Source organism: Lissotriton helveticus, chromosome 3_1 (genome assembly GCF_964261635.1).
Source record: "Lissotriton helveticus chromosome 3_1, aLisHel1.1, whole genome shotgun sequence".
In the NCBI taxonomy this organism is placed as follows: domain Eukaryota; kingdom Metazoa; phylum Chordata; class Amphibia; order Caudata; family Salamandridae; genus Lissotriton; species Lissotriton helveticus.
In genome coordinates, this window is record NC_136061.1 from 1,603,966,998 (window position 1) to 1,604,039,086 (window position 72,089).

Here is a 72,089-nt window from a genome sequence, read left to right on the forward strand (position 1 = left end):
TGATTGTGCTGCCCGAGGCCAGCACCTGTTCGTGGCTGTTCTAGGGGCAATGCATTCTATGTAATATGGCGCACAGTCCATGTTTGCACTGGTGCACATTTTGAAAGATGCACCACGGCTCAAAGAGGGAAAGTGAGCCATATGCAAAATACGCCCCCGAAGTACTACTTTATGTACTTCAAAATGCAGTATGGGAAAGGACCCTTTACCTATACATCTATCCTCAACTCCTTCCCTAAACTGGCCCCGAGTGAATTATTTGGAAATAGTTACTCCTAAACATGGGATTGGAGTAAAAGCAAGTCCCCAATGGTGGCATTGGGGGCATCCAGTAAAATGATACACTCGAGTGTCCTACCCCCCCCCCCCCCACACTTCTCATTGGCTGCATCAGAACGAATTCAACAGTTAAACTACAATTCCGTTAAGTTTTGTTTGCTATGTATATATGTATGTGGCATATGTATATTACGAACCTACCCAGAGGATAGCAGAATTATATTTTCAATTTTGCACTTGGAAGTTAAAGGTATAATAAAAGATTTTAAATTCAGCAAACACATTTATAATTACTGTTCTGCAAAGTAAACTCTTTCCAAATGTCAGCGGAAGCAGAGACCTTTATTTAACACAATTAATTATGTTGATTATGTATTGTAATAAAATACAATTTCGACAAATTGCGAGAACCAAGCTCAGCACCGCAGACATTTGTATCATATGTTTTCTAATAAAGCTAATTGGCAATTTCAAAAATCCCCTTTTATCTTATTTTATAAGATTTGTTCTAGTTTCAAATTGCATAGGAAAGAAATGTCCATAAAGATTGATTTAGGATGAGGTCAGAACTGCTCATCCATTGTTTCCTATTTACTTCCGGATGTTCATCCACAACATAGACACAGCTTCGAAAACATATACAATCTTGTACTATCAACAGTGGTAGGAGATTGTCTTTAAAGAGGGCCTTCAAACCAGTGGCTTTATCCTCTTAAACATCCAGGACAGAGCATGTGCTATAGCCTGGAGATGACCCCCCCTTCCCCTTGGAAGCAGGTAAGACGGTGGCATAACTTCCGTCTTACCGACAGGTAGTTTCGTAGGGAGGCGCCAACTGTTGATGACCACCTCTCTCATGACTTACAAAATGAATTTTTGATTTACTATTGGCCAGTCCCCAAGTAACTCAGGAAACACTCTATTGAAATGAATGATTGTTCGAACAGTGTCTGTGCATTTGCTCACAATCCTTTCTTTAACACCTAAGGACATGGCTGACAGTGCAAGTGCTGCTCAGTGATGTTAGTGCGGGACCTTCACCTCACTTAATACAGCCCCTATGTTTTGGTATCTGAACCTATACCTGAGATATGAAAATGCTCCATAACCTTGGGTCACATTACCATTTGAATAGCTACAATTATAGTTTAGCTCGAGCATGTAGATTTCTTCTCTCAAAAACACCCATTAATATTATGGTGTAGTGCAAACACTTAGTAAACCACTCACCCAGTACCTACTGATATTGTAGTTTACCTCATCAAAATAGTCTGTCCCTCTCTGCCAGGATGCACTGGTATTAAAGTGTAGCTCAGACAACTAGTCTGCCCCAGATTAACACCCGCTAGTATTGCGGTGAAACTCAGGTGTACAACCCGCACCCACCTCTCTTCCACACATAATGCATGCTAAGAGTACAATGTAGCTCAGGAGCATAGTCCCACCTAATCTGCACTTACATGAAAATGGAATTCAATTGTGCAGGTAGTAACATCAACCAATGGCTCTTAGCATTGCATTGCCATAAGGCACATAGGGCCATATGTATCATGCACATTTTCGGCCTTTGGGAATGCGAATTTGCTAAATGGAATGTATGAAGCAAAACTGGTGCAAAATAAGGAATCGCAAAATTTGCGATTCCTTATTTTACAATTACATTTAAAGAATCGCAAATTTTGCAATTCCTTAAATGCAATGTATGTAGCAAAAATAATTAGCAAAATGCCCTCAAGGAATCGCAAATTACCACCAACTTCTAGTTGGTGGTAAGTTGCGAATTCCTTGAAAAATGCACATTTTCGCATTTTTCAAAGTGCCATGTGACGCACATACATGCCCTTAGGGCACCCTTGCATATTTCAGTGGTGCAACAGGGTGTCCTTTGGACACCCCTGCACCCTTGAAATTATTCTCAATTTGCGATTAGCAAATCGCGAATCGCAAATTGAGAATAACTTCCTATTCATTCCAATGGGCCTCGTGGCCCATAGAAATGAATGGGAAAGTATTCCTTAATTGCGATTCGCAATTTGCTAATCGCAATTAAGGAATTCTAAGGATTCGCAAAAAAAAAATCGATTTTGTACATACATACCCATTTGCGATTCTCAAATAGCGATTTCCTAAAAATCGCTATTTGAGATTCGCAAATGGGTATCTTGATACATATGGCCCTTAGTTGCATATCTCAACCAATGCCAAATAGCACCATAGCATAACTCAGGCACAGTATATCCCTTTCACCAGCACTAACTGATATTGCAGTGCAACTTAGGTGTCTAGACTATATCTATTGCCTAAGAACGAATTATAAAAATACAGTTTACCAAAAGTCTTCTAATAATGCATTGTAGCTCAGGCACAGGGGCTGTGGTGAGGCTAAGGTTTTCATTCTCTTTCTCTCACCCAAGGCCCACTAATAATAATGATGTTAAAGCAGCTCCTGTTACCCAATGCCCACTATTATTTCAGTATAGCTCAGGTGCTAGAGAACCCATGTCATACAATTCCTTTGATTGCTTTAAAAAAAAAAGTAACTTCTCTACTTTCTGGACTGTGTGCCTAATGCTACAAAAAGAGGTCTCTGACCGCTCTGAATGAATCAATGTTGAGTTTGTGGTATCACCAGTATATTATTTCCACAATCATCTTTCAAATACGCCTGGGCCAACAAGTGTTTCGTCCTGCGCTTCAGATATCACAGGAGACTTCCTCAGGGCTTCAATTACAAATGTAGATAGTTTTTAGGGAGGAATCCCTAAGTAAGTTATAGTTAGAAGACCATCACCTGCGTCAAAGTGACCCAAATCACCCTGTGTGCGGACAGTAGAAGTGATCATGGTACATAACATATGATATTGTTCGGAATGTAGTAGTTATTAATAAACATCTCTTGAACTGTTCCGTCAGTAATCCCAAAAAAGACGAACAGGATAATCTATCCTGAGTATTAGTATAAGATATTAGTAAAGAAGGGAGGGAATTCATGGAATGGATATCTGGAGCTAGCCGTAGGTGCCCCATGTCATATAATAGTTTCTAAGTCACCCAAATGAGTAACTAGCTAGACATACCCTGAGTATTAGTCTATGAAAATCCCAGGTCAAATATCATGAGAGGAACAGAGCTCACCTGTTCAGTACCTCTGTGTTACAAAAATTGTCCTTCTTAATATCATGTAAATTCTACTTGCCATTCCTCGAATTACATAGGATCTCTATTCAATAAGGTGTGATAATCCATCAATTGAAATGAGATACTAAGCAGGTACTCATCTCTTACCTTACTGCGCCTGCCTGTCTCATGTACTGCTATATTGCTCTTCTAGACTATGGGTTCAATCAATGTTAATAATATGTATCCTACTTAATTGCAGAGGATTACACTAGTTGACATGCACCAAAAGTGAATCTAATGTTCTCATACTGAGACGTGTCCCAGTTCACCTCTCCGTATCAACATATATAATTTTCTATATAATCGTACCAAACAAAATGCTATCACCCGTGTTTAATGAGATTGGTCCTTATATCACCATTGTTAAATGCCACCAATCCAGTGTCTGAAAAGTCACTCAAATGGCCCAATTCCAGAAGGTCCCATCGACCCTACATACCCCAGCCATATTGTACTTGTTACTTTCTCTTAAATGCAGTATCCTTATTGCCCAGAATGGTACTACTTCTGTGACTTGCCTGTGCCTTGTGCCTTGTGCCACTTACCCCTACTTAACGGTATCTGGATACAGTGTATATCATACCGTGAAGTCATCCCTGTGTATTACAGTCCATTCCATATACACTCATTGTGTCATAACTCATATTATTAAAGAAATGACACCACTGGTGGTCCTGAAACTTGTATTATGCATGGCGGTGCCACTGCGGCACCACCAGCATATTACTGAGGCCCTGACTGCTGCGCCAGCACAAGGGAACAGCAGTTCCCTGGTGCCTGGGGTGGTGCAACCACCCAACTTGTAAGGGGGAGGTTGGACCGCTGGAGCAGCAGTGGCTGGACCACCACCACCATGCCACCCATGAGTCGGGTGTTCCCCAGACGGCCAGACTTGTAATGAGGCCCTAAGTGGTGAGTTGCAGTATGAGGCAAACATGGAGGTATATATCAGAAGTTGCATTTTAAAGTATGATGTAAAGGTTCGCTCTACCATGGATGCCTGCAAAGTATTAGCAGAGATTGCAAGCCTTATTGCATCGGGAAATGAAGCTGCTGAGACCAGAACTTGCCATGAAACTCTTTCTACAGGATAACTCCAGAACAGGGCATGTATTTCCACAGGACTATAAGCCTGGTGTTAACACCTGAGGGTAAGCTTCACCCTTGTCTCAAGAGAGTGCATTTTTGCCTTGAAGAGTGCGTGCAGAAAGAATGAGTCTCACCAAGTAAGGGTGCTTGGAATTAGGGAGGAACTTCGAATTGTAGTGCATGTCTCGTCAGTTTGCATGAGTAATTTTGTCAAGTGACTGCATGGGGGTGAATGCTGAAGAAAGGGCAATCTTTGCTCAAGAGAAAAACACTGGAAACCACAGGCTGGATAATTGCTATCTCCGAGTGTCTGTTCTGAAATATAAAGGGTATGAGACCGATTCACAGCAAGCGCTTATTAGTACTAGTCTTAGTACTACAGGACTATTATTTTGTGTACTCTGATATGCCTTTGTGAATTGGCCCTGAAACATCCGTTAATACAAGTGCAAACAGGGCAAGTTTTATACTAATTGTATATGAATGTTGCCTGTATATTCCCATTTAATTTCCATTTTCGATGTTTTGAAACCAATACATAAATGAGTACTAAAGGAGTACTACTGGCAGAATGGATGGCGTATAACTTTTTAAAACAGAGCCAAGTCAAGTCAAAACTTTATTCGGAGACATGTAAATCATGCCCATAAAAGTACATACATATAATACATGTTAAAGGAAAATACACTTTACAATCGCAATCCGCAAAAAATACAGTATGATACATATAACAATCAAATAACGCACTTTAAAAAGTTTCCAGTGGATAAATTATTTTAAAAATTATTTAAAAATTCATGCTTTTCCTAGAACTAATTGCCTTGAGTAAATAGCTAGCCGTATAAAAACAGATGTCAGGGTGATGCAAATTAAAAAGTAATTTCATTGCCGCTTTGATGGTTCTTGCTCCAAATTTAATAAATAAAGGTTTTAAAAAGAATTTACGATATTCACTATACAGGTTACATATAAGTAGAAAGTGCTCTGTGCTTTGTTCTGAAATGTTATCGCACCGACATGGACCTGTAGGGCGCATCTTAATCTCAGGGAATGCAACCAATAGGTGGACCGTACCCATCCTCAACCTGGTAAGAACAAACCGATGTTGCCCTTTAGTTACCTGGAAGAGGTAAGGGTGTAGGCCCACAAATTCGTTCAATTGGTTGTAACGTATACAGGTGGAAAGTTTGAGATCATCCGTGGCTCGTCTTTCAGCACAGTGATTTAAGAAGATTGATTTCAGACTGTCTTTAGAAAGATCCGAAGCAGAACAATGATCTAATGTAACGTTTAACCCAAACACATTAGAGAAGGATTCAATTGTGTATTTAATCCATGGGATTTTGAGAAAATAGTCTAGACGTAAACAATCCTCAATGATAACCCTATTAAATGAGGTTTCGTCTTTCATCCAGACCGAACGCCAAAGTGTCAGCGGTCTCAACAGTAATAGGTCATTTAGATGATTTAGTCCTAGTTCTTTATGGACCAAATTATTCGCAGTGGATGTCGGGAGACACAATAATTTTTTCAGAAATGTATTCTCTTCTACCTGTAAAGGTTCTACCCTGGATACCCCCCATATCCCTGCTCCGTAGAGAGCAGCCGAAAGACACCTAGCTTCAAAGATCTTAAGCATTTCTTTGGGCCTTCTACTACATAATTTGCTTGCAAAAGCAAATATTCCATTGGCGCTCCTAATCATTTTGTCGCGCACCACCTTATGCTCGACATCCCAGCGACCATTTTTAGAGAAGGTAACCCCCAGGTAGCAGAAATTTTCCACACACTGCACCACCTGACCATCAATAAGAAACCTATAGGGTTTTTTAGTTTTGACATTTCTAGCTCCACACTCCATCACATATGTCTTGCTCTTGTTAATGACCAACTTTCTTCTTTCGATAAAGGCCACAAAGTTGTCCATCAAAAGCTGTAGACCCCGCGGAGTCCTAGAGAGCAACACAGCGTCGTCCGCATAGAGTAACACGGGGATGGTACTTGTGTTTACTCTAGGGGCGTCTGCTGGTGCTTTCTTAAGGATCGAGTCTACTTCATTAATAAACAGAGTGAAAAGCAGGGGTGCCAAAACACACCCTTGTCTGATACCTCTCCTGACCCTGAATTTGTCTGTACATTCGCCCGAGAGCCCGTACCGAACACTCGAGCTAAGCCTCTCGTACAAACGGGCCAGAAAATAGATAATTTCCCTAGGTGCTCCCATTTCTAGCAAGGTAGTCCATAGTATGGCATGATCAACCAAGTCAAAAGCGCTGCTCAGATCAGCGAAACAGAGGTAGAGTGAACCATTTTTTGCTCGGGTATATTTCCCTATCAGGAGTTCCAGGTTTAAACATTGTTCAATGCAACCTCTTCCTTTCCTGAACCCATATTGGCAGTCTGTCATTATCTGATTGGACTCTGCCCATTCTTCTAATCGGACGAGGAGTACACGGCTCATAATCTTGACGGACGAATCCAGCAATGAAATTGGCCGGTAGTTTTTAACGTTTCCTCGGTCCCCTTTCTTGTGAATGGGGACTATTATTGATTCAGACCAGGTACACGGGATAGTATAGCGAACAGCAGCATTAAAAACTTTGACTAGTACTGGCCCCCAAGTCTCAGGTGCGGATTTATACACATCAACTGGGACACCATCGGGTCCCTGGGCCTTTCCGCCCTTACTAGCCCTGATACTACTTAGAACCTCCTGTAAGGTGATATCTAGGCTAAGTACTGGCCAAGAGCAACTTGTCGTCAACATTACCATATTGGAATTAAAAATACCGGAGAAATGCTGTACCCATGACTCCTTACCTACGTTTGAGGTTAACACGGGGAATTTATCATCTTTTAAAAAAGGGCTGTTAACAACTATCCAAAAAAGAGTAAAATTTTTCGAAACAGCCGCTAGATCGAATCTCTCCCAAGCTTCCTCTCGTAGTTCAGCTTTCCTTTGCTTAAGAGCTAAATTATAGTCAGATCTGAGCTTAGCTACAACCATTTTGTCTCTAGGTTTGGTGGATAATGCCTTTTTTAAGGTCTTCAGGGCCACAGTACAAGCATTATTGAACCATCCCCTGGCTTTATTGTTAATATTTCCAGCAGCCCTAGTAAACTTACCACTAATAAAAACATTGATTTTAGTAAAGTGAATAATACAGGCCTCCAAGTTTGACTTCTCATCAATGATTGATGTAATGTCATTTGAGCAGCATGAGATAATGCAATTAGAAGTTACTTCAGCTTTATCCCCAGCCCACCTTATTCTAAATCCGTTCGGCCTATGTACATCAATGTTTGTGATAGGGCTACTATCTGGGATAATACCAATTTTCCAAAACCTAGTTTCAATAACAAGACAGTTATGATCACTAACCATATAGTCTACAACCTTGACATCAGAACTAAAATGAGCTAGTTCGGAAGACATACAAATAAAATCAATTACAGTGTTCGCCCCCCTCCCCACAAAAGTTGGCAAGCTATCACAATTCCCATCCTGCTCAATCTCTAGAACCTCCATATCATAGGCGAGTAGGAAGGAATTCAAAGTTTCTCCATATGTATTGTGTGGGAAATGTGTAGCTGGCTCTCCAACACGGTTCAAAGTGCCACACAACCTTTGGTTAGAGAGAGGGCATACAGAAATATTAAAATCTCCAACATATATGAACTCAAAAACTGTATTAGAAGCTTTCATCAATTGTTTGATTGCGATGTCTAATTCTAAAATAACCATGTGTCTGCTAGCATCAAAAACATTATTATACATATTAATCAATAGAATGTTTTTGTCTGCATCATCAGCTAACCACAGCAATTGGGAATTATTGCCCACGGTGATATGCTCCTTCACCCTAATGCGCATTTTCACAGAAATCAGAATTAGCAAACCACCTTTGGCCCTCCCTGAAGTAGTTGCCACTGCTGGTAGCTCGTATGCTACAAAACCATCAAGGCCCTTGAAGTTTAGACACCAGGTCTCTTGCAAACATAAAATATCAAATGTTCTGATCAATTCTAGCCACCCTAATACTTCAAATTTAGAAGCTAGTCCTGCTATGTTCCAACTAGCAATATGGCAAGATGTTGATGCCCCCTCTAAGATATTACAAGGTGTACCCACAGGCTTAAGCAGTATACTACCTATAGTATTTGGGGACTGATGTAGGTCTACTCCTGCGGATGCTTCGGCAATCTCATGTCTGACCTCTTGTCAATCGCAGTTATTAAGACCAGACAGGGCATCAAACCTGTTTTGTAATAGCAGGCTTGGTACTAGGGGAGAAGCCCAACGGTTATGCATATTCAAGTTATTGTCCCATCCTAATGCTGGCGTTTTTGGTAGGGTTACATTTTGCTGTTCCCCATAAAAGAATTTTAATGTTAGGGGAACCACCGTACCTCTTCTACGCTGAGGCGGAAGAATATGCGTTAGGACATTTGGGAGTACTCCAGGGTGTGCAAAGGTCACCGCCACACAATCCCCTTTAAATCTTTTGGGGCGATTCCCAATCCAGGGAACGCATTTAACTGCTTTAATATCGTGTGCCAATTGCTGTATCCCTCCAGGTGCTAACCTCATATTACCTGAGAGCCAGTGGAGGGCCTTACTAGTCAGAGAGCTAGATGACTCGGTAGTGCCGGCGTCCAAAAGGGGAACATTAGCTAACACCAGCACAACAGGTGAGGCTTCCTCAATAAACTGCAGTGGGTCTATACCGTGAACTTGTGCTTGTGGTAAATGTACTATCAACGGGCGCCCTTCTGCTGTTATTACGTGTTGATTACCTTTTGGGGCCGGCATATGGACTTGATTAGTCAACACACCAGATGTCCCTTCTCCAACTTGGTTAACCCCTTCGGTAGTATTTCTTGTTGTTAATAAGATATTAAGACAGCCTATTTCCTCCTTCAACTTGGTTTGCACACCTCCAAGTCTTTTAACTTCAGCCTGCAATTTATGAATTTTAGAGATCAGAGGTTTTACAATTTCATTAAGTTTACCCTCTAAAACCTCAAGCAGTTTACTAAACATTTCGTCATCCCCTCTGTTTCTTAAAGTCCCTTCCCCTACACCCTTTTGGGGAGCTCTCGAGGAGCCTGGGGATAATGTTCTTTTCCTTTTCGCTCTTGGCCTTGAACCGCCCTGTTTCCGCTGATTCTTCACACAGGTGCGCACAGGCCGGGGTGTGTGCTCAATCGGTGGTAAATCGTCCTCCACAGGACCGATTACTATTTCTGGGTCTGAATCTATAACATTGACAGAGTCTACATCCTGAATAACAGGGGATGGTGACGTGCTCAATGGCTGGCTACCAGACCCAATAATAGGTGATGCATTTGTTGAGACCCTGGTTTCCACCAGCACGAAAGGGCTGTCGTCAGTCAACAGAGGTAAAGTAGGGCTTAACCTGCGCAGATCTGGTGACTGGCTTAGCCCAAGTGATTCCCTCCTTTGTTCATTTATTTTCTTTACTGTTTGCACAACATAATTATCCATGGTGTTTGCGGACAGAGCAGCAGGTTTCTTTTTGGACATTGTCTGTATATAATGCAGTTAACAAACGTCACAGGAGCGACAACAGAATCTTACTTGTAGGAACGTCTCTGAAGGGACAGGGGGTCGGGCCCAGCCCCTGCCTCTTCCTGCCGATGACGGCCGTAGACGGCCCGCCCTTTGCCCGGGCTTAGCCCCTGGCGCTCCCGCTCGCTCCCGCGACGCGGGGGGTGCCTGTTGTTTAAATGCGCCTCCGGGCGCTCCAATGACGGCGTCAAGGTGCGCCACCGCAGGGGTAGATGGTAAGGCGAGTCCTTCACTTGGCGGCCGCTGAGATGGAAAGAGCGGCGCCGGGAGGACTCGCGCTGCAGGGCACAGGACACTGGACCCCCTCACAGGGCTGCAAAATACCGGCACAGGGACTGACGTAGTCTCACTCCCGAGGGCTCTGCTGGCAGGTAGAAAACAGAGCCAGATTTAAATCACAGTGCATTGTTTACAAAGCACTAAATAAACAGGGCCCGCAGTTCCTTACAGACCATCTACGTCCGTACCAACCTACACGTCTGCTGCGCTCCACCAACAGCAACCAACTTTCGGTACCTCGCACCAGGACAGTGATGTGGGGAGATCGACGTTTTGTGGTAGCAGCTTCCAAACTCTGGAATACTCTACCCCAGGACATCAGAGCATGTTCCACACTGCTCCAATTTCGCAAAAAATTTAAAACCTGGTTGTTCAATAAATAATTCACGGTTCGGGACAGAGGTAAGAGCACGGCAGCTTAATTAACATCAAGCTGGCAAATTAATTAGCGCCAAGACACCTCCGGGTAAATGTTGCGCTTTATAAATGCCAAAATAAATAAATAAATAAATAAAAACGGGGAAAAGACAGAAGTGATGATCTTTGGTCCAGGGACATCTGGTTGGAATAGTAGCTGTTGGCCACATTCTCTAGGAACCTGTCCTATTCCGGGGGGAAAAAGGCCAAGAACCTTGGAGTTCTAATGGACACTGAACTTAACTTTAATGTCCAAATAAATCGTACTATAATAACCTGCACCTGGATTATAAGGATGCTTAAAATAATTTCCCTTTCAGTCTACGGTCCGCTCGTAAGCAGGTTGCTCTCGCTCTGGTAATGTCCAGACTCGATTACTGCAATTCACTGTATCTGGACTCTAATAAGAGCACGAAGCACAGACTACAGGTGGTGCAGAATGCATTGGCAAGACTTATTCTGGACATACCCAGGGGGCAGTCCACTTCAAAGGGACTGGAAACCCTTCTCTGGCTCACTATTAATAAGCGCATTAGCTTTAAATGTCTTTGCATGGTACATAAAACCATATCCAACAAGACTAAAACAATGTTTAGTTGGTATCGTCCAGGCCGAACCCTTTGTTCTTCGCTCTCACTACAGCTCATGGTACCAAGCACCGAAAGAAAAAAAATGGGGTTACAGAGCTTTTCCCACGGCTGCAAGCAAACTTTGGATTACCCTGCCATATAACATAAGGGCTATCCCCCAGCTTCTGCCTTTCAGGAAGGCTATTAAGACGTGGTTATTCTCCTTGTAGTTTCTTTCTGTGTCTGGAGGATTAGCAGGCTCTTCGGATAGTGATCTACAGTGCCTTGACGCCTTAGGGTAATTGTTGCGCTTTATAAATTTACATCAAATCAAATACTGTACGTAGTCCAAAATCACTTTCTGAATAGCCCTTAAACATAGGGAGTTATATTTAGAGGGGCAAAAAAAAGTATTGAGTCTATGCACAATCCGAGGCAAAAGTAGTGTTTTTTAGGTTTCGACTTTTGGCGAGGGGCGAAGCCACTCCCAGTCGAAATCTGTTGTTTTTAGTAGTGAGGTTAGGACAGCCTCTGTTTCCAATTGGCTAGCTCCATAAATGGAGGCTAGCCATTGGGAGACAGAGGCTGTCAATCGCGCTTTCTCTCGAAAACGCGATTCGGGGGCGTTTCTGGTGCTTTTTTAAGCCCCGCCCCTTTGTCCCGGGCCGCGCTGCGATTGGCTGCCGGCCCGGGACACCCCAGTGACGTCATTCCCGGGCCGCGCTGTGATTGGCTGCCGGCCCGGGACACCCCCGTGACGTCAGCCAATCACAGCGCGGCCCGGGACCTGACTTGTTGAAGATTGCTGGAACAGTCCGCTGCTTCACTGCAGTATCCTGTTTCTGCGGTATAACCTGTGAATTAAGGACTGTAACTGACTCCTGTTGTGACTTGGTGCTGCCAGCTGCGTTCTGAGTACCCCCAATTTTTTGCGATGTTAGTTGAATTACTATTGTTGTTAAGGCTAACTTTACTGCCTTTACTACCACAAGTATCTCCACTTCTGGGTGTGGCAGTGTGCCGCGCATTCTCCGTATCGCCACTGTGGCCCGGGGCTGTACCGCCTCCCTCCATCCCCGTACCTGCAGCTGTGTTTGCCAAGATGAACTGCGGGCCCTTGCACCACCTCTGCCCTTCGGCGCCATTCGGATTAGCTCACTGCTCCGAGGTCCAGCTGGAGCTCTCAGTATTCCAGCTCGAAAGACCGCAGACACCTCATGCACCTGCACTCCTTTCTGCCGTGAGCTCGCTGCAAACCGATGCTCGATCCTGCAGCCCCAATCTGCCACAGGTGAGAAAACCGTTTTTGCGCTGCTACCGCAGCCGCTGCTCCGTAAACGCTACTCCGCATCCAGCGTATCCAGCGCCGGCATCACCGAACAACACACGTGGTAGTCAGCCTCAGCTACAGCCTTCAGACCGGCGTGGGGGCGTCGATAGTAGAATACCACATCCACAGGACACCGCGACCTCCAGCTCCGGTACATTACCGCTTCTTGCTCTCTCAAAGCAATTCACACTCCGGTCAAGGGGTTAGGGGGAACCGTGGAGAGCTGTGCACAGACCACCTCACAAGGCAACTGCTGTGGCCACCATCTTGCCTCGTGCATCTTGCATTTTCAATGCAGAGCTATCACAACATGCTCCCACTGTGCCACGTAATAGCTATTTGTGGATAATTCAATGTGCTGCATATTTTTAGCCCTCATCTCTGCATCTTCTGTACTGCGCAAAGCTCAGCCAGTGCCACTACACCCTCACTTACTGCACCAGGGCATGCAGCGTAGCACAAAAGACGTGTGCTAATGTGTAGAGCTGCCGTCTTCAGAACTGCTGCGGTGTTGACTCATCCTGTGATTCTAGGCAAATGTCTTAATCTCGGCGTTCCTTGAAAATTCTGATCTTCAGTAATGAAACCTGACGGTCATGTAAAGTACTTTAATACATATGGACCACATATGCGCAATGCAAAAAAAAAGCGTCTCTCAACTCTTCTCAGGTTAGATTTGCTGTGCGTTTTTAATTTGGAAACAGAGAGAGCTCTGTCAGTGTTCCCACATCGAGACTAGCAGCATCTCCTGATATTCTTCTGTTGCAGTAATTCTGTCAATTCATCTGAACCCAGACCTGCTGAACCCCTGCTACTGTAGTACAGAGAGCGCTCTGCCAACGCCCACAATCAGCAAGCTCTTGTGATGGCTTGAAGGTAACCTTAGCTTTGATTCTTATGGCACCAGAATCAGTTATATGCGTTATCAGCCCTCGGCCACCACACACAGTACTAGCCCATTTAACAAAACTCCCCTCCTTATAATACCACCAGTAAAGACACAATATATTGCCTTTCTTAAAAAGTCATAACACTTGAACGGAGTTTCAGTAACTTATATTGCACAACTATTCACCAAGCTACAACTTACAACGAAAAACAGCCTAATATTAATAACAGGCGAAACCTAATGCATTTACGAATGCTTGTTATTAATTAGTCTTTGGAGATGTGTGTGAACTGCTTGTCACCTATCAAAAAATTGACAAGTAGAAACTTTCACATGAAAGTGTTTGGCATACAGAGGCTACATCATGATCACATTTTCTCCACTACGCCAGCGCAGAAGGGGTCTGTGAATTTTGTTATGTCTTCAAAGCAAACATTAATTAGAACAGTGTCCTTGTTAATGTATGCTTTGCTGGCAAGAGAGCTCGAAAACATGAAGAGGCAGTTATGACTCTGTGTTTCTGAGCTCTGCTGTCTGTTGGACATGCTCTAACTCAGGGCCTCATTTATGAGGTTCTGGAGTAGGGCAGCGTCGCAAGTAATCTGGCTGCACTGCCCTGCATCAAAAGAATGGGCTGACATGCTTCAACGCAGGCATCCTTGAACCATAGTGCATGGGTGCCTGCGTTGCAGCGCCATGTAAAGTGGCTTTAGGTGGCCTTGTAAATGTGCTGTGGCACATTGCACCACTGGAGCATCAAAAAAGTGACATTCCGGTGGTACAAGAGTGCGGCATGGGGAACCAGACACCCAGGCTCTCCTGAGCCAATCACACTGCTGCAATGCAGTGTTGTGTTTGGTCTGAGTGCCATGGTTCAGCACTCAGATGGATACAGGGAGCCTGGGCATGTTCTCCACCCAGGCTGTAATGCAGACTTCATGGACAACATACAAAGTGTGCATGACGTTTTGGCCGAGCCAAGACGGCCAGCCAAAGCATCATGTGCACTTTAGAGTGCAGCAACCACTCTTCATCCCTGCCGTCAGGGGAGGAAAGCATGGCCCGCCCATACCTGACTATACTGAAAATAAAATGATAACTTCAGTTATTATCATTTTCTTTTTTCTTTTACACTGCTCTGTTAGCAGAAGAGCCACCACTGCTCTTGTGAAGACTGGAGGTGATGGGGGATGGATAGCAATTCATGGATTGATGAGGTCCAACATATCACTGTGCGAGGAATACAGTGATTTGCAGGTGAAAGAGAATTTGCAAAATAATTGAATGTGATGATTGAGAAACAGCTCCCGATTTCAGTATTCAAATAGCGCTAGACAACAGAACTGAGTCTACAAAGCCATAAGAAGAGTTTTCTGCATTGCATAGAAAAACAACACTCAGGTTGATGAGAGTGGGGCATTTATAGGACGACTTCTAAAAGTGGATAAAAAGAGCACATTGTACACAGTGAAAAGGAGGGCAGTATCACACTGTATAAATGAGGGAGACATGAAATTATACAATAACATATACCCTTCCTGTTCGAATATTAGCAGATACAGCCATGATTCATCCTTCTTGATCCAGTACAAATTATCATCTGTCACTTTAGAGACTGCCATTTTATAGTATTATTAATCTGCCATCGAGTGATGACCGCCGTCAACATGTCGGAAAATAAGCTCGTATATAGATGAGGTTGAAATATGTCCCCTTCGGCTCATTACAGTACACTGAAGCACAATATTTAAAATATTTTTTTAGCATGGGCACACATATTAGAAATATATCTAGGAATGAATCTTTCATATTGCAAGGCATGGCCGTTGTGTGCAGGCAGTGCTGGTATTCAGAAGGGGAGAGGATGTGGTCCGTCTGCTAGCTTGCCGATTTAGGTGCTGGAAACCAGGGTTCGAGCCTCGGAGTCGCGTCCAAATCACTTTCACCGTGCCCGAATATGTAATGTAACCCATGCTCATGTATACCGTTCCAATACATTCGGGCCGTCGAGCGCTCTATAAATCAGCAAAAAAAATAGCCCAAGCGTTTCGGTTTAAATAGGCAACGAATTCCTTATTTAGTATTTTCCATTCACAGTTTTAACTTATAATAATCATTAATTTGTGCTGGGTAATAACATAACATAAAGTAGTACATACCCCTGAAATCTTTACTTGACTGACTGTAGGTGATGGGGAAACTTAATCCCTGACGCACTAGTGAAAGTGCTAATGGGAGGTAGATGTATTGTATGCATGCATGTACATGATCATTCTTATATAGCAAACATATCCTAAAGGCAGTGGAGCACTATACATAGTCAAAGAAAAGCATAAAGTTAATGAGCAAATTGCACAAGCCTTTTCTTGTACAGTGCAATAGCACACTATGGTATTGTGCAGTCACCAGAAATGCGATTTTCTCTGTACCAGTGCACAAAGCAGAGGCCAGAGTAACATATAAGGCCCTTAGCTGCTGCCAAGCTTTGTCGCTGTTGCTGTCATGTGCGAAAAATGCATCTGTATCTCCGACTGATCTCAGCACTTAGCCAGGAATGGTACACACAGCTTCCAATCTGCAAAGGGTTTGACAGAGATTGCGTAAACCTGCTAATGCTTTGAGATCTTACATGCAAAATTTGGATATAGCTCTCTGTGACATGCAAGCAATCACGATGCATGTGATGCTGGAGGAGGCTCTGTGTTTTACTGCGCAGAACCCATCTTGGTGTACCAGTGGTTCCAAGCCTGTCATTCATTGGCCCCTGTGATGCTAAATACTAGCCTGTGGCATCATATGATCTTGAAGGTGAGCATTTAAATGTGAGAGTGCAGAGTCGGTCATAGGATACAGTTCTGGATTAGTGCAGAGGGGCAGTGCTGGCTGTCACCACAATTGGGTTTTCTGGGAATCATGAAGGTTTGAAGGAGATTGTTTTCATGTAACCTAGAGGCGGCCGTGGATGTGAGAATGACCTTATGCTGGATATGCAAGATGTTGATTCCTCCATCAGAACACATTTTTAAAAACCTTTTGATTAATGTATGTTGCAAGACCTTTTATATGTTTGGTGTGTTCTCCGATAATCATTTCTTTTCATCGTAAAACAATTAAAATGAGGTCTATTTCAGAGTTATCATGTATGGCGCCTTCATCCCTCTGTCCGAGTCTCCTTTTATATGCCCCTGATAGGACCAGTCTGGCAGAACTGTGTGCCTGAATGCATTCAATAATTGAAATTTAATTTGTTATACTATTGAGTGAGAGGAATCTTTTGTGTTACAGTAAAAACAAGTTAAATGCTTTCAAAGAATAGAGAAAACAGGGAAACAGCCTTTACAACCCTGTCATTACCACACAATCAGTGCTCAATTTGTAAAATTTTAAGTGCCGGCGCTCAACTTTTTGGGGGAGACCAGACCGACTTCCATGGCTCCACCCACTTCCTCTACTAAACCCACCCACTTCCTCTATTGGCCCCACCAACACCCACAACTAGCACTACTGAAAACCAGATGTAATTACCAATCTGAATTTCAGTGTGCTACTCTACAAGAAGAAAGATCTTTCTTTCCAACGGTGACTCACATTTCCTGATGGAGAGCTATTGGGGAAAGCTGGGCAGTGATCTGTGTGCTGCAAAATTTGCGAGTATGGGGCCCTGATATCAGACAAAGGCCTTCTTCCGCCACTGCCCTTCCCCAAGTTTAATACCCAACCACCTTTGAAGCTCTCTACTGCACCAGAAGACCTTCCTTCTCAATATGATTAGAAAAGAGATTGAGGGACCCACCAATCCTGAAATGTACATTCAGAAGCAATAGCTATACAAATCTATTCTATGACCTCGGAGAACACATGCCAATCTTCAGAGATGGAAGAAAATTCCCGATACCCACAAGAATGAGTCAGAGCCCTCAGCACAACATTGAAACAGTAGAAATCACCTATAACAACCACAAGGCCTTTATGGTGTATAATTATTTTTTTATTTCTTGTGCCAGTTTCAAACACCTGGAATGAAAATTATCATTTGAAGTTTCAGACGCCCCTACCACATTCTGTCTATAAATTCAAACAACCACACTGTGCACAAATACCATCTGCAGTCCCTTACACATATCTTTTGCATTCATCTTCTAAAGTATGTGTGAGTGACAAGAAACAACATTTACAGGTTATTTTAACAACTTTTTGTGGTTCACCCTAACAAAGATTGTGGCTGTTCCTAGGGTAAGGTTTCACATCTCTCAAACACAACCCGATTTTTCACATATGCTATGCTGCAACCCAAGGACCCATCCCTGTGATTAAGTTGCAAAAGAACCAAACTAGCATTTCAGCTGCATTATATTAAAAGTGGCCCACTGTTCTGCTATGGTTTAAAGGTTGAGTGCGCCAAACCAGTTGAAATCTTAATCATGAGTACTATCCCTGCTTGTATAATACTGCACTGAAAAATAAAAACAATGTGTGTTGACAATTGCCCCAAATAGGGTTTTTGTTCAATTTCTCTTCATTCCAGGATCTGATAGCTATTACAATATGAGAAGAGTATCAAACTACCATGATTTTCACAATGATTTTAATTTTGCTCTTCTACATTCCTTCCAACTTAACAACAAACCTAATAAAATTCTAAAGGCACACAATCAATGGATTGAAAGGTGTCAATCTGTAGGGCCAACATTAATACTGACATTATGCAGTTTGTGGGTAGTACACAAGAAATGCCACCTCCTATAAAAAATAAACTATGAAGAAACTGAAAAAGATTCATTTTGGCTAACACTTGTGAACAGCCGATCAGGAGCACAAGAACTACCACTTATAAAGAGAACATTGTTGTAATCCCTCACTCAAGCTCTTCACCTTATTTCCTGAAAAGGGACAGAATGTATACATAGGAAAAAAAGAAAAACCTTAGATGCAAAATAGCTGAGAACAGAGGAAATACTCATAAAGAATGAACACACAACTTATATATGGTCATTGTAGTTATTGGTTTGCTAACACATGAATAAGCGTTTGGCTGCAGCACACTGTGTATTTTGAACAAACATTATGGATTCATCTATTGGCTGGTGGGATTTAGGGATGTGTAAAGATTTTTTTAAGCATTGCTCTGGACTTTATTCCTTAGTGAAGTTTCCAAATATTCCTGGTTTAACTGTGCCTTCGCAGATGAGCAGATTTTTTGAGCACTGACATTTGAAAGTCCGTGAGGGGCAAAGCAGAGCTACCATATCATTTGCTGCCACACTTGCTCCTGGGGCCCTGACGCTGTGTGTTTCCCCCGCCGCCGTTGCTCGTGACACCGCACGGCCGCTGTGGGGGGAGACTACAGCTCCCAGCCTGCACAGCGACCAGCACCGCCCACTTCCGCCTCAGCGCGCCCGGAGGCGCTTAAACAGCGGCAGCTCCCTCCGCATCGCGGACGTGCGCTGGCGGCGCCGGGCGAAGCCCGGGCAAAGGGCGGGCCGTCTGTGGCCGTCCGGGGCTGGCCAAGGCTGGGCTGGGCCACCCCCCTTGGCAGGACATATCATGTAGTCGTTGCACCACCAGGTCAGTGATAAATCTGGATCTATATTTCTTGACCACGTAGTATTTTGTGTCCCCTTGTTGACGAAAGCTACCTACTGTCCTATTTTCTCTGTGACTGTATTTGAACCACATACAATATGGGGAAGAGAATACCTGTAGTGTTAGGGCCGAAAAACAGGGAGAAAACATCCGCAACAACTACTACTACCCCATTACCAAGCCTAACTGCAATTGATAAAATGTTGCAGAAGACCATCGGGGTTTTGGTAACAGCCATAGAGAACACTGAAAGACGCATATCGCTTCCCCCAAGTGTGCCTATGCTCATGCACCCAGATAACACATCTATGGTTCTGGCTACTTCATTTGACTCTTTGCCTGCCGCATCATAAGCAGGGCTACCTGGAGCCGAGTCTAATGAGAACAGCCCAATACAGGATATGATGTCATCAGACCATCCCGATACAGGAAGCAGGCTCTAATCTACTCCTACCATGTTGTTACCAAATATGATTATGAGCAAAGACTCGCCTCCATTCATAGTTGATGATTCGGTAGAACAAGAACAAGAGGGCACAGAAGCTTGCCCAAGTATTGATTTGGTAGACATGGAGAAGGAAAATATTGACAGTCCATTAGTACGAACCAGGGGGCAAAAAGCTAAGAGTAAACTGAAACACACTATTAATGAGTTACCAATAAACAAGCAAAGGGGCAAAGGTGGGCGTAAGCAACGGAGGGTGGTACATAACCCAGTAGGGCAGAAAGGAGACAAGGGACAGCCCAATGATATAGATACCCAAACCTCAGAGGCAAGAACAGAGATGGTGAACGAAGGTTTCTGGGGGAGAATGGGGACCCTGTTTTCTACCTTATTAGGGCCCATTAGCTTAAAAATCTCAAATATTGAAAAGAGGCTGGGAGCTATAGACGAACAAGTAGCGAAATTTAGCACAGGGCTTAGTCTAACAAGAAAAACCAATCAAGGGTCAATTACTGGAACTAAGGCCAAAAATAATATAACTAATGTAAGGTACTGTGATGGGCCCTAGGCCCACATGCTGGCAGGCACACACATGCTGACATAGGACACACTGGAGGTCTGGTGCAACTGGCTCTGAGCACGTGCGCTCGGCCTCTTTTATTGATGCTGTGTCACATGACCTGTGACATCAGTGGTGGGTGGGTGTTAAGTATGAATACAGGCTTCAGCACTAGACTGCTAACTTATGCTGGGCATTACATCCCTTTCCAAATTGGTTAAAAATTAAACCAAACAGAAAAAGTCCAAAACCTGTGGGGGAAAAACAAACACAGAAAATAACACTGGACTTGCGTTTTCAAAAGAAGTCTCTTTGGCTGCTTGCAAACCGCAGGCAGTATCGCTCTCGTATTCTGGACTTGCAGTTCTCGGAGGCACGGTCCGCAGTTGTTCGGCGGGTTCTTTCCTTGGCTGTGCTGTCTGGCTGCTGTTCTCAGCCCTGCCTTTGCTTTGCTCCGTTGGCAATGAGAGATAACTAGATGATACAGGTGTTGACAGTTTTCTAGTTTTGTTCTTCTCTTCTGGCTTCGTTATATTCGTCCGGGCAGGCTTTCGTGTTGACTCTTGGCAGATGAATAGAGTAGGTGCACACATCCCTCTCACTAGGATGCCCCTCTCGCCGGTATTCCTCTCTCACCAGATGTCCGGGAGGACCTCTTTGCCAGGCGTCCACTGGACTGGTGTCTTCGGTCGTGGTGCTCCACCATAGCCTTCGGGCCGTGAGCAGGGCGCTCCACGAGCTTCACCGTCGTGTCCTAGTTCCACCTGAAGGTTGGGTTGTAGACTCTTCTCATCGCTCGCGAGGCTTTCATCCCCTTGGGTCTTGCAGACGTGCATCGGTAGACCTGTCTCCCGTGCGGGACTTGCTGCCACCAGAGTCCCTCGAGGCCTCCGATTCTGGTTTGTCACGGGCTGGTGCGATGTAGGTCAGGTCCTCAACCTCCAGAGGCCTGAGTAGTCTCGTCATCCAACTCTTCCGCTCAAACCACAGAGGTTGATGTCGCCAACCGTCTAGCTTGCTCTCTTCTGCGATCGCCATGTGGATGGATGGCTCGTAGGTGGTTGTCTTTGGTCTGCACTGCCGGTGCTCTTGCCAGGCTGGTCTTCCTTTGCACTCAGGTGTTCCAGTGCTTGTCACTTTGCTTCTTTCCGCAGGGGCGACTTCTTCTTGCAGTGGCAGCTTGCCATTCCGATTTCTCCTTTCTTCCTTTCTTGGGTGGCGGTGTGCCACTACGATCATTCTTCTTCTCTTCTCCTTTTCTCACGACGTACCCTGGTCCCTTTTCCTTCATCTTCTCTGGCCAGGCTTCCCCATGCAGTGCGCGCACTCTGCACGTGTCATCCTGGTCTTGTCCTAGTCCTAGGACACTGTCTTTTTGTCACTCACTTCCAGGGTTAGCGTCGCGACCTTTTCTACTGTTCCTTCATCCTTTTCTTTATGGCATCACGCCCTTCTTCTCCTTGTTCCTTCTTGCGACGTGATTTGGTCACTGTACTGCCTTGGCCTTCCCCGCCAGTCTTCTCCAGGTAGCGTGCACTCCACCTGTGTCTCTCTGTTCTGGGCATGGCTCTCAGACATTGGTCTTTTCTTCTAGTGACTGGACCGGTTGTCGCCATCTTCTCGGTTGATTCGTTTCTTTCCTTGGCGACCATCCTGGGTGTTCGGCTTTCATCTTCGGCATGAGTAGTCATGCTGTGCTATCTTTCCCTGGTCGCTATTCACCGTCCCGGTGTCCTTGGCACTTGCGCCTGATTCTTGGTTCTCCTGGCACGTTCCGGCGCAGTGCTGCGCGGTCCTGTCGTGCGGGGTGTGGAATTCTTGCATTCCTGTCGCGTTCTTGCGCGGTCTCCTGGCGTCTTCCTCACGCTTTCTGGATAATACCTGTGCGGTCTCCTGGCGTCGCAGTGCTGACCTTCGTTCCTCGCTCTCCTCTTTGAGCACTTTGGGCACTCCTGGTGCCTTCTTGCACTTGACCACGGTCACTGCTCTTTCACTTACGCAGCTCCTGGCCGTGTCGCACTTTAGATCCTCCTCTTACTCCTTGCGGCACTACTGTTGCTTTTCTTGCACTTGACCACGGTCACTGCTCTTTCACTTACGCAGCTCCTGGCCGTGTCGCACTTTAGATCCTCCTCTTACTCCTTGCGGCACTACTGTTGCTTTCTTGCACTTGACCACGGTCACTGCTCTTTCACTTACGCAGCTCCTGGCCGTGTCGCACTTTAGATCCTCCTCTTACTCCTTGCGGCACTACTGTTGCTTTCTTGCATTTGACCACGGTCACTGCTCTTTCACTTACGCAGCTCCTGGTCGTGTCGCACTCTCAATCCTCCCCTTGCTTCTTTGGTGCGGTGGGGCGTCGCTGCGCCAATTGTCCGTTGCTGCGTGGCGTTGCTGTGCCAGTCCTGTTCTTACTCCTTTAGTGCCGTGGGGCGTCGCTGCGCCAGTTCTGTCTTGCTGCGTGGCTATGTGGGCGCTACGCTGTCTGTCTCGCCTCAATTGTTGTGCTGCCCTAATGTCCTTGTCAACTTTCTCTGTCCTGCAGCTAAGTTAAAATCCAGTGGCAGGTGCCTTTTTTCCTTTTGGCCACTAGATGGCACTGCTGGGTTTGCTCATGAAAACTGTGGCCATTTCTCCTATGCACTTGGACCCTCGCTCGGTTCTGTGGTGCTCTTTTACGTTTTCCTGCTCACTCCTCCAGTGCGCTTGGTTCAGACTTTGCGGTTTCCTCTTCATTCACTCATTCACTCACTGCACTTAATCGCGGCTCTGCCTTGATATCCTTGTATGTCAATGTTTTTATAATGAAAAATCCTGCGTGGTGACCTGGCACCTGCCGTCGCTTGTTACTGCCTATCTTCTGGCTGAGGGATGTTCAAAACATGTGGAAATGCACTTTTTTTTTTACTTCCTGTCACTTTTCCTGTGGTGGTGCACTGTTGCCGACTGACCACTAGATGGCAGTTCTCTCCTCGACGGGCCATGTTTTTTTTTTTTTCTTTTTTTCACTTGGAGGGCTCGCTTCCCTCGGGCTTGCTCAGGGGCTGGAGTTATCAGCTGGTCTTTGCCTCCCGGTGAGTGCTTTCATGTGGTTTTCCTGCTTGTGAGTCTGACCCCGATGCAGGGACAGCCCGGTCTGGCTGAGTGGTGTCTTTTCAATTTCCGCCCCTCCTCCTTTTACTTATCTTCGCTCCCTGCCCGCGTCAGCCTCATTCCTTCTCCGGGCGGGGCAGCGTGTCCCGCGGGTGAGCTCCGCTCAGTCAGTCTCTCGCCCGGCAGCGCACTGCACGCTGCGGGCGCACCAGTTCCTTCACCCTGCAGCTGCAGCCTTTACACGCTGCACAGTTGGCGTCTGGAGCTCCTCTTCACCGGCCGCAGCCGGGTACAGACGTTACTGCTTCCCCTCCCCCACCGCTGCAGCCACACTTTACACGCGGCGCGGGGAGAGATTAGCGCTCCACTGCGGGTGGGCTCCGCTTACAGTTCAGTCCTTTTCCCTGTGCGCCCTTGCGATCGCGGGTGGGCTCCGCTTGACTTTCTTTCACTTTCACCCCTCTGCCCGCGGCAGCACTTCACCTCGCTCGCCGCGCTGGGCGGGGGCTGGGAACACTTCGGGCAGGCCGCGGGTAGGCTCCGCTGGTCCTGCTGTCACCCACTGTTCTTCCTTCGCCGCCGCACCTCATCCACGCGGCTGGGGACGCTACAGGCAGGCCGCGGGTGGGCTCCGCTGGCACTGCTTTCATTAATTATTATTCACCCTCGCCGCGGCCGCCTCTCCTCACACGCGGCGCGGCGGGGGACAGCATACGCAGCAGGCAGGCCGCGGGTGGGCTCCGTGAGCCTTGCTTAATCAAAGGGGGCACATTAAATGTTTATTGCCCATAGCGGGTGGGCTCCGCTTATACTGCCGGTTACGGCCAGGGCTCACCTTCGGCCGACGGGCCTGTTCAGCCACGCGGTTGAGCTCCGCGCTGGTCTCTTTATTCGCCCCAGGCAGGGGGCACACACGCTGGGCACAGGAAGTGCGGGGTGAGCTCCCAGTCACCTCCCTCTTTTCCTCCAGGCCCGAGGCTCTTCACACGCCTCGTGGGCCTCGCGGCGGCCGGCTCACGTCTTCCTAGGGGTGTGCCTTGTTTGCTGCAGGCAGCTCCCCTTTTCTTTTTCCTTCACGATGTTCTCACAGCTGTGACGCGTGGCATCGCGTTACCGCCTCGTCGCCATTGTAAGGTACTGTGATGGGCCCTAGGCCCACATGCTGGCAGGCACACACATGCTGACATAGGACACACTGGAGGTCTGGTGCAACTGGCTCTGAGCACGTGCGCTCGGCCTCTTTTATTGATGCTGTGTCACATGACCTGTGACATCAGTGGTGGGTGGGTGTTAAGTATGAATACAGGCTTCAGCACTAGACTGCTAACTTATGCTGGGCATTACAACTAATACAAAAATAGATGCCCGTAACGAAGTCCCCTCCCAAACTCCAAGTACGAGCAAAAACATAGTAAGCACCCAACCCCCAGGGAAACAGGTACTTAAACCAAGTCTGACAAAGGCTACTAGTTCAGGAGGTGTAGACCCAGCCTCAGATAATAGCAAAGTGGCATCCGCTGGTCAAGTTAATAGGGGCACTAAGCACCCCCCAGCAGATAAGGAGGGCCAGACCCCAGTAACCAATGTGAGACAAGTACCTGCTCATATCAGTTTACCCCCGGAATGTGTGGCCTACGTTGTGGTTTTAGTTAATGTCCCCAAATTAGGGAAGGATCAAGAGGAAAATCCTGCGAGCCTTAAAAATAAAACCCTCCATTGGTTGTCTGCAAATTGCAACTTCCCAATGGAAGAAGCAAACCAGATTATCCTAACGCAAAGAGTGGGATGGGTGGGCCCGCTTAGGAAAAAATTTGAGTGGGACTGCATAATTACAAACTTCGGATTCTCCTATTGGGCCCAGAATACGCTTGCTAACGCCCCACTGCCTTCACCTTGGGAGTTTAATACAACTCTTCTCCCTCTAGGTTACTTTTATAGGCATTTAATGGATCCGAATTTTAACTTTGGAAATAACCCCCAATTGTGTCATCAGGCGACATTTCCAATGTATCCAATGTCCCGCCCACGTTTTACTATCCCTCCCCAGTACAATCTAAGAGATATGAGTAACCCAAGGAATAACCAAAATATGCCCCGAGATGAGGCGAGGTACACATATAATATCCCAACACACAATCGGTTTGAACAAATGTTTTCAAACCTGGACGATCAAGATTGACTGGGAAATCACAAGGGCGGCATTAAACTTCAGGAGGCAAGTGTAACATGGGAACATTCATCACCCACCCAAATCAAACTAGTTAAGGGAACAGTAGTGCATGACCAAATTCCCTTACTTATAGCAACACAAGGGAATGAGAATACAATACTGACAAATGTTGAGCTAGCCATAGATAGAGGCAATAGGAGGAAGCCAGCTATTCCTACTAGTAAGTCCGACTTGACAATTCTTAGCTGGAACGTTGCTGGGTTGGAATCAAGATTGTCAGACCCGCAATGGGTACAGTTATTGGGTGATAAAGATATTGTCATGTTTCAGGAGACATGGGCCACTGAAAACTTGTATATAGAGGGCTACCATTGTTTTAGCGTGACAGCACCCAAGCCTGACTTTGGTCGCGCAGTAGGTGGCCTATTTATTGGGATCAAAATACCAGCTGGTGGCATTATTAGGGATTTACCAACTATAATCCGGAATATACAGGTCTTAGAATACAAAAGACAGACTTGGATTTATTTAATACATTTTTATTATAATGATTTTAATTCTGTCCCAAATAGAAATTTCACAGAGCTCTCCAATGTTCTATTAAACTTGGAACAAAATATAGATACAGATGATGAGAAAGGGATCCTCATTGGGGGGGGATTTTAATGCGAAAATCACGATGAAGAACCGGTCTAAGGGGAAAACTCAACTTGACCTAGCTGAGCGAAGGGGCCTAGAATTAGATAACTTGTTAAATGAGCATATTCTCAGTAATGCTTTGGAAGTAGGACATTCTGCTAGCAATTACTATGTCCCCGCCTTTAAAGGTAGAGACTGCTCTTCGACAATTGATTTTATTTTTATGTCCACTTATTTAATAGATCTAATAATAATGATCACAGTGTTGGAAACATCATTTGGAGACCATAACCCTCTTATAGTTACCCTACGTTTAGGCCCACGCCCCGTATATGCTAACTTGCACGGAGCAAGAGACATCACCCCTTCAGGAGATGGCTTGCGATTGAAATGGAGGGGATCCGATAGTGGTGTCATACTAGAAATTGTGAAAAAGGAACAATATCACCTGATTAACTCTTGCCTATCTTCTGATGGGAACGGTTTAAGGGTAATCATGGACTTTGTCAAATTATGTTCTGTGATAAAAACTTGTATATCAGTTCCTTTACCAAAGACAGAGAAAGAGCCAAGGTGGTTTAATTCCGCCTGCTTGACTGCAAATAGGGCACTGCGTAGGGCTTTAACTAGAAAACCCAGATGCATAGCAAAGGTACAGGTAGCTAGGAAAGATTATGCAAGATATGGGCAAACAATTAACCACAACCAGTTGCACCATAACCAGTAGTGCCTGGGAGGCCCACTTCTCTAAAATATACACTATTCCAATTGAGAAGACAACAAGCTTTGTTCCTGGGCAACTGCGCTGCCTGCAGATTGGTCTCCACGAGGTAGACATATTCATCAGACAGAGCCTGGGTAACAAGGCTCCTGGTCCTGATGGACTTCCAATAGATGTTATTAGGTGGAGCCCTGATTTTTGGGCACCAATATTACTCAACGTTTTCAATAGTTTGCCCTTAGTGCCTATGCCCAATACCTGGTCCACTAGTACAATTGTCTCAATATTTAAAAAAGGCGATCAGATCAATTATAGGCCAATTTCGCTCTTAGATAACACTTTAAAAATATTGGGGCGAGTTCTTTATAATAGGGTGTTGGAGTGGACGGAAGACTGTGAATTGTTGGACCCCTGTCAGATGGGGTTTAGAAGCAGGGTGGGCACGGTGAAGCAATGTTTAAACCTGAAACTGGTGATTAACAAGTATAACATTGCTCGATCGTCCCCTATTTATCTTGCATTTATGGATCTTTCATCCGCTTTCGATCTAGTCAACAGATCTAAACTTTGGTCCATTCTTTTGGACTATGCACTGGATGAGGTTCTTGTAAATTTTTTGGCTTATCTCCATATTGACCTAAAAGCGCAAGTTAGGATTGGGGTGGGTGGGGAAGTCTCCGGGTCTATTAAAGTAGTAAGAGGGGTTAGACAGGGGTGCATTTTAGCTCCCCTGCTTTTTATTATTTATATCAATGGGCTAACCAAATCCCTAAAACAGGTGACTCCAGATGTGCTAATAATTAAGGGGCAACCATTACCGGTCCTCTTATACGCAGATGATGCAGTCCTTATGGGCCGCACCCCAAATGTGCTCTGCCTACTCGTTAAAAATTTTGTACAATATATGAAGGCCCTAGATCTGCGTGTAAATTTAAAAATATTTTTTATCATGTCTTGTGGCCCAGGGAAACGGAAGTAAATGTAAATGTAAATGTGCTGGACTTGTAAAGCGCACAGCTGCCGTAAGCGTCCCGGCGCTTGCTTAGGGAACCCGTCCTGGTATTCCCCTGTGAGAAACCCCGGCAGGGTGTCCACAAGGTGAAAGCCAGGCATCCCGCCGCGAGGGGCCGTAGTGGAGATTAAGCAAGCTATTTCCCAGAGTCGCAGAGTGTGACCCCGTGAGTAGAGTAGGTACCAGAGCGAGAATTGTCGAGTCCGTGGAATTTTGAGCCCGAGACCCGCCGAGGCAGGGAATCAAACCCTGGTCCACAGTCGATCTCAGCTTCCAGGTCAGCCGCCTCTAACTACTGAGCCACGCTTCTCCACCTTAATACTATACATGTGGGGACTGACAAGTTGGAATCTGTGAGTACATTCCCGTATTTGGGGATGGTTTTTGCTGCGAACGGCTCGTGGAGTGGACATTTGGTCCACTCCACGGGCAAGTTCTCAAAAGCCTTCAACTCCATCTTGAGCTTGCCCCGCCCAAAGAAAACATGCGCCTCTAAAGCCATTTTAAATTTTTTTAAATTACAGTGTGTACCAGTAGTCACATATGGGGCTGAGGTTTGGGGTATGGGAAACAGTTTTAGCATCCAACGAGAAGAAAATCGCTTCTGTAGAAAGATCTTGGGTGCCCCAATCTCTTCTTCTGAGTTCATCTGTCATAATGAACTAAACCTGCCCTATGTATGTGATTTTATCAGGTCTAGACCAGCTTTGTTCTGGCTCAGGATCTGGAAGAATAACTCAGCTGCCCTAACACAGGACATCATAAATGATTGTCTTAGCTGTGAAAAGGGTATAGCAATTCCCTGGTTCGCGGGAGTTTCTAAGACCCTGCGTGCTGTGGGCAGGGGAGACCTTTTTTCTGACCCATCCAAAATAGAGCTTAAAGACAAGAATGAGTTAAAACAGACACTATATGCACTTTATAATTCCGAAAGAATGGGAAAGGAATTACTCAAATCATCAGGTGTGACTTACATGGGGAATGACTTGATTAGGCAACCACTCCCATTATATCTTACTCTCCCCATGACCAACTGGGAAAGATCGTTGCTGTTCCGTCTAAGGGCTGGTACTGTAAAATTTTTATTGTGTTTCCCCTTGGGTTACTATCAGACATCACATATTAAACCATGCCCTTGTGACGGGATAAGAACACAAAATGATTTGCATTTCCTATTTTTCTGCAAATTTTATTTAAAGTATATTAAATGGTTTTTATCATCCTATTTTAGAAAACGTAGACCCCTTTCTTTAAGGGATTCTTAGATTAATGTTGATTATTCTTGACACTGATGAATTGGTTTTTCGCACCAGCACTTTTTTGAAATTGATAACTCGTGCACGTAAAATGATGGAAAGCCCGCCTATATTTGATGTATGAGAGCTGTGACAAATTCTAACTATTGTAAATATATTTGTAAAAGAGATTATGGGACTGTTTTATTGTATGTTGCTTTTATGAATTTTATGCAATTCGAATAAAGGTCTTTTGAATTGAATTGAATTGAGCACTGCAAGCTAATTTTCACTATACTGTGATATAACTGCCACACTAATCGAACCCATCCAAGATGCAAAATATATGGAGACTTTATCTCTGAAGGTTTAAGTTTTTCCTAGATTTTTTTTGCACAGTGGCAAATGTATGCATGATTTCTATGCAAATGTAGAAAACGGTAAACCGTTGCAACCATTGGAAAGTTGCTAAATCTTTCCTAGACCCTCATGTAGATTTCAAATAAATAAATAAATAAATAAAAACGTTCACTCCTCTGGTGTCACTCCACTAAGTAGAGTTTTCCTGCAGTATAGGCGTTAGTAGACTTTGACTACAATGATTCTAATGCTTTGGGATCAGAATTTGGCTTATCGTGTCTGGGACTTGAGATATAGCAGATGACATGCAGAATGTGAATTCACGGCCCACATTGCAACTGGAGAGCAGAAATGGTCACGCGGCCATACTAGCCCAGAAACACCCTGGACAGTCATTAATGCAGTTTTTTGAGGGGGTGTGGATTAATGCATTACCAAGGTAGGTTTTGGGCTTTTTTCAAAGTTGCTTCTCATTTCCCCATGCATTACTTCTTTGAAACATTTAAAGGTCTGCTTTATTTGTGACTATGTTTTGTGATTGAATTTCTATAGAACAAATAGATTTGAATACATTTTGAAATCGAAGGGTGTCTTTTCTGCACTCTGGCTGCCCTCACCTTCTCAGGCTAGCGTATTTTGAGGACACACGGCAGGAGGGGCCTATTGTTAGCTCTTGGAAAAAGCAGCGCTAGTTTATTATTTGGCAGTTGATAGCTTTGCTGGAAGGACATGACAGTCTAAACAGCTGATTTACAAGTAAGGCTGTGGGCAAAGATTCCAGTATTCACATGTTTTTCTGGGGAATTCAATGAGGCAGGGCTTGCGTATTCAAGCGAAGTGTATGGGTATAGAAATTCGCTTTGGCGCACTCATATTTAGAAATACTCATGCTTGTGGCGCACCAGTTCTTAACTGTTCCAACTTCCATAATCAATTGGATTAAACCTTCAGTTTTTGGGACTTACAGTGGCAGACACTAGTACGCTTTAATAACTGCTCTGTAGTACACCATGAAAAAAAGGCAGGCGCAGGAAAGGAGGAAGACTCACCTTTTGTGCCTGCAGCTGCTCTTATTCAATTCCTGGATAAGGAATTAACAATCTGTGCAGCATTGGGGATTTGCTGCTTTCATTCTTAAAATGTTCTAACTGCAGCATTTAAATTCCTCCTCAATGCAGGCCTCTGGACAGCTGCCCAAAAGTCGGAGTACCCCATCCAATGTGCCTCAGCAGCATGTCTTGAACTTTCCCAGCCTGCCTTGCCCCCCACCTCACCCACGAGCCCGCCCTCAGCCGCAATTATTCAAATGCAACGAGCAGAAGGACACCTTTTGTTGAAAGGCAGGCGTCTACTGCTGACATCACTAACCTGATGCAGTCATCATGACTGGATATGGGTGGGCCGTTCTCTGGAGACATACCAGGCAGGAATCTGAACCGAAGGAGAAAAGGACGGGTACGTGTGCATTTATTTTTAATAATTACTGGGCCCAGGGGAGCAAACTTGAATAGACCCGGCCCTGAAAAATAAGTGCTGTGCTAAGCACCGGAAACCACCGGCACAAATTAAGCACTGCACAAAATATCTTTACATTGCATCCATCACTATGCACAAGTCCTTACCACGCACATTTTTACCACACATATAACGTTACCACCCATGACTTTACAGCAAAAATATGAATATTTTGCAGGTAGGTGTATACACACACACATATAAATATATATATATGAAGTGAGAAATCCCAGATGAAGCGCTCTGTAGACACCACAGGGACACAAACTTTTCCAATTGAAATTTATTATAATGACATGGCGGCATGAAGCTTTTCAGCCACCACGGGCGGCCTTGATCACATCAAATAACACGCTGCAACAACATCAATTATATTCAACTTCCGCACCATGTGATCGTTACTGCTGGTGGCCATAGAAGAAAGCCTATCCTAAACATGTAAAAGGTTAAACATTCTCTGTGCTGTTCCTATAGATACAATAGATATAGGCAAATATTTTAAATGACACACAGAGATAAAAGCAAAGTTTGCAAACAAACTCTTGCTGTAAAATATACGTTGTACCTGGCATTAATGCCTTATCACAGTGTCTTGGTATATTATACCAACTAAATTCACTAATGTTTACCGATTACCACTGCTTCAAAATTTCATATAAAATTGTTGTAAATCGTCATAATAGTTTAAAAGCAATGATGTGAATAAAAATCCTTATTATTAGCATAAATGTAAACTGATTCTGTTGTAAAAACATAGTGTATCAGCAGAAATATAATCGTCAGATTTCCACCCTAAAATTCATGTACAAATATAGTCTGTAGCCATCCAGTAATGCATAAAAAACAACTGTGTGCAAAGTGTAAATCCTATAAAGTGCCACGATATCATAAAGTGCTCTATGCTAAGTGATAAATATCCCTGTGAAAATCGGGGACCAGTGAAACAACAGTCTTATGTGACAAATTTTTCCCAGCTAAAAAAGGCTGATCATACCTCCAACTTAAGACTATATATATATATCTATTGTTACTAGGAGCCTGCGATAACCCTGATAAGTATGGATGGCATTCGGGTGCAGCGGTAATGGAGTAACGGGAATATTTGAAAAAGTCGCAGGGATGAACTACTGAATATCTGATGCACATTTAGACAATATATACAGAATATACATGTGGGCAAGAGATCGGCACAGATACCCTCATTTTATATCCTGGGAGAGATTAAAGAAAATTGTGCAGATCTTCTCCCTAGTTAAGACCATTGGGGGCTCTAGAATCCAATTCCAAAATAAACTTTGACTCCCGTTGTCTAAGTAATTTCTCCCTGTTGCCACCTCTTCTAAGTGGGGACACAGCCCCAATGACAAAATATTTAAGACAGTTAAGGTCATTGTTGTGTGCTGTTTTGAAATGTCTGGCCACAGGGTATGTGGAATCAGAATTAACTACAGCCCTCAGATGCTGCAGGACTCTTGTATGAACCTGCAGCTTTGTGCTCCCACATATTCAAGTCCGCATGTGCAAGTTAAGACATAGACTGCAAATTCTGTTCTGCAGTTATATACTGCCTTCAATGGAATCGTTTTGGTTCGAAATGCAGAAGTGTATTCAAAGGTGTTTTTTTCCACATTTGCAGGCTCTACAAGAACTACATTTGTAGAAGCCATGTTTCAGAGTGCCAGTTGGTTTTAACTTTGAAGTTGTGAATTGCTAATTCTGGACTGCTTTTCACTAAAGCACTATTCATGGACGGGCCCGTCTGAAGGTAAGGGTGGGTTGGGATGGTGAATGCTCCCCCAGGATAGCATCTGTCAAAACGATAGGCCATTGGTTGTTGATAATAGACCTTATTTCCCTCTGTTGTCTACTGTAGGTGGTTATGAGGCGCATCTCGAATTCAGCACTGCTTTTAGTTCTATCTCGGGCTGATCTACCATTTTCGATATGGGTTTCTTGAAACAGCATGCTATCTCAAGTGATATTGATCGCTTTATCTAAATCTTGTTCAACAGTGTGAACATCAGAACCCCTTTTCGAAAATCTACCTTTGGCCTCATCTACACATCGATGGAATTCCTGCTCAGTCCTGCAAATCCTGCGTAATCTTAAAAATTCTCCATAGGGAATACTTTTGATAAGGTGGTGCGGATGGAAACTCGAAGCATGCAGGGTTGAGTTTCCTGCACTATTCATACAATGTAGAGTTGATTCTAATTTATTGCCTGCTACTTGGATGTGCATGTCAAACAAATCGATGGCTACACTGCCCATCTGTGCATTGAACTGCAGGTTTACATCATTAACATTATTGTTGCTGACAACATTGAACCTTTCCACACTATAAAAATATCATTGATATAGTGCATCCAAATTATAACATGATTTTCCCAATCGTCTTCATGGACCACCTAGAGAACCTGCACCTCCCATTGCCCAATGTGCAAACACACAGGGGGAGAAGCAGGTCCCCATAGTAACTCCTCTGAATTGCTGAAACACTTCTTTATCAAACATAAAATAGTTATTATGAAGGCGAAAATTCATCATAGCATTGTGTTTGTATTGGTTCATGGCTCTTTTACTCAGATATTACTCTACTGCTTTGAGTCCACCCATATGATTAATGCTAGTACACAGGGATGTGATATCTAGCGGTATCAAAATGCAGTTGTCTGATCATTGAATATCTTTAATTTTACTTAAAAAAGTGACCTGTATCCCTTATATATGTTGGCAATGTTATCAAAAATTCATGTAAGTAAAACAATCCACATATTGTGACACTTTTTCCAAAAGTCCACCTTTGGCTGAGATGATAGGTCTACCCGGAATGGGAGAGACTTTTTAATGAATTTTGTGGATGAAATAGATGACAGGTGTCATAGGAATTCATTAATCAAAAACAAAAATTCATCATTGGAAAGAGCCCATTCCTTTTCCATTTCATCAGATTTTTTTGAACGTCTCTTGTCCTCTTTCAGCTGTTGATGGTTGGACTTTTTATAACATGCCGCATTTTCCAATTGTATGAATGATTCCATGAGATACTCTTTCTTAGATAGTGGTGAACGGTCGCACGCCTGTTGTCAATTGGGGATTTTTGGGTCCAAGTAGAACTGTGGGTAGGTGCAGTCAGGTAAACCCTCCTGAGTTTAAGGGTATGAATAAATTCAGTTGAAGCGTTGTCCCAACAGTGGGCAACGTCACTTGATTGCACTCTGAAAAAAGCTTTCAATAAAGTTCATTCAATTCAAAATGAAGTTCGTAGAATGAATTTTGTTCTTATTCTTCCTTTATTAGGAATTTATTCATCATTATTCAGATTATTTTAGTCATAATCATTGCCTTGTGTGTCCAATGCATTTCGGGGCTTGCCTTTCTTCAGGGGACTTTAGATTTCTATAAGAAGTAGAATAAACAGCCAATTAAATAAATGACCTTCAAATGAACAATAACAACAGAACATTTCATGTGGTGAAACAGTGGCATTCGTGACTGTGAAATGCAATGCACATTCTTAATGTGAATAGTGACGGTGATTAAAGTGATACTTTCAAAAGTACAACACTGTGAACGAACAGTGAATAAAAGGTAAGTGCGTAACTATGAGGTAAACGTAACGGGAAAAAGAAATCAGGTCAGAAATGAATGATACTGGTTCCAGACTTAGTGAGTCATGGGTTAGAGTGTAAAAGAAAAAACGTGAAAGAAAAACATGCAAGTCAACGTGCCGGTCGGGGGACTGCTAAAAAAAACGTATGAGAGCTTATGTATTATATGCAGGGTAGTCGTGTGATCCCGAGGGTTCACTTAAAGAGTCACTTGAATGTGGTACCTAAAATCGAGTACAAAAAGGTGGGATAAGTAAAAGGGTGATGCCAGGTATACTCGGGTATCACCACTGCCAAAGCGTGACAGGAATAAACTTACATATATCCGGTGAAGTCCGCGGTTGGCCGAACGATTAAGGTTCGGAACCGGAGTTAATAACTACGAATGAAAGAATAGATCCACTTTAAAAAAAAACAGTATACTGTAATGTTCCCATAAATCGAAATGAACTGTTAAGAATACGGTTAAGGATGGTGGTAGCCTTCTTCCTTAGTGTCAGCCATGACAAGCGGAATTTGGAAGCCTATATATGTCATCACGTCAGAATGACGTATAGTAAACATGGAAAAGATCTGTGAGAGAGATAATGAAAACCCGTCAGTGAAGGGTGAAAAGAGTGGAAAAAAGATCAGAGGTATGGTCCCAATAGAGGAGTGTCATAAACTGAAGTCGAAGGTGCGAGAATTCTTGAAGTGGTGAAAAAACGCCAAAGTGCCAGAGAACGTCGTGAGCTAGGAACCGTACAGGAATGAGATTGCCATGAGATGTTTAGCGGTGGCTAATAAATTTAAATGAAACAGCATCTACTATACTTCAAATGCCACTAAGTGTATGTTTGTGAAAAATTAAGAGAATACATGTTTGTCAAAAAAGAAATGAATACATGTGTCCTACAAAGGATACTTCTAAACATATCCGAGAAAATTACAAATAACGTAGGATGAGATATCTATATCCGTATATCTCATTCTGTGCACAGTTGATGACATTAGCAAATACAAGTTTCATACGTGAGTTCATCAACTAAAACATTGTAAGTCCACACGTTCATTCAAACCCTTTGGTTGAATGGTGTTGAGATAATTGATCCAGTGTACTTCCCTGCGCAATAAATGCTGTGAATTGTCTCTTCCAGAAACGGTTTAACCAGTTCCAAAAAAAGAAAACGTAGCTGACTAGGGTTATGGTTGTGGGTATCACAATGACTTGCCAACGGGGATTTAGTTGGCAAATCTCTTATGTTCGATGAAGCGTGTTTTTCTTTTTCTCTCTGTTTTACCCACATAGGCCAGTCCACATGGGCATTTGATCATATATATAAGGTTACTACTGTCACAGGTATCTGTCACTTTTAGTTTGATCGGTGTGCCTTTGTTTGGATGCATGATGCAATTTCCTTTAATTATAGCGTTGCAACTACCGCAATTGTGACATGGTAATGTCCCTTTGTATGTCAATTTGAAGGTTTCATCCACTCTGTTGAGAATTTCTTTAATATTTTTCATTTGCAAATACGCGAATCTGGGACCTACACCTCCCCAGAGCCAGCCCATGCAATTTCAAAGGAGGGGGCAGCACAGTCCCCCTCCAGGAGCCATCATTGGCACTGGGCACTACCACCCCCAAATCCCGCTCCCTATGTTTTGAGATGCCCACCCTTGGGACATTGGTGTCTGCTTTCACTTGACAGGAGCTTTGACAGCTCCTGCCAAGCGAGAGCAAACAGTAAGTCCACTCCCACCAGGTGGGAGCAGGAAAACTTCTCCCACCCGCTAGGAGTGTATTTTCCATCTGTTTCCCTGCCTGCCGTCAAGCGGGCAGATAAATAGATCATAAAATTGCTCATGCAGGCAGGGAGCTGCATTTTTGCTGCTCCATGCAATCGGGAGCAATGCCGGCTCCCGCTGGAGGCGGGAAGGTGGCAGGGACCCCGGGTGCTCCCCCCTGCTGAAATGTGGTCTCCTATTGGATAAACGGGCAGGTGAGATTCCATTCTGGCCCTAATGCTCATTTCACTTTAAAGAAACCTCAACAGGAAGCACTTACAAATATAAACATAGCAGTTACTCTAGTTGAACCTCTGCTTCTGTAAGAGACAAATGATTCTAACTTTCTGCGCTTGCCAAAAGCAAAGCAAGTGTGCATCTCTGCAATTCCTCTTTGAAAAACGAGCTGAAATTCTTGATGGAGGTAATCTATCAGAACGCAATCTGTAGTGACTGCAACAAGTGTGCTCTTTCTTGTCTCCTTTTGAGAGCAAAGTCCATGGTTCTGCCTTTAAATGACTAAATATATGCACATGTGCATATTCACCTAGAAGTTGGCACTTTGGCCCCACGTCATCCACCTTAGTAGTATTCAAAGGTCTTCTTGCCTTTTGCCAGGATGATGGACATCTTACCTAAAAGGCCGCTAAACTCGTTTCCCGTTGACTGCGGTGATGCCTTCTTGATGCCGAGGAATATGAGGAAATCTCAACCAAACAAGGAAGATCTTACTACATATATTTAAGAGGAAGTACCCTTGTTTGGTGGAGTATCACCTCTTTGAAGTCTCATCATCTTCTCTATACGAGGATTCACGTTATCACAGATTTCTACAAGAAAACTTTTGAGGAAAAATCATATTGCCAAAAGTAAACACACAAGGTCACTGGAGGTATTTCCTCACGGTCCATTACACAGCTCTAGTGTACAACATGCCCTAGACGTTTACCCAATGAGGTAGCACTTACAACATAACCAGTAGCAAGTACTCTAGTTGTGTAGACATTTTAAGGAAAACTGTAGTCTCTCATTAGATTAACGGGCAGGTGAGGTTCCATTCTGCTCCTAATGCTCATTTCACAGAAATTAATCCTCAACAGAAAGCACTTGCAAATATAAACGTAGCAGATGCCCCTGTTGCAGCTTCACTTCTGTAAAGGACAAACAATCCTAACTTCTTGGGCATGGCAAATGCAAAGGAAGTGTTTTTTCTCAGCAATCCTGAGGAATAGGAGTGCATCTACACCAAACAAAAAAGAAATTACTTCATATAGATAAGAGGAAGTACCCTTGTTTAGTGGAGATTCACCACTTTGTAGTCTCGCCGTCTTCTCCACATGAGGATTCATGTTATCACAGATTTCTGGAAGAAGAAGGTCAAGGAAATCAGCTAGAGGAGAGGGCTGCATGTGGGTCTGCAGGGCCTGGCCATAGACCATAATTATATATTACTTTACATTAAAAAAGCCATTTAAATTCACTGAAAAAAACCAAAGGTTACAGGGACGTTATAGTTAGTTAGTAAATACCATTAAAAAAACCATAGACATTCACTGAATAAACAGGGAAGGTATAATAAGGAAATACAATGTAAAAAACCTTAAACATTCACAAAAAAAAACAAAGGTTACAGGGACGTTATAGTTAGGTTTACATTTTAGAAGCAAAAAATCATGGCTTTCGGCCACTGGCAGTCAATGCAGATCATGGATATTTTTTGAGACAGAACAGAATTTTACCACCTTCAGTAGTAGCCGAGCTGCCGGTTTCTGTAGAGATTGCAACTTAGACTAAAGTTGTTTGTTTATTCCTAAACATAGGCCAAAACAGTAATCTATCATGCCATGGATCACGCCTACAGAAACCATTTTTTGCAGCTCTAGAGGAATGAAAGGGAATACCATTTTTAGTATTTTTATTAGGTAAAAGCAAGAGGATGTTATGTGACTGATCTGATCTGAAAAATGTAAATTCCCATCGAATAAATTCCTAAATTTTTTACCTTCTGGACCGGAGAGGGTAGTGGGCCAAGATGTACAGGCCAACATAAACTGTTCCAGAACAAAGTGTTCCTCCCCAAAAAAATGACCTCCGTTTTCGCTGTATTCAATTTCAAACAGTTTTCCTGCATCCAGACTGAGACATGAGTCAAACAGTTGTTGAAATTATTAGCTGCCATGTCTCTCTTATCTGGGATTTATATAATTATTTGTGTATCTTCTGCATAAGAGATGGCAGACAAACCTATAGGATTGAATACGTTTCACCAGGGGAGTGATGCAAATGTCAAAAGCCGTGGAAGATTAGGAAGACCCCTAAGGTACCGCACAGGGTAGAGAAAAAGCAACAGATGTAAACCTACTCATCTCCACTGTGTTCCTTGTTAGCTAAGATAGAGCTTGACAGGGCCAAGGCAGAGGCCCATATCCCAAACCTCCCCAGCTGGTTGATAAGAACAACATGATTTACTGTATCAAACGCAGCTGACAGGTATAAAAGAATAAACGCCTCTTTACCAGAAATTCATGAATCTCATTGGGAATATCACATTAATAATATTCTTTATGGAAAAGCAAATCCTTGCGACATTTTCAAAAGTTGCAATGGCTGTTGAGGGCATGAAATGCTGAAGTAAAACAGTTCCAAAAATGCAGAAGTGCCCTTTAAAAAGATCTTCCTCAATTTCCGAATTTTCCTGAAGCTCTATTGGCTATTTGCCATGGATGGCACAAAAATGCCTTATGGATAAGAAGACCTTGCACTAGAGAAGGTATTCTGAGTATTAGACAATGTTGGAACTGGGAGCCAATACATTCCTAAGAGTGTTGCTTAAATGTGCTGTCATTGGGGGATGCCAGATAGCAGACAAAGGGCATTAATTTGAAGTGACGTAAGCAAATGTATGCTTTGCATTCCTTCTCATACAGTAGAGCAGAACAATGGACTAGTCCCAAAAACTGAAGTTTGGTTGTTTAATTTTTTCATTTTGTTAAAAATATGTATTGAGATTTTGAATACAATAAGTGAAAAAAATCACACAAAAAATAAAGAAGATATCCAATATCTATACAGCGAAAAACAAAAAGGCTGGATGAAATTAGAGAATGAAAGAAAGATGACAATAATAAGGAATAGTGTAGCAGAAACAAATGGTTAAAATAGAAATGAGAAGTATTTACAACACATTGTGAAAATGAAAACAATACAAATAGGAATGAAATTCTCAAAAACACCGAAAAATAAAACAATGAGGCCAAGGAGAAATTAGATTTACTCCTGGAAGATTTGTGTAATTCCCAAACTTCAATTTATATGAAATTCCTTAAATTACTTGAATTTGCTTGTTACGCAATTTTGCATTAGCATTGCAGGCAAGAGACTCATACACACAGAAAATATATCAACAAGAGACATTTTTTGCTTGAGCCAGTCTCCTGCTGGTATCTCACAAGCCATTCCCCCCCCCAAGTGCGTACTCATGTGAACAAGGTCGTGATAGACACTCCAAACCATATTTCACCTTAAAAGTATAATTATGCTACATTTGTATGGAATTTTGATAAATGTAATGGGAACATTTAGATTTAAGACAACAAGAACAGTGACATACAGACTTATAGTTCAATACCAATTGCTGTACTGTCATTGACATATGTGGATGTTAAATCTTTGTATAGGTAAAGCAGTTTTATTCAATACCTGCAATGTCCTAATGTCACAGCAAAGGCCAAATAGTACTCCCTCTCCCCAAAATCCCAAAGTCTGACTTTGCTAGAAATGCTGTTTCTAGACTGGTCAAAAGGGTCTAGATATACATATTTTTGGAACACCATAGACTATTGTCTGCAGGCCGTCCACATGCTGACTGCTCACATTTCCCCTAAAGCTACTTAGCATGGACTGCTGGACGCCATGCTTGCATATCAGTCTATTGTCCCACAACCGCCAGCAGCAGGATACAGAGAGTACACTTCTCATACTTCACAGCAGGCCCTGCAGTGAAGAGGATGGTAATTAGTTGTCTGCATTCATACTGCAACATATCTTTTTTTCCCCCACGGGATATCTTCTTCTAATATAACTCTGCCTGATAAACAATCTTTTCATATAATGCGCCAAGAGCAGTGCTTTGAGCCGCAAGAGAAAAGCACAACCCTTTATCTATGCAGGTGACTAGAAGTCAATTAAATTGAACTGCCTGAGCTTTCTTTTGTAATGAAAAAAGTCATACAAAATTTATAGCTAGAAAATGTTTTTCTGAAATAATATGTTTACTGTTGTTAGTTCAAAGCGTGAATTATAGATATTGAAAAAGTCTTCTTACAAATCAGAATGATTTTATTGAATGGTGTGCAGTGCAGCAGCCAATTGCACTTTATTCGGTTATCATAACTATCGAAGCCTACAATAACGGTTATTCATCATAATCCAATGGCAAAAACACATTATGTATATACATTAAACATTATTAAAAACGTTTTTATATTGGCAAGTAATGTTACCTTCCCAATCGCTTTATATAGAGCCAAATGTTAAAAAGATCAAAAGAGAGCAAAGGCCAAAAATTATAAAATAACTTCAGGTACATAAAGTAAATGTAAAAAAAATTGATACTTGTATAGCGCACTACTCACCCGCAAGGGTCTCAAGGCACTTGTGCGAATACCGCTGTGGAACCCACCCTGGCTTTCCCTGTGAGGTGTCCACTCATGGGCACCCCCAAGGTGGAGGCCAGGCATCCTTAGCGTTGTGGGGGCCATTGTGGAGATTAAGCAAGCTATTGCCCAGCGTTGGAGAGTGGGACTCCATGATTGGAATAGGCACCGAGGCGAGAATTATCAGGTCCGTGGAATTTTGAGCCCAAGACCCGCTGAGGCGGGGAATTGAACACTGGTCCCAGGCTAGACCTCTGCATCAGGGTCTGCCGCTCTAACCATTGAGCCACACTTCTCCACACGAGCTTGAAATGTGCAAGAAGACGTATCTGTTCTAGGAAAAAAACGTGTTGGCTGTACAAGGGCTAGGGTAGTTGCATTTACACCAGCACCCCCTATTGATGTAGAACTATAACAGGAACTTGCTTCACTTGTACCATACATTTAACAGGAAACGACACACTGCAAATACAATTGGGCCTGAGGTGTCTGTTTTCAAAATTCTCTGGGCAGCTAAATACCGGGTGAACCCCAAGTTCAAACACACTAGACATATCCACTTGTGGTGGAAGCAATGATATACCAGCAGAAGAACAGAATACGTTCCTCTGACTCAGGAGCCAATCGGCAAGCTGGACACGAGTTAGGGGTATGACCTTTGCCCCCTGTTTTTGTGAGTATTTTCAAGAATAAATTACCCCGTCTGAAGCAGACTTTCTGGCTCTTGGCCAACGGAGGTGCAATGGCATTTAGAAAACAATTCAAAATGTGAATTGATCTTAAATTCCAAAAACTGATTTGTTAGAGGCCCGTTGTTCTCATTCTTAACATATTATTCACGGATATATGCATAGTAGCAGGTTTTTAATCAAAAAGCCCCAGCCTTGCAGATGCTTCCAGAGTCAGCCCATAATTTCGTTAGGCCACTATTTGTGAACCTACTTAACATAAACTTAATCCAAGGAGCTTTCAGCGCATTAGTCATATTCAACAATTCTCTTGGAGAATCTCTGGAGTCAATTAGCTCTGGCATGAACTACAGATGTATCCAATAAGTTAGGGGCTTCAATTGCGCCACATCAAAAAAAAGGGGAATAAGGTGAGTACTGACCAGAACTGAAATAAGGGATCTCGCAAAGTTGTTCTCTGCTGAGTTAACTTCTGGAGGTCAGCATAGCAACATATTTTGGCTCCAAAAAGAGCAGCGATTTGTGCCTTTGCATGGTAGAGATCATGAGCGTGGGAAATTGAGCTGGATGAAGATCTGTTGTGCAATCGCAAGATTGCTTTAGATCTATGTTGCACTAACAAACAACTCTAGTTAAGTTGGAGTTCCCACCTAAACTTGTCAGATCGCTTACCCCCCGAGATAGTCAAAACATTGAATCCTTTCCAGGAGTTCATTGCAGGCCCCAAGGTGCAATTTTTAACTGCTCCAGTCCAGACCACCTTGCACTTAATGGTGTCAGGGGTTGTTGGACCCAGTTTGTTAACTTTGATTTGCCAAATTGGTTTTAACCATTAGCGCTGACTCGTGCTCTGCCCATGCCCACGCTCCAATGCGGCCTTCAAATCTGATTGCTGAGCGTGTCCGCACAGCGTCTGCAGGTGATAAATCCTGGTCTACAAGACAATATTGTTTTCCTTGTAAAGACACCAAAGTGTCTACTTCAGAAGGTGCCTGGCTCCATATCCCATTCTACCTGTGAAAAGTGCTAGACCCGATTATTTTAGGTTTATGTTTTATGCTTTCGCACTGTTATTTTAGCTTCGCCTTCATTTACCAGTAGACACCTTCCTCAGGGGAGCCTGAGTCCAGGTGTCAGGAGTTGCTGGACCCCTCTTTGTTAAATTTGATTTGTCCAATTAAATGTAACTGTTATCGCTGACTCGCGCTCAACTCTTGGCCATGCCCCCCAGCCACGCCCCCATGCTGGCCTTTAAATCTGATTGCAGAGCGTGTTTGCGCAGCGAGTCCTGTGCAGCAGACATGCCACTGGCATGCCTAAGGCAAGACATCTACGCCCGTCCGCAGCCGGACTGCAACCGGCGCCAGAAGCACTGCCCAATTTTTTACTTATTCAAGGAAAACGTTCCTTCAACTTGAACGGTAAGGCATGCTCCAAATTTACATCTACTTTGGAACAAAACCATGCTGTCTGTCATAATTGCCGCAACTCCTACGAAGTCAAGCCATTACTATCTCTGGTAGTGTCCAAACAGGTTTCCTCGCTCCCTCCCCGCTCAACTAAACCAACCACGCTTCTAAACTTAACTGCATTTTGCTGAACACTTGTTCATCTATTAAACATAAGCATGAGCTGTTTAGTCATCTAGACTCCTATACCCAGGATATTGCATTTCTGATAGAAGCTTGGGCAGACAATTTTTACAACCCCGAAATGGCCATAGCACTTCCCTTAGGCTGTGATATTTCAAGAATTTACCTGCAAAATTCATGGAGGCACTCAATGAATTCCTAGATTCTAGCATTCGATATGTCAACAATACTATTTTAGGAGCTTTTAACTTCCATTTGGAAGATTTTAATGACAGAGACACTACCACCCTGATAGAAAATTTGACCAGCTTAAATTTCATGCAAATTGTTAACTCACCCACACACTCGGCTTTACACACTCTTGATGGCATTTTTACTAAACATCTGTATCTGCAATTGGAAGACATTCTCCCGCTCACTTGGTCCAACCATATGGCAGTTTGTTTCAGTATTAAATCCCACTCGGCCAAACCCCTGACTAATAACCAAGGTCATGCCAAGCTAGTGCGGGCTTGGAATAAAATCAGTAGAACCGAGCTCACTGAGATCCTGGAATCCTTACAACTATACTTGATGGGCGACCCCAACATGCCTACTATGAAGAGTGGATTAATCTAGCAGCAAAAAAGCTGTTCCCTGTCAAATCCATCAAATGTTTAAGGACACGTCCGACAGCCCCATGGTTTTGCCTCAAGCTCAGGGAAGTGAAAAAGAACTGTAGGAAACAGGGGAGAGTCTGGCGGAGTAATTACTCCACAGATGGAAAAATAAAATATAAAGAGATGATTAAAAATTCTAAAATCATGATCCGAGATGAAAATAACAATGTTAACACGGAAAAAAATAAAATAGCAAACAACTCGTCCAGTTTAGGCAATAGCATGTCCAACCAAAGTAGCTCCTTAACCCCTTGTGAAAATCTCTGCAATAATTTGACAGATTTTGTTTTAAAAAAGGTGGCGACAGTGTCAAAGGGCTTCAATATCACAACAGACCACAACACCTATGATGCTGGAAATGAGCCAGTAGAGCAAAACTATCTGATGCACCTCAATTTTCCCTCTCTCACTACAGTGAGATCTAATCAAACAGACGAAATCAGGTGTTGCATTGGATCCCTGCACACCCAGAATCCTCCAGGAATTGGCCGGTGAGCCAAATGTGTTTAAGGGACCCAATGGATGCTGGAGAATCCAAAGGGAGGAGGAGATAAACATAATAGGTTCAAGGGGGATCGTATAGCCTGGAAGGATTATTGGTTAGGTTCTTCTCCCCTCTGACCACAGTTCTGCAAAGTATAGATAATACCCTGAAAGAGCTTCTGTAACTGCACAGCAAAGCTATCTGACCCACCCATGACCAGCAGGTCCAATTCCTGCCCTGCTCAGCTTTGCTCCTTGGCTAAATTTGCTTTTACTGAAGCTGTCAAAGTAAGGGAGTGCTGTCAAATCCAGAGCAGTCCCTGGGGGCGATCATGTGTAGGCTCTTAGGAGAAAGCTCAAAAAGCCAGTTCTCACAAACCCAGATGTGCCAGAAATTTTTGTAAACATGAAATTGCCTACTGTACAGCAACCCACAGATTGTACGCCATATGTTGTTGTACTGAAGGACGTACAAACCCCTAGGCACTGTCCAAATGGAAACAGACCAGCTGTTAAAGAACAAAGTGATTCACCGTCTGGGCACCTCCCATGGCTGTATCACAACACATGCCCTTTCAAATGGAATAAGGGTGCAGCGATTGAAATTTCTGAGATACGCCCATAAGACAGACCCGGAAGACTGTGTGGTAGCCAATTTCGGGGACACTAGTTTGGCAAGGTATATTGTCAACAGTCTCGGGAGCTTGAATGGACCGGCCCAAAAAATACACGTGGTCCCCCAGAGCTATTTTCTTAAGCATACATTTATATACAATCCAAAGACCGGGAGATTTACTGTACTGACCCAGAATTGTTTTGCTGTCCTTGAAAACCCCTAGATGCGGGAACTGGAGCCCCCATACAGCTTACTAGTAGAAACACCTGGCATAACTTATTCTATTCTAACACTTGTTTTGTAATTATGATATTTGTTTCTTTAGTCAGTCACTTCCTGGTTCATCAGCATTCAGGAACGGAAGGATCTGAAGGTTTACTAAAGGAGTATCTTTTAGCACAGGGCCACACTAGTGTTGTATCAAGGTTACATGATCTTGGTGCCCATTTCTGGAATATTGAAAACATTAAATCTAAACTATTGGACATTAACTGGGTCTCCTTAATTTCAAATAATCAGATTGTATGCCTGCAGGAGACCTGGTTACAAACTGTTATTCACATAAATGGCTTTTTATAGGTGTATACACCAGCAACACCACCCCCTAGGGGGGACCCTAGTGGTGGCCTTTTAACATTAATAAGTACTACAGGGCAGCTAAGGTAATGAAAACTTTTGTTGATTGCCCCCATTTTAAATTAATTTTCTGTTCATTGGTGGGGTCGCCACTCTCTTGGTCTTGATCCATTTTTCTCATAATAATTATATTAGTAGCAATGATAATATAATCAACTCATTACCTAAAACTGTAAACGGTTTTTATCAAGCCTGAAAGAGGATTATGTAATCCTTTGGGGAGGGGACTTTAATCTTAGACTCCATCCCATTGTTGATGATCTTGTTTGTGGGATGATGACTAACAATGACTTGTTTTCACCTTTCGCATTGTATGCATAATCCATGTGGTGATACATTGAATAGGTTACTCACAACTCATGACCTTATTCTTGGGGTGGCATTGGCAGCAGCAGAAATTCAATAGTAAGTAACCTTCTTAACGGGAGGTAGTGGTTCCAGAATTGATTTTATTGCATTATCCAAATTATGGTATAAGAAGGTTTTAAATTTCCAGATCCGGAATTCTGCGATCAGTGACCATAAACCACTGGTTTTAAGCCTTAACACAGGTCTGTTGATGCTGCCTGTTGATAGGATGAATTGTCCAATAGAATATAGGAATCAAGGGATGTTAGAAATGGGATTATTGGTCGTCTACAAAGTCGGGCAGAAACCACCACTCTAGTCAGGAAAAGGGAGTTACACTCCTAAAATAATCCCTGCTCACCCCCTTGATAGCTTGGCACGAGCAGCCAGCCTTATCTTAGAGGCAGTGTGTTAAGCATTTGCACATAACCAACAGTAATACAGCGTAACCACTACAAAAGGACACCACACCAGTGTGGAAAAATATCCAATATTTTTATATACTTAAAACAAGACCAACACGATAAAAATCCACAATACAATATTTAAAAATTTACAGTTGTCAAAATAAGCTTTAAAAACAGTTCCTTGATGTCAATAGCTCCGTCCGGGATATCACAGCGTTGTGAGCAAACAAATCCAAACAGTTCTGGCTGACTGCGCGTTGCGGGCCAGCTACGATGTCGGGAAGAACCGCAAACAGGACCTTTTTAGAAATGCAGGGCGTCAGCAACCTTTAATTGAACTTCCGAAAACACTGCGTCTGCAGGCGTCGGTTCCAGAGGTCGGTGCAGGAGTTGTGGGGGCTCTCGAAGTCACACGTGTTGCAGGTTGATCTCCTCTCTGTTGGAGTCAGGAGTGCTGGTGTCGGCAGGCATTGTGTGCTGCGGCGCGAAGTGCAGCAATGCGGCATGCGGTGCCCTGAGGTCGCGGTGCGAGCAGCGGCTCAGTGGCGGCGTCAGATGAAGTCGTCAGTGAGACCAGGGTCGTGGTGCGAGATGAAGGTGATGTTCGTCACAGTGCTGGCAGGTCACGGTGCAAGCAGTGGTGTCGTAGTTGCTGAAGCGCTGTTGTCTGCTGATGAACTGGAGTCGATGGCTCCGTTGTCGGTAGGCCATGGCTGCTTTGCAGGATGAGGGCGGTGCATCATGTAACTTTACGAGCGGTGCCCTCGAACCACGGTGCAAGCAGTGGCGTCGATTTCGGCGTGTAGCGGCATCATCTGGGATACCAAGGCGTCATCATGAAGCAAATCGGTGCGGAGTGCGGTGCCCACAGGTGGCGTGCGAGAAACGGCTCGGTGGCAGCATCAGATGGCGTCGTCGGTGAGACCAGGGTTGCAGTGCGGCATTGCAGCGGTGCCCCCTGGCATCGGTGTGAAGCGAGGCGGTACGGAGGGCGGTGCCCACAGGTCGCGGTGCGAATTGAGGCTCGGTGGCGGTGTCAGCAGGCGTCATGGGTGAGACCAAGGTCAAGGTGCGGTGTTGTGGCAGTGCCCTCTGCGGTGCTGTCAGGACATGGAGTCGCTTCGGCGTTGTAGACGTCGTCAAGTTGTTTTTCCTCTGTTCCAGAACAAAGCACACAGTCCCCAGTGATGCGGGCAGAAGAGCTTGAAGTCTTTGTTGTTCCTAAGACTTCTTGAACAGGGGGCAAGCTCTACCTCAAGCCTTTGCAGAAACTCAAAAAGCAGATTTCAGAAAGTTCAGTCTAGTCCTTTTACTGCCCAAGACAGAAGCAGCCACTGCAGGCCAACACAGCAAAGCACACAGCAAAGTGGTAGGTCCTCCTCACAGCTTCTCCAGCTCTCCTTCTTGGCAGTCTTCTTGTTCCAAAATAGTTCTAAAGATCGGGGGTCTGGGCCCCAATATTTATAACCCAAAATCCTTTGATCTCTTAGGCAGAGAGTGTCTGTGCCCAGCCAGAACCAGTTCTGCCTTCTCTGGTGTGATTTCCTGGCAGGAGTTGGAGACGGCATTGTCAGAGGCAGACCAGGTCCTTTAAGGTGCAAGGAAATCTCCTCCCCCTTCCCCCATTGCAGCCCAGGTTTATTCAGCCCTTTTCTGACCCACCTAGACTATCTTGAGCCTCTTCTGCTCCCCAGCCTTCTGTCATCCAAAACCCAGACAGTCAATCCACATTACAGCAGAGGCACACAGGATGACCGAGCAAGAAAATACCTACTTTTGCCCATTCTGGCCTATGGAAAAAGGTAGCCTTGCCATAGTGAAAAACAAAATTGGCTGAAATTCACTATCAGAACATGCCACACACACCAGGGCATGCCCTACCTTTCACATACAATGCACCCTGTCCACAGGGGTACTTTGGGCTTACCTTAGGGGTGACTAACATGAAGAAAAAGGAAGGCTTAGGGACTGGCGAGTGGGTGCACTTGCCAAATCGACATGGCAGTCCCAGACTGCACACAGGCTCTGCAATGGCAGGCCAGAGTTACACTTTACAAGCTATTTGCGTGGGTGGCACAATCCTGTGCTGCAGCCCACCAACAGCATTTGATTTACAGGCCCTGGCACAAGCAGTGCACTTTACTAGGGACTGACACATTAATCAAATAGGCGAATCATTGAAACATTAATCCATAACACCTTTTACTACAGGAGCACTTGCACTTTACTACTGGTCAGCAGTAAGAAAAGTGTGCAGAATCATTACACTAACAAAAACAGAGTCAACGGGGGCCATAAAGCAAAAACTCAGGGGAAACATGCCAAAAGATGCAAAGTCCAACAAGGGATTAAACAAAAGTGGAGGCATGTGGATGCAGGGGACCTTTTAAGCCAGCTGATGGTGAACCATAGAGCCCTTTTCAATATTTGCCTGAGTGACCATCCTGAAACTGTCCTAGAAATGTGTGCAAAGACAAAGGAGTAGTTACCGGCACCTATTTGCCAACACCTCTGGAAACACAAAAATGGTTTGATAAAACTTGCTTGCGAGCTCATTCTAACCTTCTTAAATCTCCTGAAAATTCCCCTTGGTCCCATCTGACAGTATACATTGTAGGTTACTCTAAAAGGAAGCTCTCTGGAAGAAAAAGGAGGAGATCAGGAGGGACGCTTTGGAGCAGTTGGTCTGTGCCTCAGTTATGAAGGATGCGGGACAGCTTTGGAAAATAGTTAATCTCCCGTTTTTCTCCAGCGGCCTGAATATTGGTGTATAGGTGACCATTCCAGAGCATGAATGGGTTAATCACCTCACCAATTTGAATGATCCTAATGATCACAGCTACTGAACCAGACGCCACATTAGGTTTTTCCAGCCTACTAGGTGAAGATGAACTAGAAATAACTCTTGGGGATGTTATCTCAGCTCTAAATAGATGCCCCAACCAAAAGGCTCCTGGACCAGGTGAGGTCCCAGTTGGCCTTTTTAAAGATAATTTACCTTTTTGGGCCCTAGTTCTCGTGAATGCTTTAAGGTGTGTGTCTATCTCATCTCCTCCTAAGTCATGGTCACTGGCAACGATTGTGCCAATTTTAAAAAAGGGAGACAGATGTGATCCACATTGCTATCAGCCAATTTCCCTAATAGATGTCACAACCGCCAAGATTTTAGGTAAAGTCCTGCTTGACCAACTAGAAACCTGGGCCAGTGAAAAAGTCATTTTACCAGCTGAATAATATGGTTTTCAGCATGGTTTAGGCATGGTGGACCAAAGCCTGAATCTAAATTTAATAATTAGTAAGTTGGGGGTGTGGTCTCGCCAGCGGCAAGGTGGCTGCACGCTGAGCGAGCTCCGCAGGGCAAAGCCTTTCGTCTGCCAGAATCCGGTAGAGAGGGCACCATCCGTCCCCTTGCATCGACACCTAGCGCTGTGTGCCCTGTGTGCCTGCTGTGAAGCTGGGGGAGCCTCGAAAACCATGACCAGAGACCTGCTGCTGCACTCGCTGGATGCTCCTGGATGACTGCATGGGCCCGGCCTGAACATCAAGGCCTGCTCCCCTGCTGTGGCTGCCGGCGCCGGCTCGGGAGCTCCAGACTCGACCTGTCTGGCACCACCATCTTCGCTGCAGGCCTGGCCCTGCTATGCCCCTGATTTCAGGCCTGTGGCTGCGAGGGGCGCACCGGGGCTGACCCTGGGAATCCTTTGTTGGCGGTGACAGTAGGCTCAATCCTGGACCCACATGCACTGGCGGCCACTGTGACCGATCCGGGGCCCTCCTGAGGACCTCATGTCCTGCTTCCCCCCCCCCACAACTGGTGAGTGCTTGGCGGAGTCTGCCCTTGGATCTTGGCAGCCTGCTTATAGGGATTGCGCTAAGGGTAGGGGACTGCTTTCGGTGGGGTGGCGACGGAACCCCTGGCTCACCCAAGGCACCGGTGACTGCACCGGCTTGGCTACCTGCGGCCCTCTGCTGTTTGCCACCTCTTTCACATACGCTCTGGCCTGCACACAGAGGAGCTTGTCCCCAGGATTTGGCTGCTTCCCTGTCTTGCTTTGAACCCACCACAAGGACACTTGGTTCGGCTGGGCTCCCTGACGACGCGGGTGGATGCGCGCTGCTGCAGACTGTCCATGGAGCGGCCTGCTTGGCCTACCTACGCTTACAGGAGCTCCTTTTGCTCCGGTGTCTGGCACCACCCTCATACACGAAAGGCCATTTCTAACGCCTGCGCTGCTGGTGCTGGCCCTCTGGGGGGTTCCTCCTGTGTCCCACCTGGGCAACCGCTCCTGCCTTTCTTGACTGTGCCTCCCTCAGGCCTGGAACTTCCTTCACCAACGACAGCTCCTTGGCCCACCCTGTCCTGCCACCCCATTGCAAGATGCCACGGGGAAAAACAATGCCAAGCAACCCAAAAATCACCTTCACAGGGCGCGGGGCGGGCAGGGGCGGAGATGCCCCCCTGGAAGCCGATGAGCAGTCCACGCAGACTGAACCCTCTGGCAAGCAGGACGTCAGCCTACGGACCATCCTCCTGGACGTCCAATCCAGCCTGAAGTCAATAGATGCGAAAATCGACCATTTGACCTCCTGCCTAGACAAGGTCAAGAAAAGGGTGGACTCCCATGATGCCTGCATCGTTCAGCTTGTGACTAGGGTCTCAGATGCCGAGGACGCCGGGGCTGAGGGTGAGCAAAAACTCCTAAAAACTGACAAAATTCTGGCAGTCATACGTGCTAAAAATGAGGACCTTGAAGCGTGCTCTCGAAGAAACAACATCTGGGTCGCTGGCCTGTCGGAGTCCACAGCAACCGGTAGGGTGGAAGACTATATGGAGACCCTGCTCCGTGACCTTTTCAGCCCGGCTCTGTCCACTTACTTCATTATTGAGTGGAATCATAGGTCACTTGGTCCTCGTCCCCCTACGGGTGCCCCAGTGAGGCCTATTATTGCCTGCTTGCTGAACTACCGGGACCGTGATGCCATTCTGCGTTGGGCTAGGGAGTTTGGGGAGATCAATCATCAAGGCAATGTCCTATCCTTCTATCCTGACATTACTGTGTCTGTCCAGGCTTCTCGTCAGGATTTTCTCCACGTCAAACATATTCGGCGGCAGCCCCATATCACCTATGCTATGCTCTACCCTTCCAAACTCTGGGTCGATTATGGGGAAAAGCTGAGATTCTTTACTGATCCAAAAGTGTCCCTCACCTTTGCCAAGCAACTTCAGAAATCGCCCACACGTGGCTACTCTTTCTTCTCCGACTGACCCTATACGCCCCAACTTCTTCACGCAGCTGTACACGGCCCCCGGTGGCTGCATTTTACACTGTTTGACCTAATCTTTATTGAAACTTCTTGCTAACAATTGTTTTGTCTGTTTTTTGCCTGGAAAGTTATTTAGTCATATGTAATTTTGTGTCGACGCTCCACTGTTTGCAGGGGTGCGGGTCCCTTCTGGTGTATCTCACTCACTCTGACATCACCGCAGTGGCTTGCGCTCAGTCGCACGTACCACCATTGCGCTCTCCCTCTCTATGACATCCAACGTTTGGCCCCCCTGCCCACATGGTAAGGGGCAATGGCTAAGCCCATGCACCCCAAAGGGATGATTCCCACACCTGCAATATTTAGTCCAAGTTTGGGACTCCTGTGGGGGTGGATCAGATACTCGACCTAGTTGGGGTGTTGGAGTGGGTGGGGGGCGGGTTCGGGTTTTCCCTTCTTATTTAGAATGTTACTTTGTTCTCATTATATTGTTTTTGGCATGGCACCAATTGAACACATCACATAACGACTTATGCTGCATGGTACTGCTGTTCCGGAGTCTGATTTCCGACTGGCGATGATACTTCATCATTTTCCACATGACTCCTCCATGACTGCCATCACCTTTGTGACATGACACATCAGGGGCATGAATGACTTCCGCAAGGCACGCCTCATCCACGCACACCTCAACAGACACAAGGTGGATTTTTGTTTCCTCCAGGAGACACATCTCCTTCCTGCCACCTCATCCAGGTTGTGCTCCCATCACTGGGGAGAGTCCTACAATGCTTTCTATTCTAATTATGCAAGAGGCGTCACTATCCTTTCAGTAAGGGCCTTCCCTGGCATGGTATTCACACCTTCATTGATTCTGCGGGATGCTATGTGGAACTTGCTGTCACCCTTTACAATCAGCCACTGATCCTTGCAGTGCTGGACAGCCCAATACTGATGACCCGGCTCTTTCACTAAGGTCTGGCAAATCATATCCTCCTTGGGGCCCCACTCCCTTATTTGTTGTGGCGACTTTAACGTTGCACCCTCACCGACACTTGACCGCTCGGGAGACCGCACACATCACCCAGAGGCCACTGCTACCCTTCATTTAATCCTAGATGATAACTCCCTGTTAGATGCCTAGCGTCATGCACATCCCGGCGTGAGTGAGGGCCAATGTATCTCCGGCTTGCGCAGAGCATGGTCTCGCATAGACCTGTGGCTCACCACCCAAGATGACGCCTCTTAGACCACTTCAGTGGACCACCTAGCCCGCACTCTGTCGGATCATGCTCCTGTGCGACTTTCCCTGCGCATCCCGCTTACCCTGCGCCACATGTTTGCATGGCGTTTGCCCCCTAATTAACTCTGCGATGCCGCGTTCTGGGAGGATATTCGGGGTGCCATTACAGAATTCTTTGAGCGCAACACTGGCTTTGTTGAGTCGCCTTCCACACTTTGGGAGGCTTTTGAGGTAGTGATAAGTGGAGAGTGTACAGCACAACAATCTGGGGTGTTGAAGTCCATCAGGGGCACCCTCGAGCGTCTGAAAAAAGATATCAGGGCCCTGTATCTTCAACAATCTCAAGATCCCAGTCCTATAACTCTTGCATCCATCAGATCCAAGCTCTCTGAGTTCCACGAGGAGGTGGATATGGAGGTGGCATTTCTGAGAAGAGAGGTCCAGTTCGCCATAAAGTAGAAGGCGATCAGCCCGGCAAGACTCTAGCGAACCTCCTCAGACAGCCGTATATGTCTTCTTACATTACTGTACTCAGTGATGAGACTGCTGGGTGAACTACCTCCCCCGCAGAAATGATAACTCTCACTTGTACTCTGCGAGAGGACACGCAACTAGGGAATCACTTGATTTATATTTTGACTCTGTCAAGCTGTTATGGCTCGGCAATAGCCACCAGGAATATATGTGGATGAAACTTTCACCTAAAAGGAAATTTCTAAGGTGTTTGCAGGTCTCCCAGGTGACAAGGCCCCGGGTTCAGACGGGCATACCCCAGCATTTTACAAAGAGTATGCACCCCTCCTTGTCCCACACATGGCTGAGATGTACAATGAATCTCTAGACCTAGGCAGGTTCTCCCCTCCCTCTGCAAAGCAATGATCACTCTCTTATTGAAACCGAATATACCCCCTGAGTGCTGTGATTTCTATCGCCCACTATCACTAATTAATACCAACAACAAGATCTATGCCAAACTCCTTGCTAATCTCCTCCTTCCGCTGATGCCATTAATTGCCCGCCCAGACCAATCGGGGTTTAATCCGGGGCAAGCCACTTTGCATACCTTGTGCACCATTTGTTCGGTCCTTCACCAAATTAACCCCTCTGTGCCTGCGGTGGCCACCCTTGTGGATGCCACAAAGGCATTTGATACCCTTGAGGGCCCTGCGTTCTCTATCTCTTTCCTCGCCTGGGCTTTAGCGTTGATTTTGTATGAAAAATCCAGCTCCTTTACGCACTCCCGATGGCACGCATCATAGTCAACAGGCAGGTAACTGATCCCATAGCAAACATTAGGGTCTCCCCAATGTTATTCGCCATTGCTACGGAGCCTCTGGGTGCGCTCTTGAGCCAACACCATACTCAGCAAAGCATCGGTTTCTTGTCTTGTGCGTTGGTCACATCTATGTATGCTGATGATGTCACGCTATATATCCTTGAACCGCAAGAGAACCTGACTCTTATGACCAGGAAGTTATGCGTTTCGGCTGCTCGTCTGGGGTCAACTGGGGCAAGTCTGTTTTATTCCCCCTTACCAATGCCATGCATCCATTCTCCACTGACTACCCATTTGTTTGGGCCAGTGGCCCTACGAGATACCTTGGAATCTGGCTGACCAGCGATCTGGACGAACTGTGGAGATCAAACTTTGGTAAAGCAATGGACTGGCTGCAGAATAAAGTGCACATGTGGAAAAAGCTTCCTCTTTAATTGGCTGGGCGCATTGCCATCACAAAAATGATTGTATCCCAAAGTTCCCGTACTTGTTTATGAACATCCTCATTCTACTCACCTTACAATTTTTCAAAAAATTCAAGTCTAACATTACTACCTTAGTATGGGCATGACGCCAGCCCCTCATCGCCTATGACGTCCTAACACTAACTCTAGCAAAAGGCGAAATCGGAGCCCCAGATTTCCGACTGTGTGCGCTTTGCGCCCAAGCTAGTTTCCTTCACTTTTTGATTCACCTTGCGCCCTTTCAGCTGCATATCTTGGTCGAGGCTGACCTGGCTTCCCCATGGCTGCTCCAAATAGCACTATTCCTACCGTATAAAAGGCCTAGGGGAGAAATAGACACAGTGAAGTTTGTGCGTTGGGCTTGGGACGGGCTGGGTAGATACACTAACTCGAAAACACTTTTTGCACCCTCAATGCAGCTTGCGAGCAACCCCTCATTCCCCCCCACTGCAGACAGCAGGCATGGCCCACCGGGCGGCGGATTGGGGTATCTGCACTAATGCTGACATATACCCCAGTAGCTCCTTTTTCGCATTGCTGGAAGATGCTGCACCACTCAACAAATTACTATACTACCAGATAAGGGACACCTGCAAAAATGACAACCCGATCTTCCCAGTTGTTCCCCGCCCCGGCGAAGCACTAGAATACCTACACACCTCCACCTCCCTGCGTAAATTAGTCACTAGACTATATGAACTCACTCTGGCTGCATCCCCCATAGATACCGAGCACGCTTGTAAAGCATGGAGCACAGACCTTGCAGACGACCTCTCACCTGCACAGTGGCAATATTGCTGTAATCAAACAAAACATCTCTCCCCCAAGTACCAACTTAGGTCCGTCCATGTTTAATATTTGCATCGACTATACCGTACCCCGCCACCTTGCATAGGATAGGTCTGTTAAATAATGACAGCTGCATGAGATGCTCTGCACCCAGCGCCTACTTTGCGCATCTCGCCTGGCCATGCCCTAAGGTTTTGGACTTTTTGCTAGAGGTTTGCTCCATAATCAGCGATATCACTCAAGAACACATTGTACCCTACCCCTTGCTATGCCTTCTGGGCCATGTCAAAGATATTTCTGATAATAACCGCAAGCTCAACGCCATGCTACTGGTACTCGCCAAGAGAAAGGTGGTGATTTACTGTGGCCGCAGACCGGCACCTCTGGCCAAGACCTGGTTGAACGATGCTGCTTGCTGCCAGATGTTCCTAGGTAAATTTTGGGAACTTATGCCGCCCACAAGCAGGCCCCCTGACATATGGAAACCCCTTATATCCTACCTTCACCAACTTGCAAATCCAACGTACCCCGTGAGGGTTCTCCCCCTGCCGGCGACCATGCAGCCAATGGGTATCCTGACACTATTCACCCCGGGCGCTCCATTGACCACTCACGAACCACATAGAGGCAAACGACCCAGCTGTTATCCTCCCCTCTCCACATGACGTGCTAGGCTTTGTCGTGCTTTAATTTTACCGCAATATAACAATGCCAATTCAGTGTATGTATACAAAAAGAAAAATGTTGTTGTCCTTGACCAAAATGATGTTTGTATCATGCCAATTGTTCAATAAAGGTTTTTGAAAAAAAATAATAATAATTAGTAAGTATGTGGCAATTACAGGGGGATGTTTATTTTTGGCCCTCATGGACTTAAGTGCAGCATTTGACAAAGTAATAAGGGGGAAATGGTGGACTATGCTGCTAAGCCAGGGCTCCAACCCTAAGATAATGTATATGTCCTAGCCCAGCTGCATTCAGAAGTAGAAGTCAGGATTAGGTATGGGGCAAGTGGGGGGTGTACCCCTAGATTAAGATTAGCATGGGTGTAAAGCAAGGCTGTGTGCTGGCACCCTTTCTTTTCAGTTTTTACATCAATGGTTTGGAGGTGTGCTTGATCAAAGCTGCAGCCGATATACCCAGGATGGGGACGTGCAAATTTGTAGGTACTTATGTACGCGGATGACTGCGTCCTTGAGGTGCATACAGAGAGGTAGCCGCAGAAACTTAATAGTTTTGTGAGTTTTATGTCTGATATGGGGCTGTCTACAAATAAAGCCAAATCATATGCAGTGATTCATGGGCAACCGCGAAGTAGGCAAGCTCCCTTTTCTATTGCTAGAACAGCACTTAAATGTGTTTCCACGATCTCGTATTTAGGAGTACCATTTGACAATATGAATAGCTGGCTGCATCTTAAGGAGGTTAGGGTCATGCAGTTTGTGAATGCAACTGTGACCTCATGTAAATTTGCTTCCAAGCTAGGATCTATGCCCCAAGAAGCAGCGTTGACTATTTACAAAGTTAGACCTATATCTATCACCGTCTCTGGGGCTGGGATGTCGGGGGCAGTCTGATCCCTTACCACTCCAGAGCAGCGAAAATATGTTTTTACATAAGCTTATGTGACTAACTCTCAGTATTCCTGCCACAATAGTGCATTAGGAGCTTCGCCTTCATTTTATAAGTGACTTAGTTAGGATGGCACCAATTATTTTATGACTGTCAGTGGGAAACAGCCTTTACAACAACATTTTTACATCGTTGTGCCTTTACCACAATTTTTTTTAGCATGCATATTTTTACCATGTGTATGCCTTTACATAGCATGCATTTATTATGCAATTAAGGTAAGTTGAGGGTGTGGGGGGTCTCCTTCCACAAATACATTATTTTAATATATAAAAACAATGCGTGGTAATGGCATGTGTTATAAAAGCATATGCATGGTAAAAACATGCATGTTAAAAAAAGCGTGATAAAGGCATGCAATGTATTTCCCTGCATTGTACCATCGTACAACCCTGTCAGTTTGGTGTAGGCCAGACCAAGCTGACAAAATTGGTCATCACTGATTGCTTAAATCAAGCTGGGACACATAATATCAGATGGCTCAAGTTCGTACAACAAGAGCTTGATGCCATCAGCAGGTCTGACTTGTTCCACAACCCAAAGTCTATAGATGCTTGAAACCGTCCTATGATGAAGGAAGAATTAATAAGCCAAAAGAGTCGAATGAGGTGGGAGGCTGATTCAAAGAAGAGGATGGTGGTGGTCTACCTTCCCCTTTGTACAACGCCCTGCACAGAGCCCTATTTACTAAGTCCCACATCTTCAAAGATTGCATTTGATTAGATTCAGATTGGGTATGGCTAGTGTTTTGGTGCCCTACCCCTCTAAAGTTGTTGCTGCAAAAGACCTGACACCCTGTTCATGTGACACTATCCGGACCCGGTGTGAAGGGTAGGCGCAGCAGGCTTCGGCACAGGCAGTCAGAACCCAAACACATTGGCTTCTCGCCCGATGCCAGATCCGCCGGGTACTGTTGACACCCCTTAACCCTAACCCTTAGGTAGGAACAGTGTCAGACAGGTAGTACAACTAATGTGTTTTGTTTAAACTGATACTTATTACTAGATCATGTTTAGTAGATTTTAGTTTCCCAATAGATCCTGAAGAATCGCAGTCAACGAACTAGATGCGAGAAACATGTCGACCACACCTTTAACACCTTTAGCCCTGGATCACTCTGGGAAACCATAGTTCCCACAAGTACCGGCTATCCTTGATTTTACTTGTGGCAGAGGACCACCAGAATAAAATTGTTTCCGGTACCTTGAGCCACATTTTACCCTCACCCACACTATCTACTCTTTCCTGGCCCCTCACCCGCACTTCACCATAAGGCAGTTGGATAAAAGATCTCCGACAAAGAGCCCCTCTTTGAGGTGAGCCCGTTGGGCATTGCACCGCCTGCCCGACGAGGAGCATTGCCGATGATGAAGCATGACACTCGCAAGGGTGTGTGAGGCCATTATATCCAACACATTGGATACCCAGGGGTGGTCCTCCAATTGAGCACCAGCCCCTCCCTAGTGACCGTTCCCTCCCTTCCTTTTCTCTCCTTCCATTCCTCTAGGAACAGCCCAGTCACCTCTTTGTTGTCTCCGTACTTGGGGCTATGACTGTGGCCGGACCTTCCATTCTCCTTTCTGTGAATGGTAATATCAGCCCTACTGGATCGCAATTGATCCCTTCCTTTCCCCTACTTGTTGTTACATGTGACTCTATTGCCACACAATTTTTCTTTTTGTGATCTTTTGAGAGCATAAATAAATCAGTTCCTCCTACCTTTATTGAGAACACTAAATATTAGGCAGAGTAAAGAGGCTTTGGCCCATCTGCAATTACTCCAGACGGATTTAGTGAGTATAACAGTATATAGCTTAATTTTCCCTGCTATTAATTGCAGGAGAATTGTGGGGAAATAAGAGCAGCGTGTTGCTTGAATGTTTTTAGTCTTAGGCCTATTTATGAATTCCCTACAGTTTTTTAGTTTTTTTTCAATGTTTTTAAAAACTTGTCTTGAGTATTGTATTCTTCTCTTGTAATGATTTGATGACTTGCATTGTATGATTATGTATTTAGATTAGTAAGCATGAGTCTAGCTTACAGCCGCGGCCGGCAGTGGGAGGAAATGCAGGGCAGTGACGTGGGGAGTGGGAGGGGCAGGGTGGGGGCTAGTAATGTATGGATTACGGAGTTTTACAGGTAAGTAAACATTTAAATAAATAAAACAAATTTCGTTGCGCGCACTGCATCGCATTTGGGGATGCAGTGCACTCAACGAAATTTGTTTTATGTATTTAAATGTTTACTTACCTGTAAAACTCCGTAATCCATACATTACTACCCCCCACCCAGCCCCTCCCCCTCCCCACGTCACCGCCATGCATTTCCTCCCACTGCCGGCGTGGCTGCTAGCTTATTCGTTTTTTTAAGAAGGGTTAATTTCCTTTCCTGGAAAACGTATGAAGGGCAAGTTAGAATAGAAAATGTGATATGGAGTATCTTTATAAACTGAGCAGAGATTATGGAAGGATGGACAGTCTTTTGATTATCAGTATACTTATTAGTCAAAAATGCCTTTTTGCACATATTTCTGATTGAATGTATTTTACATTTTTTATAATGTTTGTATGCTTTTATGGTTGTTGTAAAACCCAATAAGGCTTATTAGAAGAAGTAAGGTGATTTAAGATTCATAGAACTTTCACAATTTATTTAATTTAATCTTTAGGGGCCTAAATTAATTTCTTCTCTCTACTTGTAAACAAAAACTGTTTTGTTTTAGAAATCGTTGGGAAAGCAGATTTAATCCTGGACCTACACTGTTCCACTTCCCGTCTCAGTTTGAAGTAAATATAGAACAAAATATTTTCTTCACATAGTTAGATGTGGAATTCTTTGGGATTTCTGTGGGGGACCCATCACATTTCTAAAATCTCCCACAGAGAATCGATCCGATAGGTGACATGGAAATAAACCATAAAAATTCAACAAAAAGTAAAACACTAGCATTGTACGGAAGCAAACATAATTAGCACAATAAACATTTTTCCCAGATTTCTTCAGGGAGATTTCGCTTGAGGACAATAACAATTTGTGGGGTGCATCCACTATGCCTTGATAGGTAGTAACAGGAACCCAAGTAGTTTTTGCAATTGGCAACCATTTCTTTGAACAGGCTCACAGAGGCTTGTTTACAAGCCCCTTGCGGCGCATCTTGCTGCCTCATATTTACAAGTACACGTAAAGCCACCCTGCATGGCTTTTTGTGTCCTTGTAAATGCGGCCCCTTTACAGTCAGCACTATGCATGAAAGGGGCATGCTATTGGTGTAGCTGTGGGTGTTCCTATGCAACACCCATGGCTTCTGCCTTATTTCGAGATTTACGAGAAATCTTAAACCTGGAAATGCTTCAGAATGCTACACGTTCCAAAGTAAAGCAGCGCAGCACAGCCAAATGGCTTGCAGCACCGCGCTGTGCTACTTCGTTGTTGCTAAAACCCACAACACTAAATTATCGAACGCAGCTCATAGGCCACTAGAGACGTCACTCTCCATTGTGCAACTGCACTTAACAAATGACTGGCAGTTCAGAGACCTGATGAACCTTTGAATATATATAAATGAATGCTGCGAATACTGTAGACCTGAGATTGTTTTCCTGCGATCGGCGCAGATGAATTACCAAGCTCTTCTTTGTTTTGCACGCTTGTCGGACACCTTTGGATTTGAAATCTCCAGGGGCAGGTCAGGTGGGAAGAGTGCTACGCAGAACAACAACAGCTTTGCAGGTGAAAAGATTGCGGCCATGGTTGACCGATTGCCTCTGAAAACAGAATTGAAAAGTGCAGAGCTTCAAGCCGCGGCCTTCGCTATGGATCATCTTTCATCCACCTCAGCCCGGTGGGAGCCGCTTTATATTTCATTAGAAGAGCTTGCAGTCCTCATCCAGAAGTTAACAGGCGCCTACAAATTCTGTTCAGTTAAAAATGTACCATTGCTCCTGGACTAAAAGCATTTTCGGTGTGGATTCTGTCAAAAAAGGAGAGTTCACAGGATCATGTCTCCTGGAGAGATTTATTAAGGACATACCATTGCTTTTGCAGCGAAGACAGACAATAATGTGTTTCTGTTTTGTCCATTGGGTCAGACTTTCAAGCTATATATTGCTTCAGTAAGCTACCTATAGCTAAGCCTACCAGAAGGCTATTAACCACTGGTAACATGCTGTAACATTATGTAATTGGTTCAGTTACTCACAAAATGATGGCATCTGCTACTTTTGACACACAGGTATACAAATACACACTCTCTTCCTGTCTGTTGTTTAGTAGAGAAAACGTCAGGTCGCATTTTATTCACGTGGTGAGAGAAAATATGCCAAAAATAAGCATTTATGAAGCCAACAGGTCTCCCTTGTGATAACGTTTGGCTTTGACAATGGTTTTCTTACAGAGATGGGCACCAAACTTGCAGCAGCAATCCTATAATGATTTATCTCTAGGAGAAAGAAAAATCAATCAAAGATGCTGCCCAAGTGTGTGCATATATACATTGCAGGAATTTTTTAACCCCAACCGCGCTAAGCGTTTTCCCGCTGTGCGCTAAAGATTCGCAAATCCCGCGTTACATGACGAGCTCAGCTCGTCATGAGCGTACGACAGGCGTACCTCATGACGAGCTGAGCTCGTCATGAGCGTGGAAGGGGTTAATTTAAAAAAAATATTTTTGACCATCTCGAAATTAAAGCAAGAATTTGGTTTGAAAAAGCGAATGAAACCAGTAGCAGTGTGCAATTCCCAGGCATTTGGTGAAAGAAAAAACAGAAAACAGTGGGAAGTCGGGCATTAGGAAGATGACTGGTGAGCGGGCAGTGACCTAAAAGTGAGCATCCCTGTAGCAGTGTGCAACTGACAAGTTTTGGCAGACTTTGGGGCCCATTAGGATCTCGGGCGGATCGCCACCGCCCGCATGGTGGTGGCAATCAGCCCGAGATCCTTCCCCTTCCGCCACCCATTTCCCCCACCATATTACTATGGCGGCGGGGGGGGGGGGACAGCGGCGGACGGAACGACCATCTGCCACTTTTCCGCCCGGTCAACAAGTTGACCGGGCGGAAAAGAGTTTAATATGGTGGCGGTGTCTGTTAGACACCGCCAGCCATATTAGGATGGGGGCGGAAACATGCCTTCCATGGCAGCATTGCCGCCACAGAAAAGCATGCGGGGATTGCTTGCTGAGGCCCGCTGCAGGCCCCTAGGGACTCTGGGGGGTGCACATGGGGGGTACCCATGGTATCCCCCTGCAGTTCCATGCACAACATTGCAGGCACCGCGCGGTGCCTGCCATGTTGTGCATGGAAGTGCATGGCTTGCCTTCCTGGCATTGTGGCGGGCGGTGCTGAGTGCACTGCCCATCACAATGACAGGAGTGCAGGATGCGTCTGCCACTGTGGCGGGCGCATCCTAATGGCCCCCACTGGACCCCCGCCCTTATGGCAGGCGGTCCCATTTCATGATAGGATGGCGGGCGGACAATCCTAATGGGCCCCTTTGTGTTTAAAAAAAAAATAGTAAAAAAGGTAGGCATGGAAAAGCTGTGGGGAGCAACAGGCGAGGAACTGAATGGCTTGGCAGCAGTATACAACTGCTTGGCCCTCACACAACTTGTTTAAAAAACAAATCAAAATATTTAATGACACAGGGGTTGAGGAAGCAATGGGTGGACGAAGAGTTGTGAGAAGAGTGGAAATAGAGAAAAGCCATGCATCTCTCCTGTAATGCTGAAACATAACTAAAAAAGTAGTCCTCTCACATCAGCTGTGGAAGGATACAACTGAATCATAATTGATGTAAAGAAGCTTTCTTGGGACAACCAAACTACACGTACCTGTGTATGATGTATCTGGAAGCCATTTTTGTGTAGAACAGGCCGCAGCATCCAGGATAATTCATAGAAGTGCTCCTCTGGTGCATAAAGCTCAGAGGTGGTTTATATAATTAAACCATTGTTGCATTTGCACTATGTCAGAGGTGCAGTGCTGATGTGATTGTTTGTCTTTCTGATTCAGAGCAGGCTCCAACCTGACAACCAAAAACAAGGGTATTGTGCTCAATGTTAGATGGAGTGTACTAGACAAATTGATAACATGCCTTCTAAGAAATGTACTGCCTTCAGAACAATTTCTAAGTATGCTATTATGTACGTGCAAATCAGGTGAAAAATTACCGTTCAGAAAGCTGTCGAGTTCAAACGTGTAACTAAAATGGCAATTTGTGCTCGGGGCATGTTGAAACTTACGACAGAATGGGGAGCCACGGTATTGGTGCCTAAAGGATTGGCCAAAGTAGACTCTTACATTGAACAGCCCAATTTACAGATTGACCCTTGGTAATCCAGATGGAGATTGACAGGTCAGATGGACCTTTGCCACTGTATTGCAAATGGAGTTGGTACAAAACACAGGCCATGCATGTATCATCAGCTGCCAGATCCTTAATATTCAGTCAATGATGAAAGGTTGAAGAAGTTTTCAAAACCTTTATTTATCTTTAGGATTTAGTATGTTTGTTCATCTTTATTCATGCCTCATTTACTATATTTAGATGCACAGCAGCGCAGCAAGTCTTCCTGCTGCTCAACTGTGTGTCAAAATAAAAGAGTAGGAATGTGTTGTATCTGCAAGATACAGCACATTCCTAGCCTTGTCTCCTGTGGTGGCTCACAAACAGCAGCCGTGCGCCAACACAGACACACTTGCGCCATGGTGCAAGTGTGCCTGCATTGCAGGGATGATTGTTTAAATGCAGGATATCCTCCCTTCACATAAACAATCATTAAAGGTGATTTGCTCCTTCTATGTTTTGCTGCAGAAGCAGCACATACAGAAAGAACAAAAAATGAGGAGAAATAAAAGTATTTCTCCTTGTTGCGCCACTCCTACGCTTCCCCTGGGAGATGTAGGATTCTGACGCATTCCCAGCTGTACAATACTTTGTAAATCTGAAAATGTGTCAGGTTCCATGGATGTTGTGTGGGAACACTCACAGCAACACCGGTGGAACACCCCTTTCACACAGAGTAATGCATGAAAGGGGCCTATATTTACAAGGCCAGGAAAAGTCACTCAGGGTGACTTTATGTGTCCTTGTAAATATGGGCATGAACACTGTGCCACTAGTGCGTCTAAAACAGTGATGCATCAGCGGCGCAATGGGCTTGGAAATGAGGCCTCTGTTTTGCACTATTGCCCTCAAAATATGCCTGGTTGTGCTGGTCCTCTAGTGACTGGGGCACTGTATGCGAGTCTGTGAAATGTCGTTTTATAGACACAAGTGCATATTTTCCATTGCACTGTGTGCTATCTCTTAAAAGTTGAGTTAAAAGTTTTGCGCTGGACCCTCACACACCCTATTGATGTGATGCTTCATCATCGGGTTGCACCCTAGTCCCTACAAACAAGGGTGGGCTCAACCATTTTCCAGGAAGCACTTCGGATAATAATCTAACCCCTATGGGGAGACTACATACTACAAATACCTCTTGGTTACCTCAGTTTACCTTTATTTTGGGAACCACTGGTATGGTTAAAAATGCTAAAAATTGTGCCAATTATGGGGAGGGTTACTATCCCAACATCCTAGAGTTAGTTCAACATGTTTCAGCCCTTTACCACAGTCGTCCAGGGCTTTCATCAGGAGCGGTTAAGAATCCCCATTTTTTTAGGGTTCGGCCTACGTCACCACTGCGTCAGCAGTGGGGCGGAGCTCCGAGCCGTATTGTTAAGGGGCTCAGAATCGTGCAGTAAAAATTCCTCAGTGCGCGAGATTTTTCAGTAGTTTGTTTTGCCATCTGCATGGTAATTGGTCCTCTGGGTGATGTGTTTCTAGTAGCCTTCACGCAATAGGCCATATGGATTTTCGCTTCGGCACTTCCGCCATATTCTGTGTGGTTATGCGCACGGCAGTGCAATAAATTATCAATTAGAGCTGTCAGGATGCTGCGGTAATAGAATCCAGATGGTCGGGGCGCGTTCACCAGTGTGCCGTGAGTTTTGCGTGCGCGCGTTCGTCTGCATCCTTTCATGTGTAAGTGTTGGCCTTTCGCCAGATGCCGGCTCGCAGAGCCCTCTGACATCGCCTCTCCCCGCCTGCTCCTCACTGCAGCCCCCACCACTGGAAACGACAGGCTGGGAGCTCACAGAAGCCTCTGACATCGCCTCTCCCAGCCTGCTCGTCCTTTTAGCCCCCACCGCTGGAATTCATATTAAAAGCATTCTTTGATATACATAGATATGCTCACACATCAATGACCATTATTGTGAAGAGGCGTACTTAATAGACCCATTTCACTCCTCCATTGGAGACGACAGTATATGTGGGCCACTGGTGCCCATGGTCCTTATATAATCACAAGCAATACTGCACTGTAGATACCAAATACATCATAACAGTGTATAGGAATTGGTTTGATTTATGGTGGATGAACCGTCCAGGCAGCAGAGCCTCACTAGGTGGTGGCCATCTTGCACCTAGTGATAAGATGCCCCCAACCCCCCCTCCGTCAATGACATCCTTAATGACATCACTAAAGACAAATCAAGTGACATCCTTGATGATATCAATGATGGCATCATCCGGAGAATGTGAGTACAGAGTTCAGAGTGCAGAGTGCAGAGTTCAGAGTGCGGAGTGCAGATTGTGAGTGCAGATTGAGAGTGCGGAGTGCAGATTGTGAGTGCAGAGTGCAGATTGAGAGTGCAGAGTGCAGATTGTGAGTGCAGATTGAGAGTGCGGAGTGCAGATTGAGAGTGCAGAGTGCAGATTGAGAGTGCAGAGTGCAGAATCAGAGTGCAGAGTGTAGATTCAAAGTGCAGTTTCTGAGTGCAGTTTGTGAGTGCAGAGTGCAGATTCAGAGTGCAGTTTCAGAGTGTAGAGTGTGAGTGCAGAGTGCAGATTGTGAGTGCGGTTTGTGAGTGCAGAGTGCAGATTCAGAGTGCAGTTTCAGAGTGTAGAGTGTGAGTGCAGAGTGCAGATTGTGAGTGCAGTTTGTGAGTGCAGAGTGCAGATTCAGAGTGCAGAGTATGAGTACAGAGTGCAGTTTCTGAGGGCAGAGTGTGAGTGCAGAGTGTAGATTCAGAGTGCAGAGTGAAGAGTGTGAGTGCAGAGTGCAGAGTGCAGTTTCAGAGGGAAGAGTGCAGATTGTGAGTGCAGAGTGCAGATTGTGAGTGCAGAGTGCAGAATCTGAGTGCAGATTCTGAGTGCAGATTGTGAGTGCAGAGTTCAGATGCAGAGTGTGAGTACAGAGTGCAGTTTCTGAGGGCAGAGTGTGAGTGCAGAGTGCAGATTCAGAGTGCAGAGTGTGAGTGCAGAGTGCAGAGTGTGAGTGCAGAGTGTGAGTGCAGAGTGCAGAGTGGGAGTGCAGAGTGCAGAGTGCAGAGTTCAGAGTGCAGATTCAATTCTGAGTACAGATTGTGAGTGCAGAGTGCAGATTCAGAGTGCAGAGTGTGAGTACAGAGTGCAATTTCTGAGGGCAGAGTGTGAGTGCAGAGTGCAGAATCAGAGTGCAGAGTGCAGAGTGCAGAGTTCAGAGTGCAGATTCAATTCTGAGTGCAGATTGTGAGTGCAGAGTGCAGATTCAGAGTGCAGAGTGCAGATTCAGAGTGCAGAGTGTGAGTACAGAGTGCAGTTTCTGAGGGCAGAGTGTGAGTGCAGAGTGCAGAATCAGAGTGCAGAGTGCAGAGTGTGAGTGCAGAGTGCAGAGTGGGAGTGCAGAGTGCAGAGTGCAGAGTTCAGAGTGCAGAGTGCAGATTCAATTCTGAGTGCAGATTGTGAGTGCAGATTGTGAGTGCAGAGTGCAGATTCAGAGTGCAGAGTGTGAGTACAGAGTGCAGTTTCTGAGGGCAGAGTGTGAGTGCAGAGTGCAGATTCAGAGTGCAGAGTGTAAGTGCAGAGTGCAGAGTGTGAGTGCAGAGTGTGAGTGCAGAGTGCAGAGTTCAGAGTGCAGATTCAGAGGGAAGAGTGCAGAGTGCAGATTCAGAGGGAAGAGTGCAGATTGTGATTGCAGAGTGCAGATTGTGAGTGCAGAGTGCAGATTCAGAGTGCAGATTGTGAGTGCAGAGTGCAGATTCTGAGTGCAGTTTCTGAGTGCAGTTTGTGAGTGCAGAGTGCAGATTCAGAGTGCGGATTCAGAGTGCAGATTCAGAGTGCTGATTCAGAGTGGAGAGTTACAGTGAGTGCAGAGTGAGTACAGAGACAGTGAGTGCAGAGTGACAGTGAGTGCAGAGTGAGTGCGAGAGTGACAGTCAGTGCACAGTAAATGCAGAGATACAGTGAGTGCAAAGTGAGTGTAGAGTGACAGTGAGTGCACAGTGAGGGCACATTGACAGTGAGTGCAGAGTGAGTGCAGAGTGACAGTGAGTGCAGAATGAGTGCAGAGTTACAGTGAGTGCAGAGTGAGTGTGTGCAGAGTGAGTGTGAGAGCAACAGTGAGTGTAGAGTGAGTGCGAGAATGACAGTGAGTGCAAAGTGAGTGCAGAGTGACAGTGAGTGCGAGAGTGACAGAGAGTGCAGAGTGCGTGTAGAGTGACAGTGAGTGCAGAGTGAGTGCAGAGTGAGTGCAGAGTGACAGTGAGTGTAGAGTGACAGTGAGTGTAGAGTGACAGTGAGTGTAGAGTTAGTGCAGAGTGACAGTGAGTGCAGAGTGAGTGCAGAGTGACAGTGAGTGCAGAGTGAGTGCAGAGTGACAGTGAGTGCAAAGTGAGTGCAGAGTTACAGTGAGTCCAGAGTGAGTGTGTGCATAGTGAGTGTGAGAGCAACAGTGAGTGCAGAGTGAGTGCGAGAATGACAGTGAGTGCAAAGTGAGTGCAGAATGACAGTGAGTGAAGAATAACAGTGAGTGCAGAGTGACAGTGAGTGCAGAGTGAGTGCAAGTGACAGTGAGTGCAGAGTGAGTGCTGAGTGACAGTGAATGCAGAGTGAGTGCAGAGTGACAGTGAGTGCAGAGTGAGTGCAGAGTGACAGTGAGTGCAGACTGAGTGCCACACACACCAACAGCTGACAGTGCACCAGCCACTCTTTCAATTGGCACAATCATCAACAGTTGTCAGTGCACCCTTTCACCAACCACACGCATTACCATCCAGCTCTGTATGCTTGACAGCCACACTCACTAACAGCTCTTACTGCACGCTACCACCAGTCATACACACCTCAAGCCACCACTACGCGCTTCCACCAAACACACACACCAACAGCCATCACTGCACAATTCCTACAGGCACACACATCCACCACACATCAATGCACACACCAATTGATAACGCATCCACCAATTAATATTGTACCTATCGCACTATGCTGCACTTTACCTTTTAATGATATTGCGTTAAAGTGCAGCATGCCACCATTGATAACATTCCAATCCAACACGCATATCTCCAATACACACCACATGTTTCCACTCCAAAACACATGCCTAAAACACATTGCCATTTACAATGTCATTATCTCTAACTCAAACAAACCCGAGCCCTAATGCATTCCTAATGCTTGTTTAAAATGTTATTGTCACCGTTTATTTTGTCGAGTCTGCCATTGATTGGCTGTCACAAATATAGGACAAAGACCACCATACAGGAAAATGTGAGGCCGCCCTACTTGCCTGAGCCTTTGGTAAAGAAGCATGCCATCATGCCTTGCTGCAGGATCATTATGGAGCCATAGGACAAGGACAACACGCTTATATGAAAAGATAAAAACAAGAAAATACAGAAATGTTTTAGTTCAGAATATTCTTAGTGACTTTCTAAAGGAAGTGTGGACTTAACTCAGCCTCGTAGAGCATGACATGTCATACATAATCCGTGTGCGCTTGTAGATAGAACTATAATGTATTTTTGTAGATTGTTGCTTGGTCAAACAAAGCTTATTAAGAAGTGTATGCATTCATGCATTGTGCATGTGTCTTATTGCAGAAGGGAAAGGATAACCTCCCTTTACAAACTTCTATTCAATCATGTTTTCCCAGTGCCCAGCATATAAAAACAAACAAATGAACAACGCGAAGTTATAAAGAGGTGATCCCCAGTCATCCTGTCAATGTGGTCAGCATGGCCTCGTCTTAGTTATCAATGTTTGTTTGGTTCTTACTCTCCAGGTGTCTCCAGTCATCATATAGGGTTGGTCTGACATGTACCTGTAGTTACACTCTGGTAAGAATAAGATTAGGGTTGTTAATATTACCTAGTTCCACCTATCAACCAATTATGAAGTAAAAAAGGGGGAGGTCCCTCTCACCACTCCAATGGTTGCATGTTGCTGAAAACCTACACTTCCACCAGAAAAACCAAAGCTGGTAAAATCTTGATGCCGAGCCGGCATTTAAAAAGCTGAGTCTTCGAGCCATGAGGGCACGTGGATGGGGTGCGTGATGGCGTTAATAGCGCCCAGAGACGGCATTTGAAAAGCCGTATCTCCGAGCTTTGGGGACACCGTGGGTGCAGCAGTGTCACAGTTGTATGAGATAACGTTACTATATCAAGAAAGCACTCATAGGATCGGAAGTAGTGACCCCCAAATGGTGGTGTATTCTGAGTGAAAGGGAATAAAGGTTGAGCCCCTTCCTTACATTCCATGCTTACTTCAAAACAAAAAGATAGTTAGCAAACAATTTGGAAATTATCTTTGATTAATTCGAGAAACTACACCCTCTCGGAGGTTTATGGATAGTGGGTTCATATTCATTTGGGAATATTTTCGGACATCCTGAAAAATGTGCAAAAATTATCAGGAGTTGCTGGGCATGTGTCTGGAGGTGGTATGGTGGAAGGAGTTCATGTGTGGTGAAATGTGGTGCCCCTACTGTAGAAAATAGAACCTTCTCAGGGGTCCCACTGATACTTGGTCCTTTTAAACCAACAAAGAAGAAATTGGCACAGAAGCTGAAATATAAAAGTAACATCTTTATTAACCTCAAATGAGGGATACTACGTCACACAGAAACCTTGGCAACTGAACAAGGCAGTCTGAGGAGTACAGAAAACAGAGGCCTTATATATGCTCAGGGTTACATAGTCAGCATAAGACCAAGGGGCAGTCCTGGCACATGTAAGCATGCAAAATGACTAATATGGGCCTGCAAGATCTGCTTGCTCAACAAAGTGGGAGGAGCTAACAGTTGCTAATTCTGGTGAACACATTCTGACATTTACAGACTAGGAACAGTTGCAAGGACAGCTGCAAGCTCAACTGAGCATGTGCGAAGGTGGAATATGCTAAATGTAGTTCGTTTCCAGGCAGATTACAAGAGCAGTCAACATTGAGGGAGGACAGAGAACATGGTGAGCATGTGGCAGCACATGGCAAACAAGATGGCTGCCAGAAATACAAAATGTTTTTCATCTCATGCTAATTTGCAATATTTAACACTAATAGTGATCAGGGAATCGTATGGGCTATGGTAAAATTTGGGATGGCCCTAACTGAAAGGTGTTCTTATTTACTATGAGAGCCTTGCAGGGTGATTCTCTATAGTTGTACAGCCTGTTTCTCAACTGTCCCAGTACTGCTTGGGGTATTAGAACCTGGAATAAGATGCAATTAAAGGTTGTGGGCACAAAACACCTGGCACAGGAATTACCCTGGTTGTGTGAAGTCACATAGGGCCAGATGTAGGTAACCAAATACCGGTCGGTAATGGCCAAAAATACCGAATTTCGGCCGTTACCGACCGGTATTTGGTGTTGGAGATGTAGGGGCCACAAAACGTCCGACAGTAAATTTACCGCATCGGAAATTTTCCCGATTCGGTAAATTTACCGAATCGGTAAAATTACCGATTCGGTAAATAAGAAATGGTAAAAATGACTATTGAGGTGTAGGTAACCTAAAAAATACCGAATGTGCATGAATTTCGGTATTTAAGAGTCTGTATTTACAATGGATTGCAATCAGGTGTAACCAGGTGCAGGCTATAAAAAAGGGCCCAAAATGCAACAGTGTGACCAGAATGGCGGCATTCTACGTAATTGCGAGGTGGCTACAGCTACAGGCAGAAGGAGAGAGGGTCTGTAGAAGGGAGGAGCAGGTCTACAGGCAGAGAATCACCCTATTCCAACTGCCTGAGCCAGAGATCCTTCAAAGGTACAGGCTACACCCCCAAACCATCCTGGAGCTGATCAGGGACCTCCACCCACTTTTGAAGCACCCAACCCCAAGGGCGCACGCCATCCCACCCCATGTGCAGGTGCTGTGTAGCCTACACCTGCTTGCCTCTGGGAGTTGATCAAAGAGGAGTCTAGGAGACTCCCACACTGCTTCCTATGGCGCACCTATGGGGGTAAGAATCACCCTCCCAAAGTATTTCGATGTGGTATATTTTGTAAATGGAGAGGAAACCAGTTCATGATCAAATTCCACAGTTTATTCGTGGGGTCACATATTTGTTCATAGCGACTCCATTAGTAAATGAACAAAGTCTTTAAATTGCACGTGACACAATCCCCATGCATTTCGGGACTAACGTCCCTTCATCAGGGAACTTGGTTAGTATCTGCAAGGAAATAAATACAAATTCAGGACATAGGCACAACCCTACAATCATAAATACTACAACTGAGAAGTGTAAGTGCATCGGTGAAAGCACCCAGAGGGAAATAACGGAGGTGAAATAACAAAATAGCCAGTGCCTGGAACATCTTCACTAGATACGAAAAAATGAAAAAATGAAAAACGGCTGTAAGTGTAACAAAGACGGATACAAGGCTTAAACGAAATAAGAAATAAAGTGGCTGGAAAACAACAAAATGAGTGAGAAACGGTGTGGTCCCAATATCGTGGAGTTAAAATAGGGGCGACGTAGCATGCGAGGCAAGTATGCCGAAAGTTAATGAAAGCATAAAGTATATACCGGGAAGATACATAAAAGTAAACATAAACGCGCAAAACACCCGAGGTAGATAGAGTGGCCGCAAAATCTCACCGGTTCATAGTGCAAAATGCGATTCGACGAGTTCCGGGTTAACGGGAAATACGCCGAAGGAGAGTGTGGGTCGCTTAAGAGCG